The sequence below is a fragment of the Ostrinia furnacalis genome, unplaced genomic scaffold (genome assembly GCF_004193835.3).
Source record: "Ostrinia furnacalis isolate ACB-3 unplaced genomic scaffold, ASM419383v2 OfSCF0732, whole genome shotgun sequence".
NCBI classification, from domain to species: Eukaryota; Metazoa; Arthropoda; class Insecta; order Lepidoptera; family Crambidae; genus Ostrinia; species Ostrinia furnacalis.
Genome location: NW_021130971.1, coordinates 463,921 through 536,009, shown reverse-complemented (window position 1 = coordinate 536,009; position 72,089 = coordinate 463,921). Strand labels below are relative to the sequence as shown.

The following is a 72,089-nucleotide window of genomic DNA, read 5'->3' as shown; positions in this document are numbered from 1 at the left end:
TATTACCACAGAATAATAATAAGTACTACGTACAGAAGATTTACTTCGCGAAGGTATTTAAAAAAAATATGCTCAATATCATTAACAATATGGTGTAATTTAACCTGTCTCAAGAGTCAAGCACCATTTTGTTGACAAACGTCAGTGATCGGCACTGCGCCGAAGCTATAGGGCTGACTTCGGTAAAATGATGTGACGTGAGGTGCCAAATTGCGGAAAATGGCTGAGGAAATACATGATTTAGCATGAATTATCATGAATAATATTAACCACTTATTTACCTCTCAGTGACTTGAGGCAACTTAAAAAATTGCATTCTGTGTTTTTATTATTATTTAGGCAGTTAAATACTGCACAGTATTTAGTACACCATTTTTTTATTTTCTTCCATCATACACCAGAATACGCGTGCGTGAGTCAATGTTAGCTCGTATGTGAGGCCTTGTCGAATAGTATCCTGTAGGTGGCCCATCGTGCGTGTTTTGTTTTGGAAGTAAACTCGCGGAGATGAACAGGCCTGGTATTACCTACATAATTATAATTTAAACTGTTTCAACTTAACAAGAACACGATATACATATAACTATCTCAAGTATTTTATTTCCAAGTTTTTCTAGATGAGGCTCTGTGATTATTTTTTGATTGAGGCACGCTGCCTGCGGATGCGGGCAGCGCAGGACCGTGCATTGTGGAAAACCTTGGAGGAGGCCTTTGTCCAGCAGTGGACGTCATTTGGCTGAAACGGACGAACGAACGAGGCACGCTGAAAACAGCGTAAAAAACCTTGTTAGATATTTTTAGGGTATTAATCCGTAAGTCTGGTAGTTTCCATTTCAACACTCTACACAAATTTCTTGCTATAAATCTGTCTTACTTAACGTAACCACCCCTTTTCCAACAGCAGTTAAACATCGAAGCCGTACAACGGCGAGCAAGGCTGGGGAAACCCAATAGCTACTGACAGTCAAGTTTGCAAGGATGTATCGCTAACATAATTTTAATTAAATCGCAATTAGGTCAGACTATGCTTAATAATATCGTATATTATCACGGATTTTCGGCCTTATTGCAAATTAGCGATCGCGATGTTAACAATGAATGTTTAGCGGGTGAATTATTAGGTAATTTTGCTGTAAGTTGACGTACGTAAGGAAAATCAGTAACTAATTGATAATAGCGACTTATAAAGAATTTTGTCAATATTGCCAATAGTACTAAGATTGTCCCAAGCAACATCGACATTGAATTCTCTATTGTTCTAGTAATTTGGTTAAACCTAATTTTGAATGCAAATGTTACATACAAGAGATTATAGTGTCTGATTTTTCCATATCATATTTGAGTACTTTTTAAAGACAAGGCGTCATATTTGTAAGAATGTCTAAATAAAAAAGGTAAGGTATCAAGCAGCTTGTACGTTGTTGGCTTCGGTGATACGCCTAAGCAAACCTTTGACCATTGAATTGTGATTGTTAAATATCAACTAAATATCAGCTAGCTATCAGCTTAACGATAAATTATACTTCGTNCAGAATCGCTAAAATCAAGTGGCAGTGGGCGGGTCACATAGCTCGAAGAGCTGATGGCCGCTGGGGCAGGAAAGTTCTTGAGTGGCGACCACGAGCTGGAAGACGTAGCGTGGGCAGGCCTCCCACTAGGTGGACCGACGATCTGGTGAAGGTCGCGGGAAGTACCTGGATGCAAGCGGCGCAGGACCGGTCTTTGTGGAAATCCTTGGGGGAGGCCTTTGTCCAGCAGTGGACGTCTTTCGGCTGAAACGAACGAACGAACGATAGGCATATCATCAAGCATATCACTGTGACCTCTTGTATCGTTGTAATACAGGCTATTTTGCAACAAGAATGTATATTCTTATGTGCTGTCGACTACTTATGTTGATGATCCAAGTATGTAGCATTTTTTTTCAAGATGTGCTGACAACTCCCAGAACTTTTTCAAGTCGATTCAATAGAAGAATTTTCTCAGCACATGCTAAAATAAGCAAAGCAACTTACAGTAACGGAATACGTTTCCCAAGCATCCAACGCTAAACATTTACTCCAATATTGGGGATCGTATATCCCTGGCCCATTAGAACAAAGGGCCAACGAGCCTCGTCCATCATCAAGGGTTAAGGGCTCGAACTAGACGCAACTTCACTAATGAGTTGGGAACACAATACTGGCCATGTCCCGAATGTTCGCTAACTTCGCTCTGTGGACGACTGTAACGGCTAAATGCCGGCTCGATTTAACAGTTCTCGAGTTTGATTCCCATTCGGGTCGCTTTGGATTTAGTATTCTAAATTGGTTTAAGTCTAGGGTTACCTACTCTAGTATAGATTCAAAACTTAGATAGGTTAAATACTGCATTTGGACCGATTTCAGCTTTAGATCAGTTCTTGGCTGTAGATTTATAAATATTGGGTGTCACTTACTCGTACAGTCGTAAGAATGTGTATTGTGAAGCGCTCCAAACTAAAACCGTTGTTGAAGATTAATTCTAATTACATCAACTGTAAATCACTGGGCATTATATCAGAAAGTTTTAATTATAATTTACCAAATTTAAGCGTTTCGAATTTCAAGTGTTAATACTCGATATTTATTTAAATAAACTCTTTGTAAGCCGGCGCGGCCAAGCTTGAATCGCGCCTTTGAGACGTGCTGGCATTAAATTAAGAAAACCGTTAATTAGGTAGAAAAATTACGCTTTTAGTATTCATGAACTGCTCTTGCTTTTAACGAAACGTTTTACGCTAATTAATAAAAATGGCTCCCAAGGCGGCTAGCGGTGGGAGACAATTGATTTTCTATTATGTCGGTATACTTTAATTTTAAAAGTACATACTTAAGAGTAACTATATACCAGGGCGATCCCATACCACGCTTACATGGTAACGTATTCACAAACGATGCTTGCTTATGTGAAGCAGCAAATCGAACGAACGGCGTTTTTTTCGGCGAATTGAACTCTGTGATAGGTTCATGGGTGACCCTGTGCGTCCATGCGCACTGTGAGACCTCATGAGTATGTTTGTGAATACGGGCGTTATATTTCTCTCAGATTCTCTCAACTCTTCACAGAGAAAGCCTCAGACACACCTAGAGACCTGTCCTTAATGTGATTCTATATGCGAGACTCCTTTGAAGATTTGGCGAGTGACAGCAATAAGTACCTGTCACCTGTCAAAAGTGTACCCTCAGTATTACCTACATGTATAATTTCAACTGTTTCAACTTGACAAGAACACGATATTTATCTCAAGTATTTTATTTCCAAGTTTTTCTAGAAGAGGTTCTGTTATTATTGTTTTGTTTGAGGCACGCTGAAAACAACGTGAAAATCCTTATTAGATATTTTATTTAATAAAAGGCTTTTCATAATTTGAAAGGGTGTTAATCCTTAGTCTGACTCTGGTAGTTTCCATTTCAACACTCCACAAATTTCTTGCTATAAATCTGTGTTACTTAACGTAACCACCCCTTTTCCAACAGCAACTGAACATCGAAGCCGTACAACGGCGAGCAAGGCTGGGGAAACCCAATAGCTACAGTCAAGTTTGCAGGGATAATTTTAATTAAATCGCAATTAGGTCAGACTATGCTTAATAATATCGTATATTATCACGGATATTCGGCCTTATTGCAAATTAGCGATGTTAACAATGAACGTTTGGTGAATAATTAGGTAGCTAATTTTGCTGTAAGTTGACGTACGTAAGGAAAATCAGTAACTAATTGATAATAGCGACTTATAAGAATTTTGGCAATATTGCCAATAGTACTAAGATTGTCCCGAGCAACATTGACATTGAATTCTCTATTGTCCTAGTAATTTGGTTGAACCTAATTTTGAATGCAAATGTTACATACAAGAGATTATAGTGTCTGATATTTTCATATCATATTTGAGTACTTTTTAAAGACAAGACGTCATATTTGTAAAAATATCTAATTAAAAAAGGTAAGGTATCAAGCAGCTTATACGTTGTTGGCTTCGGTGTTACGCAAGCAAACCTTTGACCATTTAATTGTGATCGTTGAATATATTAGGTAGAGTATAAAATCTATCAGCTTGTCGATAAATTTAGTACAATTCCATTTAAATCCAGTCACTTGTCTGAAAACGAAGTATTTTTTGCATATAAGAACAAAATACGAAACGTTAATGGACATAACGAGCTCCATTGGCCTTTAAAGTTACTAACGCTGTTCGTAACGTTTCATTGCCGTTCGTATACGGGAATTAAAATGTAGTAAAACCTATTATTGTGTACATAAAGTCTAGAATGAGCTTTTTGTATGTTTCGAACGATAATGGCCGCAAGGTTTCATTTTGAAACAATTTGAGAGTGTAGACTCTTTAAATTGATTTAATTAATTACATTTTCATTTTATGAAACACTTAATTGATTTGATCAATATGTAGGTACAATCAAATTCACTAACACTTCTGCCTACCTATCGGGTTTATTTGGACCAAAAATGGATTAGTAAAAATATCATCACGTTAAATTGGCGCGAAAAATGACAGTTTGAGTCCACAGATTTTGGTACGCTCTGTGTTTTTCTTTTTCGGTATCATTTCCAGCCAGTCAGCACTGACCCCTAAATAGAGACGAAGAAAAGGTGATAGGTAGGTATCATCGATAAATATTGAGTTACTGGAACTGTGACTCTGTTAATTTAATTACCGGGACCATTCATACCTTTTATTAGTCTTACCTACGAGTTCAACAATTAGCTTTGTCGACAAAAACTCTGCGGAGTTAAGTAGGTATCATCTTGAGACGGAGAGGGCATTGTTGACCAGCGCCTTGGAAGTGCAGGTAACTTTAATACGAGTTCAGATTATCATCCATGCAGTTTTTCGCCCGTATTCACAAACGATTCTTGCTTAAGTGAAGCAGCAAATCGAACGCACAGCGTAGAATAGAGCTCTGTGATTGGTTCGTGTGCGTCCACGCGCACTGTCAGACCTCATAGTAATGTTTGTGAATACGGACGTTTGAGTCTTTTTTTAAAGACAAAAATGGTTTTATTTTTTCTTAAAAGACAAATGCAATCAAATAAATCGGCCAGAGCGTTTGGTCAGTACGAATGCGGTAATATGCTTTCGAAGATGAATCGCCTCTCTAATGTCAACTTTAATTATTCTGATAGAAAAATGGCAGAAATTTTCTTGACTTAACAATTCCTAAGTTCATTTAATTGCATCATAAACAATGTTGTCAATACCGGTTTGTAGAAAAGTTATCACTTTTTTAGTAAATTTTTATGAAGAATACACTTTCACTGTAATATAAATTGCTTGAAAAACGATGTAAATTAGTTATTGTTTTAATAAAATACTCGTATAAATAATAGTAGTTTGATTGAAAAATGTGTAAATAGAGACTTATTTATGAAATTTAAAACATACTCTCCTTTTAACCGACTTCAAGGAGGATGTTCTCATTTAAAACTTGATTCAAACTCAAACTAGACTCAGGTTTCTAATTTTTATGTGAGATTAAATTGAGTCTGTCAAATAAGAGAGCCATTTCAAAACACTGGCCACTATTAACTTTTGTTTTTATGTTCAATTGTATTCTTCCATTACCTACATTTAAAGACTATAGGCCCAATACAATGAACTGTTCCACCCGTTACATTGACAGGGGGGCGTCACCGTCAAAACCGGATCGCTGGTTCAGATTTTTACCATGGTGGATACCATANTTTTCATTATTTATGGAACTACACCATTGATTTCATAAAATATTACAACAAAATTCTCTAACTTCTACTTCTAAATTACCTATCGGGTTTATTTGGACCAAAAATGGATTCCTAAAAATATCATCAAGTAAAAATTGGCGCGAAAAATTACAGTTTGAGTCCACAGATTTCGGTATAGTTCCAAAATACTGAACTGTCCTATCCATGACATTGATAGTGGGGCGCCATCGTCAATACCGGATCACTGGTTCCGATTTTTGCCATGTTGGAAACCAATAGTTGAACGATGGTAGCGTCCCTGTCATTGAGTTTGGTGGGAAAATTTAGCGTGGGTCATCTATACGCTGTGTTTCTTTTTTTTTTCGGTATTATTTCCAGCCAGTCAGCACTAACCTTTAAATAGAGACGAAGAAAAGGTGATAGGTTGCTCAATAAATCTGGGGGCACGGCAGTGGCCCCACCAAGTCGAGCAAAAAAGCGGCACGGCCGTACCATCCTTTTCTCGAAGCAATTCAGGCCATTTTCGACAGCCTGTAACTTCGTTGTGGATAAAACTAGAAGGCTGAATTTTCATTAGCTATGCAGGCATTGTAAAGACACGGTATATTTAAAATTTCATTCAATTTAAACCAGTAGTTTAAGAATTATAACGGGTCAAAGTTACTTAATTTTGTCACTCACTGACTGACTCACAGTCAGTCAGTGAGTGACAAAATTAAGTAACTTTGACCCGTTATAATTCTTAAACTACTGGTTCAAATTGAATGAAATTTTAAATTATACCGTGTGTTTACAATGCCTGCATAGCTAATGAAAATTCAGCCTTCTAGTTTTATCCACAACGAAGTTACAGGCGGTCGAAAATGGCCTGAATTGCTTCGAGAAAAGGATGGTACGGCCGTGCCGCTTTTTTTCTCGACTTGGTGATTCTTCATACAGACAGATTCTTCATCGGACAGGGCCGAAGCCAGGGTGAAATATAAGATAGGACAGCGGTAATTACCGACCCGTAGAGCAATCAAAATAAAGAAAATTCGTCGTGCTAGGATAAGTTTTTTTCAGTCGTACCAAACTATTGATATTTTCCTAGTGTATTAAGATAACCGTTGGTAGATTTTTAGGTGGGGCACCCTAGCTACGACCCTCGGGCTAGGAACAGCGGCAAAAGCTCGTATTCAGCTATCCATCATCGGCATTGTCAATACGCTCGGTTCAATTCTGTGAGTGCTGACGGTGTCATCGGAGTATGAAGCACGTGGGCATTACTTATCAGCGATCGAGAGCCAACGACAGACGAGAGAACCTCGCTTTGATTAAACCCTTTGCCAATCAGAGCAGTCAGATCCATTCGGCTTGATATGGCGATCATAGGCTTCGAAAAGCTATTGTTTACCTTTAATATGTAGGAATAACATAAGTTTACTATTTGAACTTGACACGGACGGAAACAATGTGAACAGAGGTGGAAATTTCGGAATAGTCCAAAATTTCATTTTTCTGAACCATTTAACTACTATCATTCAAACAATACATGGTCAAAACGTTGACTCAATTTGACTCCATTGAATTAAGTAGGTAGGGTAAACCAGAGAGTGATTGCCCACCGGTAGTGATTGCCCACTTTAAGAATGATATTGTCAGGTGCTGACTTTGAATCACTCTAGTTAGATTTGAATTTACTAAGTAGATGGCTCCGAGATCAATGTACAGTAGATTTAAAATTTACAATAGGAAACACTAAAAAAAAAACAGTTATGGCGGATTTTGTCAAGACGGGTGAAAATGTTACTCAAACAGGTAAAGACTTTAACAATTTTACTAAGGAATTACTTGCTTAGAGGTTAAATTTTTTTTGCAAGTTATTTAATATTCAACTAATGGTGTATAGTCATGATGAAATTATAAGTGTTTTCTCCATTATCAATGAAAATAACTGATAAAATTTGATTTCTAACGGTCATTTTAACGGTGGGTAATCACTGCACGTAAATCTGTATATTTTTAGTTATTGCCCACCATCATTTCAGTTATTGCCATATGTTAATGTATAGTTATTGCCCAGGGCAATTATTATTAGAGTGTTGCCACCATGCAGTAGCACTGTTTAAGTTGCTCATTGCTAGACTTGTTTTGCAATTTACAGGCATAAATATTAAAATGGCTTTTAATGTTTCATTTTCAGTATGCCAAAGACTCCAAAAGTTCAATATAGCATAGAAAATTTGCAAAAAGCGATCGAAGCTGTACTTGTCAAAAAAACCAAGTCTCGCAACTCAGTTGTTCTACGGTAAAAAGTAGTGAGATCCATGTAATACCAAGTCCAAGCCAGGAAATCTTTAACGTTTTACATAAATATATTGACTTGGTCATCGCATGAAAACACGTGTAAATTAAATTATTTAGTGCGATGGCCAAGTCAATAATTTATGTAAAACGTTAAAGATTTCCTGGCCTGGACTTGGTATTACATGGATCTCACAACTTTTTACCGTAGAACAACTGAGTTGCGAGACTTGGTTTTTTTGACAAGTATTGTTTTTGATGGGATATATTTTAGTTACTGGAACTGTGACTTTGCTAATTTAATTACCGGGACCTTTCATACCTTTTATTAGTCTTACGAGTTCAACAATTAGCTTTGTCGACAAAAACTCTGTGGAGTTAAGAATGCCATTTTGAGAAGGCATTGTTGACCAGCGCTTTGAAAGCGCAGGAAACTTTAATACGAGTTCAGATCATAATTATCAGAGCATATCATCCATGCAGTTTTTCGCCCGTAGTCACCAACGATGCTTGCTTAAGTGAAGCAGCAAATCGAACGCACAGCTTTGAATAGAGCTTTGTGATTGGTTCGTGTGTCACACCCTGTGCGTCCACGCGCACTGTCAGACCTCATAGTTTGTGAATTGGTTTTATTTTTTCTTAAAAGATAAATGCAATCAAATAAATCGGCCAGAGCGTTTGGTCAGTACGAATGCGGTAATATGCTTTCGAATAGATGAATCGCTTCTCTAAAGTCAACTTTAACTATTCTGATAGAAAAATGGCCGACATTTTCTGGAGTTAATAATTCCTAAGTTAATTTAATTGCATCGTAAAAAATGTTGTCAATACCGGTTTGTAGAAAAGTTATCACTTTTTTAGTTAATTTTTATGAATAATACACTTTCACTGTAATATAAATTGCTTGAAAAACAATGTAAATTAGTTATTGTTTTAATAAATTACTCGTATGAATGATAGTAGTTTGATTGAAAAATGTGTAAATAGAGACTTATTTATGAAATTTAAAACATACTCTCCTTTTAACCGACTTCAAGGAGGATGTTCTCATTTAAAACTTGATTCAAACTCAAACTAGACTCAGGTTTCTAATTTTTATGTGAGATTAAATTGAGTCTGTCAAATAAGAGAGCCATTTCAAAATACTGGCCACTATTAACTTTTGTTTTTAAGTTCAATTGTATTCTTCCATTACCTACTTTTAAAGACTATAGGCCCAATACAATGAACTGTCCCACCCGTGACATTGACAGGGGGGCGTCACCGTCAATACCAGATCGCTGGTTCCTATTTTTGACATGGTGGATACCATATAGTTGAATGATGGTGGCGCCCCCTGTCAATGAGTTTAGTGGGACAGTTCAGTGTAGGTCATAGTACTAAGTTGTCAGCTCGGGGCACTCCTGTCAACATACAAAGCGTTGGATGTAGGTACAGCCGACAGCACATCAAGCTTAACACTGTAACATCTTATTAATTTGTGATAAGAGTAATTTTTCAACAAAGATGTATAGTCTGATGTGCCGTCGTCTGTATAAAGGTAGACACATTGCTACTCCTCACACGTCCGCCGTGCCGGGCCTTTGTCGCTCACCTTTATTGTTTTGGTGAGATCCTTCAGCGGGATTTCACTTGTGGAATGGAAACGTACATTATTTGATAGACTTTCTTGTTTGTTTATGGCAATAAATAAACCCAATGATCGTAATTATGTTATGTTATAGTTTTATTACGATTTTTGTGTGAAAATTAATGGAACAGAAATATGGGGTCATACGAAGGTAAATAGTATGCGCTATTTCCTGTAGTTTGAATTGTATTATTACTTCTAGAATTGAACCTTATAAGTGACACCGATTACTCATTTTTAACCCCTGATGAAAAAACGACAGGGTGTTATTGCTAAACCGATAGCTTCGATTCCTGGTTAATAAACTATTAATCCAATGATGCCGTTTACATTTGATCAAAATTAATTATTCTTTGATTAAATTATCTTTCTAACTCAACCACTTAGAAAAAAGTTACCCTGTGAACGGTTCTAGAATTAGCCTACGAGTATATCGCGACAAGATATTGCGCGCATAGCCGCGAGAAAAATCCTAGTTCGTAATAAGAAACTTAAACAAACATAACGTTACTACCCTACGACAAAAACCAAAACAGATACAGACCCAACACACAACATACCTCACTTTTATTACGTTGAGTTCCGGAATTTCCGCTTCCAGAACAAATAAGGCCGCAATATTACGGCTAAGATATTTTTTTCTTGAAATGGAAATGCTGAGGGCTAAAACTAAATAATAAATAAATAAATAATAAATAAATATCCTTGGACATTTTACACTGCGCCGCTAGCCCCAAACTAAGCAAAGCTTGTACTATGGGTACTAGACAACGGATATAAACATACTTAAATACTTTTTTTTTTTTGTAAATACATACTTATTATACATAGAAAACACCCAGTCCAATACAAACAAATATGTTCATGCAAACAAATGTTTGTACTGTGCGGGAATCGAACCCACAACCTCCGGAATAGTAGTCCGATTCGAACCACTACACCAAACGGCCGACAAAAACTAAAGGGTCGGAATGGACAGCTGAAAAGGACTGCACTGAAAGGGCGCTTCTAAAATAGTTTTATGCGGCGAGAAATTTTAATGCAGCTCAAAGGGATGTCAACCGTTAACGGGGCGGTTTTTAATAGTGTGTAGTCAGGTTTATGGAAGAAGCTACAAGACAAAAGATTTTCGTAGTAGAATCGTTTATTCTATCGAACAGGTTTTGGGCCTGTGATAATTAATTGTTATTTTGAAATTCCATCTCAAAGGGTTATACAGGTATTTATGTATATTATAGTTTATTCAAAAGAAGATATCACAATGTGTCACTGTTAAAGGTACATAAACTAGCTCAAGGTGTGTAAAGCCTAGAAAGGTACATAATAGAGAGAGTCTCACCAGTCTGACGAAGTAAATTCTTTAAAGTTAAAAATTCACTTATAATCTCAAAGTTCGTCCAAGTGGAGTTTTTTATCGGTAATTCGTGGTGATTATGTATGCCATCAACTGCATAAGCTACAAAAAGCTGAAATTTAAATTATAACTTACAGGAACCCATCATTAATGCATATTTATGAGAGGAAAAATCCCGACACACAGTCATTAGTGGGCCATCACTTTGGACGCAAGCCACAAGATACTGCTGTGAAGGATCCTTTTTATTTCTTCATTTTTCTTCTTCAAAAAAGGGGAAAGTAGAAAATGTTTCAACAAGCTATTCCTCAGAAGGTATTTTGTAAATGAAAATAACATAAAGTTGTAGTTTGGTTACCCAAAGAATGTCATCTTGTTTAATGTCACTTTATAATTTTAAATTCCGTCAGAATATAATATAACGTAGTTGCATTACAATATTTACAATCTAACCTAACCCACTGTTATTTTACAAAATCACTCGTTTATTTTATAAACTGACACAATTTTACGAATCAGTGTAAGGAATCAGCGCGATTAATCAAGGCGTGGTTAAAAGTGTAGCACTTTGTAACGTCCACGCGGAACTTCAACGCACCATAACTTCTTAATTACTTGTTTGATTGACAATTAAAAATATACGTGTCCAATATTTTTTCATAATAATTGAAACTAAGGACTAAAAGTTGTTTTTAGGTAAGTAACTAGAGCTTTTTTCTTCAATTCTTGAATATTCCTGCAACTTGCAGCACCAGAAGGAGAGTTATTGCTTGTGAAGTCATTTTTCTGCTACTCTATTAAAATAAACATTTAATCTCTCTATCTACTTTATAATACCGTTTATTTCTTTAGTTCTTTATTTTTCTTGCAACTTGCGCCAGTGCGTTACTTAGGGCGCAGTAATGGCGCGTGCGTCTGACGGCTCCCGAATGTATTGGATATTGTTCTTTCCCGCTATCAATGTTTTCCACCTAATTTCGGCTTTTGTGCTGCCCCATTGTGTAGGTGCGCTAATTATAGCCCAGGGATGCCCACAATAGATCATTGTTCTTGTAGGTTTAAAATTATAAAATCGTATCTGTTATTCGTGGAATATGACTGAAGCTAATTAGCGAAAAAGCAACGCATTATAATGGTTTTATATGAAAAAAAAATCTATATCTTTCTATCTATGCTCCTTCATCATCATCATCACCATTTCAGCCATAGGACGTCCACTGCTGAACATAGGCCTCCCCCAACGCTGCGCTTTCCGGTACGTGGCCTCCACTCCAGAACCTTGCTGCCCCATCGGCCGTCAGTTCTGCGTACTATGTGCCCTGCCCATTGCCACTTCAGCTTGCTAATCCGCAATCCTTAATTTATGCCTAATCTCCAGAGACCTTTTAAATAATTCTTACTTTTTTTTGTTTCAGGTAATTCAAAGCTGACCGATTCTAACGGTACATTTACTGGTAATTTGCAGTAAGGACGGCAATGAATATTTGTACTGCATGAATATTAATTACTTTACATTAAATTAAATTAACAAAAGTATAAATTCCGAACTGTAAATTCAGAATCAATTGACCTGTCACAAAGTATCCAAATATTGGACAACGAAAATTAAATATGTAGCACATAATTGAACAAGTTATATTCAGGATCATAGGTTTGTATGACGTAAACATTTGAAAATGTTTTTCAACTCTATTGAATTATATTAAAATGCTTTTAAATAAATCATCATCATCATCATCATCTCAGCCATAGGACTTCCACTGCTGAACATAGGCCTCCCCCAATGCTTTCCATGCTGCCCGGTTGGTAGCGGCCTGCGTTCAGCGCCTTCCTGCTACCTTTATGATGTCATCGGGCCTCCACTCCAGAACCTTGCTGCCCCATCGGCCGTCAGTTCTGCGTACTAATAATATAAATAAGTAAATTAAGCTCTATGCGGGTTGCAGACCAACAATGGAAAGCTGTGTCAGCTAAGTCAGTGCCTGAGGTATGCCAGCGGCACATGAGGGTTTTTTTTGTTACGTCAAATGTCAGCGAGACTTCAGATTTGAATGCTCTGTCACGTCATTAAGTCAATATCCGCTCCCATACCGCTCCCTATATCAGGCACTGACTAAGCACCAGACCTACAACTTAGCATAGTCTTGGAATTTAACGAACAAAACTAAGGTCAATAATCAATATGCATTCAAAGGTCTACGTTTGAATTGAATCAACACACACGTTGACGTCGGCCACATGATTGTCGCCACAAAATTAATTATCGCCACCGCATTACAGAGATTAATGGCGCTGCAGCGATCGCAGATTACGGGAATAAACGACACGTTTGTATCGGAAAAATAATTATTAGTTCAACTGTTGTCGGTGAGCCTAATCAGATTAATGGCTTGGGAAATTAGGTCGGTGTTGTGTGGGGGTAAAGCACACGTTAAATGTGAAAATATCAAAAGTTCCCGCCCTTAGCCTTTGAGCCGGCGGGGAGAGGATTTGAAGGTTGGTTAATAGTGGTCGTGTCTCTTGGTAGAACCTATAAAATATTCTTCAAAATATGTATTTATTTATCTATTTATTTGGATATCTTTTAACCATTAACATCTCGCACGTTAGTCAATTTTGAATGTACCGGGAGCGCGCGTCGTGTCGGCGAGGCGTTTTTATCACTGTCAGAGTGATTGTTAAGAGCGAGCGCTGAAGGGGTGAATGTTTGGTTCACTCCTTCAAAAACATGTCTGAAAACAAGTATTTATCTAATTATTTCGATCTCTTTCAACCATTAACATCTCGCACGTTAGTCAATTATGAATGTACCGGGAGCGCGTCGTGTCGTCGAGGCGTTATTAACACTGTCAGAGCGATTTTATGAGCGAGCGCTGAAGGGGTGGGTGAAACTGCTGTAAAAACTACAAAAAAAGTGTTTATTTGCGTATTTATCTAATTATTTCGTTCTCTTCCAACCATTATCATCTCGCGCGTTAGTCAATTATGAATGTACCGGGAGCGCGCGTCTTGTCGGCGAGGCGTTTTTATCGAACTTCCACTCTGCCGAGCGGGATAAGCGCCACGTACATTACAGGTGCCAGGGTTGTGACGTAAACAATAAACGTATTTATAAATAACTTCTTAGAACTACTGGGAAGTAGATTCCCCTGTAATATTATAATCGGTGAGATATTCCTACTTGGGCAGGAGAGGTTTTGTACTTATTAGGGAGTCGTTCCTCTAACCTCGTTTATAATGTACTAGCTTTCCGCCCGCGGCTTCGCCCGCGTGAAATTTTATCAATATTCAATCGGTTCAGTGTCTAGACGTGAATGCGATACAGACAGTTACTTTCGCATTTATAATATTAGTAGGGATGAAATATTTTTGATTGCAATTTGCAGTTTGGTTTTAAATAAATTTTAAGCAAGCAATGCCGGTTAGAAACATATAGCATGTGATCACACACTGCATCCCGAATTCCTGATAACTCAATACAATTAATGCTAACTTAACTAATAGCTATAAAACAAAAAGATCGAATAGTAAAAAAAATACACTTAGCTATATTAAATACTAATAATAAATTTATCGACATACAAAAATTACTAGGTACTAAATTATTAAACGAAAAAAAACATACACTCGAATTGAGAAACTTCTCCTTTTTTTAAATTGGTTAAAAATACTTTGTTACAGTTTCCTGCGAAGTGAGCGGTTTGTAACCGTATTTTTGTGAACTCTGACCTTACCGTTACCGTTTTTTTAGGATTTTTCGTTGCCCTCCAGCTCTGCAAATCTCCGTATTCAATTAATTAAGATGTTGATTAAGAACGACTTACAAACAGAATTATAAATGAATGAAGTGTTATCACGGCGTCTGACCGTCTGACCCCCTTATCTTCTGTCTGGAGCCGTAATAATAAGTCTGACTTTGATACACAGGAAATGACATACTTTTTGTTTTTAACCAGTTAATATTCTCAGAAAAACTATGATTATAATTATTTAAAGTAGATGAATCTGAATAGGATCTACTAAAGGTCTGCTAATAAAACTTTTAATAACCTCTCTGTTACATAGACTATTCAACATTCGGATTACCTACAAGTCATGGATAGAGATATCTTGCAGATAGTCACAGCAGGTAATTCGGAGTGTTTGACCTTAGTTAAAACACTGCTCCATAAATATTTTAATTTCATACCATTCCAGTATTCCATACCATCTTGGGATTACATCAATTCCTGTCTATTCTCTACCAATGTTTCACACACAAAAATGACAATAGCAAGTGTCAACCCTACTCAATTACGGTATATTTCACTTGAAATATAGCCCGCACAGGGCCGTATTTTAGGTAAATTCCACTATTAGTTACCAATTCAGCCTGTCATACGGAACCGAGTACGTACCTACCTGCCTTGCGTGAAATGGTGCAGGCGCGAGTTTATTTCACCGGCATTACAGGGTTTTACGGGCTGCCAAACACGAAATCATTACCACCCTGTTTCGTGAACGATAAGACACAAAGTCGAACGACAAGAACCAACACATTTCTTACGGATCGTATTCCCATAAGTTTGCTAGGATTTAAAGGCTTTATGGACTCAATTTTTCACGGGTTCTTTTGATATTATACTCTATATCTTACAGAAGATACACCATAAATAAAGTGTATCTAAACTGATTATTATGTCAAGATACATTAAATTTATCTGCCGTACTAGATACGTATTTATGTACGAAATTCATATTTTTGCAATATGTAGTAGAAAATACTATAAACGTTGCTATTTTAACCGTTAGATACGTCATCGTTTAGTATCAGTAACTACTTTTTTTACTTAACTTTACTAAACTGTGCAAAATGAACCAGTTGACTACGTCTGACATCTGAGATTTGAAGTTTGAACATTCACCAAAAACTGCAGCAATTGAATTCAAACCTTTTAATGTGGGTCTAAACTACAGAATTTATTGGATAAGCTTGTATTTTCGTAGGTGACCTTCTGACAACTGTTCATATATCACAGTCTGTGTTCATATATTCACAGTCTGTGTTCATATCTCACAAACCTTTCATCCTCGACCCTATCCCTCAAAGAATAACATGTCGCAGAGGGGTCGGTGCGTACATTTTATTCCCATGTCTCAGTTACCGCGCGTTGCAAATGAACCCAATTTACAACGTATCATGTACGCTCCCGACGAACTATTTATGCTACGCATCTGCAGTCAGGTCACGTTCTTGATCATAGGAGACCGATATTGCAGGGCAGGCTTCTGGAGCTCATAGAATAGTGCGCAGACGTGACAGTTAGGTAATTAAAGCTGAAAATACCTATAGGTTGAAATTGGTTTTGCATGTTAGAAATTTTGAGCAATTAGTTTTTATATTTGATGAATGTTAATTGCTTTAACAAGCTCCCAATCATGAATTATGGAAAATAATTGTATACGTACATTTGTGGGCGTTAACATTATTTGTATTAAGTTACTACTTAAATGTTAATATTTTTTTCCGCATGAAACTACAATATAATATTAAAAACTTGATTTATAAGATACGAGGGGCGGCTGAAAAGTTTTGAGCCTAAGTATCTTCAAGTGTTATTATTGACTCGCGCTAAATTTAATTAATTAGCTAATAACTTCCTTAGTATATGTACAACGTTTTCTTTCATTAGCGTCATCACGCTTTTAGTAATTAATTCGTAAACACCATCATATCTCAGTCATCCGCGCAATGTACGAAATTGAAGTACACAGTTGTCATAAAATTCCTCAAAAAGAGGAACAAAACGCTGACGGTAACATTTGAAGAGATGTCTACAGTTTATGGGGAGTCTTGGCCTTCATTTGCTATCATGAAAGATTGGATTCGATAGTTCAAGCATGGCAGGGAGTCGCTAAAAGATGACCTCAAGTCAGGGCGGCCAGATTTCGCCATTAATGAATAAAATAATGAAAATTTAAAGAATCTTGCTTTAGAGATCAGCGAATTAAGCTGTGACAGATAGCTGAAGTCATAGGCAGTAGCAAGGAATGTATCGGCGATATTTTTCATACTCATTTGCACATGAAAAAGGGGTGCACGCGATCTGTGCCAAAAATGCTCACGCCGCTCGACAACTAGTGTCGAGTCACAACTTCGCAGGAGTTTTAGGCCATCTTTGACCATAATCCTAACAATTTTTTTTCTCACATTGTTACTATTGATAAATAATAGATCCGGCAGTGCGATCTAGAGTCAAAATAAGAGTCAATGCAATGGATTCAAAAGGGAAAACGCCGCCGCGGAAATTCAAAGTGGAGCGATCGACACCCAAGCTCATAGCCGCTATTTTGGGGATTGTGGAGGAATTTTATTCATTGACTACCTACTTAAAAAAACTACAATAAACGGGGATTATTATGCTGTACTGTTGATAGGAGTGCGTCAAGTGGTTGTTGAAATATTAAGAGGCAAACTGGCGAAAGGAAATCGGTTACTGCAAGACAATTCACCCGCGTACCTCGCGCATGTTGCATGGCTTGCCCCGGGTAAAACTGGATTTCAAGAAATTAATCACCCACCACACAGTTTAGTCTGATTCCCTAGCTATTTTGTCTAATTCTCAAATTGGAAAAAAGACCTCCAGGAACGAAGATTTTTGAGTAACAAAGAAATGAAGGCGGCGTTAAAGGCTCATTTCGAAGGCAAAGATTGAGAATTTTTTTTCAGTGGGTTAAAAGCTCTTTTACACAAATGTAAGAAGTCCGTTGTAGTAGAGGGAGATTAAATAGAAAAATATATTTTTTACACTTTTCTATCGGCATTTTTAATACCCTAGGCTCAAAACTTTTCAGCCGCCCCTCGTACTTTGATTTGCAGAAATCAATTTACATTTTATTTCTTTCAAAGATTCGTTTCGATCGTTTCAAAAATACTCCTGTAAAAAACTGAATATCCTCCAATCACAACCTCGACACCTATTTCCCGTGCATGTTTTAATCGGACCGCTAAAGAGCTCTTGATCGTGCTGCAATTATTGCACAAATGAGATGTCGCCAAATGAATTGCAATCGAAATATTGGCGAGGGCGAGTGATGTTTACCGCGCAGTAATTTGCGAATCGAACGGCTTTAACGAATACGGCGGACGCTTAAATGGAACGGTCATGTATTAATTGAGTGTTGTGAAAAGGGGCATTTCGTTTGGCATTTATTTCTTTCTTTCCTCCAATTTAATTGGAGGATTTGACTCATCGTATAATAAGTTTTATACAGGATGTTAGGTAACATGTAAATGGTATGGTGAAGTCAGAAAATTAATAATGTCATCATTTTAATTTTATAAATTTTCATCCAAATCGGATTTTATAAATTTTATTTTCTATGCAATATAAAAAAAATGATGATAAAATATCAAATTTCTGACTTCACCATACCATTTATATGCAGATGTTAACATGGGCTAGTGTCGGCTTATAGACACATTTACATAACACCCTGTATAGTATAGAGGGAATGTGCCTAGGTTAAGTTTTTTATATTTTAGGATTGAGCAACGTACTCTGGTAATTTCCTTACTCACTTACGTCATAATAATATGATAACTCGTCCTTCTTTGGGTAACCAATTATAAGCCAGTCCATCAAGTAGATTGCTTGAGATACATGGACCTTGTGAATTCCTTTTGAATACTCAGACGTTATTTCCTTCTAAGCTTTCCTCAAACTTTGCCATTTTTCAAATGACGAACTCATAGAACTGATGGCCGTTGGGACCGAAAATTTCTCAAGTAGCAACCACGGATTGGAAATTCAAGTATATGGACACTTCCTACTCGGTGAATTGATGATCTGATGATGATGATGAACAGCGTGGGAAGCGCCTGGATATGGGTAGCCAAAAACTAGTCGTAGAGGACGCCATTTTCTCAGTGGACCTCTTTTGGTTGAAAGAAAAGACTTGTCAAAATATCGGTATTGCTATCTTTGATTTTCTTAAAGTATAGATCCTCATCGACAGTTCCTTTAGCCCCCCCCCCTTTCCTATTAGCGTCCTGAATTAACCGCCAATACGTACCCATCACGCGATCGGTTCCGGGTGAAATATTAGCGATCGGCAGTGCAGGGTTCGTTAGTGGGAGTAGGGCGACCAGCAATCAAGGTTTCTTGGGGACAAAGTATGAAACATGAAAGACTATACATAAAGATAAAGTGTGACATGATATGAAGTTAATATAAGTGCTATAATGCAGCAAAGTGAAGGTATGGTGTGCGAGAAAAAAAACGATATAGCGAAAATCATAAATGTTTCTATGCGTAGTGGAAATTCAGGACTATCATTTATTGCAACTACAGCCATTGATTAATTAAAGCAGGAAATAGAGCAGATTTTGTTCACATAATAAAATTATTTATTGAATTATCCACTCCCACGAGTTGGATACCTGGAACTGCTATTGTTATTGAAACTTATCCCAATATTTTCGAAACTGTGGCCACCTTACCCATGACCAAGTCAGGGTCCCGACGGAGTAGTTGCTGGGACTAAAAGGACAGGCCGAACACGTGATTGGAATTCGGATGTTGTTTTTGCTATTGGAAGAATTTGGGAGAATTCCACTTTGATCGATTCACTGTACCTATTGATGTTTTAGTTCAGTGTTACTTTGGGTCCAGTTGTTTTGGGTCGGCAGTCACTTCGAATGGTGTAACTTTCGTAATTTTAAGAACTACGTTTTTGTGAGTTCAGTCTCAATGGATCCTCTATAGTGTCAGTAACAATATCTGAATGGTTCTTCTATAGTGTGGGTTGTAGAACTTAGAACCTCAGGGAGTGAGGCTCACTCTTGTAACCTAAGCAGGTGTATGGCGAAGAGAGGTTTAAATCATTTCTGCTAGGATTCTGCTGCTAATAGGCTGATGTATGTTATATCTTAAAACAATCACCTAAGGTTAGATGACAAAATTTCAATTATTATGAAAAAAATTCAAAAACATAAGTATGTCCAAATCTTTTTTATTATCTGTCTGAAGAATTTCAATTTCATTATCCAGTCATCATCCCTATTAATATGTAATACATGAGTTACAACTTCTTTAATCATATGTACTTTTTTAAATTATTAATTTCTGTCTACAGACTCTTGGTCCGAAGATACTCTTGTTGGTTTATAAAAGTTTTATTATTCCTTTAATACCTATTTATTTGACCCATGATCAACTTTGTTCTCAGTACAGAGCAGAAATGGTTTATCAAAAATGCTACGAAATTCTTTCACACAAAACGATCAATCACAGTCATTGAGGAAAAAGACCCCAAAAACTTGGACTCTTGAAATACCAAAATGGAAAACACCACCAACTCACCACACTATTGTTCTAAAATTTCAATTTGGCCCTCAGACTTACATAATATTACCCATTATGTAAGTCTGAGGGCCAAATTACCCACAGTATTAGATAGCTCAAAATACCCTTTGACCAGTTAAAAGCGCTTTAAAACCTCCCATAATGAAATTCCAAGCACGGTCCGTCCTCACCGTGAAAAATTCTAAAGCGAATTCAGTCTAAAAGAAAATTAAAGTGGGAATAAATACCTAGTTTTCCACTACAAGGGGACGTGACAACTTCACTGAATTGATTTCGCTGTAGACGTCACCTTTGGAATAAAAGATCAGGGCAGTTCTTTTGTCAGAAGAAAGGATTTCGTAGAAGGTAGAGACGGTAGTCGTGTTTTTACAAAGGAACAAAAAGAGTAATGTCACAATGAGGATCGATAGTGAAAAGTGGTCTGTATTATGGATTCTTATTGTAAGAACCATTGAACTGATGGAGGGATTTCTTCTAAATAACGAAATAATATAACGATCTGTTGTGTTCATAATTAAATACTAATTTTTGTCTGCTGCTATTTAATAATGACCAAAAGTTATTCTATTTCTGGAGACAATGCTCAAGATTATACATTATTGTATTATCTTACTATTTATACGTTGACACAACGTGTGAAATTCGCGGAATGCGTCTAATAATACGAGCAACTAAATAGCTTTCTTGCTAATCAACACAAATATTAAAGTTCTATATATAACTTTGCCTGTACATTGAGATAATAGGCACAATCCAAAAACGTCTGATAGCTTTTTTTCAGTTTTTTTTTGTAACTGCTAACCAATCTCCAAAGCAACGTTACACGCCAAATTCCCGCCAACTAAGTTACATATTCGCGCTCACTCCCCGTATATTCTAAAGCAGTGGTTCCCAAACTTATTTAGTCTACTGTCCACTTTGAGAATAAATTTTTTTTAGCGCCCCTCATTTTTGTAGTCAAGAGTCGAGCTCAGTCGATGTCTAAGAGTCCTCCTAGTAGATGACGCCTCCCAAACCTCTACACAACGTCCCAATTTTTTTTCTGGGTCTCTTACCGCCCCCCTTTAAGCCTGCGCCCACAAGGGGGCGTTTTCGCCCACTTTGGGAAAGACTGTTCTAAAGTGTCTCATGATGCGAATTCCGGACAAATCTCCTTAGCTCCGCGGCACAATATAGGCGAAATCCGCTTGAAATTTAAACGCGCGAAGTTAACTCTTTCGGCGAACGCGCGGCGTAAGGCGTTGGTCACACATGCGGCAAATTAGCTCAAACTATGTTAAAATTAGATTAAGTACCTTAAAGTAACGCAATAGCTATTTATTTAATATCGTATATTTTTCTATTAATCCTTTTGAACGATTATAAAAATTGATAAGATGAAAATCAAATTGTAGAGAATTTATTTTACTATTTATATTTAAGTGTTATAAAGTTTTCTAGCCATCCGAAACTATAGCAACTGTCTACAGTATTTTTGCGCACGGGTTATGCTTAGCTTATTTTTATTGCTTTATAACCTAGAAACAAGAATAACAACAAACAATTGTTCAGAATTTGCTTTTATGTGTAAAAAATAGAAAAAATCATATCAATGAATGTATGAAACATGAACATAGAGATGATTTAATTTGTTGCCAAATANCGAAACTATAGTTCTTTCAAGATGACATCTTTAAATTTGTAGACAAAATACATTAGCAGAACGTGTTAGCTACACGATCTAAGATTACACTGGCTAGAGCAAAACAATTATCTAAATACTTGTACGTTGTAGCTGTCATAGCTTTGCTTAATATGGGCTGGTTTATAGCGTAAGTATATTAAAAGCGCAAGTTTCAAAAATGTTAAGGAATATCGTACAGTTAACAGTTTTGAATATGCGACAGGAAGGCCGTGTTCACACGACGCGTTCCAAATTAGCGCGCGGCTGTTACCGGCTTTATTAAATTTGAGCGCGGACGCGTTACAGCAACGCTTTTGTTTTTGAAGGCTCTTGTTTTTGCGGTGCGTGCAGGTTTTGAAGGTATCATTGTTGTGTGTTCATATTTTGAAGTTAAATCTTATAGGTACTTTTTGTATTCTAAAATACAGACTAGTATCTACCTAGAAAGATAAAATACCTTTGTTGATAAATGTGTGAATTGTGCGGGATTGAATCCGTTACCTCTGGACCAGTTGTCCGATACGTGAACTACTATGCCAGGTGCCTGTTTATTGGATATCTATTCTACTCTGCTCTTAATTTGTATGCAGATTTTTTTCACTGTACAGTAATGGGTGAACAAAAAAGTACCTACTAAAGCTTCTCTTGAATTGACACTAGTCAAAAGGTTCCTGCTGTAAATCCTATAAAAATGTGATACAATTTACTATTATTAAAGTACATAACACAATTCATAATTTTACCAGGCTTAAACAATCCATTAAAACGTTTTAAACATTTGAGCGCTCACGTTCAGAAATCAGGAAGGATGTGTTCACACGTGCGCTAGCTGCCGCATCCGCGCTCCGATTTTAATCTGTGCTGCACGAAATTAACAATAGTGTGCAACCGGGTTTACATAATTTACGGCGAGCGTGGCTCTATGGCACAGCATGGCGGCAAATGTGGATTCAAGTTAATTTTACTATGTTTTTTTGTATTCTGTACAGTTCTGTTGTAGTTGTAGGTACCTACTACCCACGGGTACTAAGTACCTAATCAAAATTTACATGATACCTACCGGTCAATCTTGTTTTGAAATCTTCGATTTTTAATTTTATTTATATCTTCATCATCATCATTTCAGCCATAGAACGTCCATTGCTGAACATAGGCCCCCCAATGGCCGGCTATTTTAATTTTATTTTATCGTAAATTAAATAAAGAAAGAGAAGTATAGCTAAAATCTAGATATCGCAACTAGCATTGAACTGATTTTCTTGTTGAACCCAAGACAATGGCGTAGTCTCTACTTATCAAGATCCTTTTGAAAGGGGACTCAAAGTAACTCATTTAATACCAAATAAATATTTTTCTTTCTTTTAAAGAGAAATTTCATTGAACCTAGTGTTTTATTGATAAAATTTGCGGCCGCCCTCGACTTCGTACGCGTAGATCCCGTTTTACCCCCTTAGGGGTGGAGTTTCGTAAAATCCTTTCTTAGCGGATGCCTACTCATAACAGCCCGATCCGTCCACTGGTTTGGGCTGTGTGTTGATAGATCACTATATAAGTCAGTCAGTCACCTTTGAGTTAATATACCTAATACCTATTTAGATTTACTTACATTACCTACTTTTCAATCAAGTAGATAACTTCAAAGTCATCCGGAGTAATTATTTGTTATTTTACTTAAGTTCATTGGCTCTTTACATAAGACTTTTTAACATCGTTGTCGAAATCATAGCTATTAAAACTCAAAGACTCTACAATAGAAACATTAACAACAATTAAAAGAAAACTTTCTTCAATTTAATTGCTCAATTACCGTCTCAAAGACAATTCAATTACTTCTAAAATCTGTTAACAAATCCTAAAGAACGAAACTTAATAAGGACTTGTACAAATATTGGCGAACAGCCGTTAGTTTATCCCTGGCGTTATTAAAGCTGGCTGAAAGTGTCAACAGCAGCCTTTAGCTGGCCACTTTAAGTTGGTCCTTTTGGAGCTTTCAAAACTTTTGATGGACGACCTTAAAGAAGCAAGATTTTTTCGTGCTTTACGTTTAAAAAATTGATTGTAGAAAACATTGTTTTCCAGGAACATGTTTTTAAAGATTGCCTAGATAATTGTTATACAGCATAAATATACCTACTTGTTCAAGATTTTATTGATGGGAATATCTCGTCATCATCATCACCAGGTAATTTAATCTCCACCGCTGTATTACAGTGTATCAAAGCAAATGAAAAGAATAAGAAAGATTTTGTGTCTTCACGTAACATTACAATAAAATTAAATAACATGAAGCAAGTAAGTTTCCACTGCCGTAGTATGCATCCATGTAGATTTTCGGTAGTTACTAAAATAATTGGAACAAAAAGATGGTCAAAGTAGGTAAACTAACTAAACCTTATCACTTCAGCAACTAAAATTAAATTTCATATAACCCTTTAATACAACCATTAAAATGCCTTCGACTGCCTGCGAGTCCTGGATATTTACCTGGGGTCAGGTAAAATGGCGCTAACACGCTGGCTATCGGAGCATTAACGGGATAAATAGCGACGGTTAATGTGCCGCTAGATAGAACAGCCAGCCCATGAAATTAGTTTCTAAGCTCACTCGGTAAATATTACTACGAGTCGTTATTAACATGAAAACGTATGCTTCAACCACACCAACGCGTGCAGATTGCCATCGCCGGCGCGATCATAGGCAAATGACAGGTCGCGCGACCCATGACAGTTGGCACGACCTGTCATTGGCCTATGATCGCGCCGGCGATGGCGATGTGCACTGATGTGCTTTATTAAAGCTGAGCACGCTCAATCTGTCTGTCTGTCACCACTGTAGAGTTAGATGACTGCCACTAGCGGCGAAGACAGAGGCATTAACTAGTGAGAGCTGAAGCCGTAGGAAGACTATTGAAAGAAATAATAAGAAAGAAAGAAAAATAGTTTATTTGGTTCAAACAAACGTTTAAAACAATTTAAATAACATACATAATTTATTGAACCAAAATGGCTCCTACTTAGCTTGTATCATGTTCAATTCAGAACATGAATGCTGGTATTCTGTAGGATTGTATTGCAATTGGTGACCAGAATGGCTCACCAGAACGGCGTCACTTTAGAGTAGGGTCGTGTCAATCGCCAGTGGTGCCAACTGTTAAGTATAAAAATGATAGCCTCATTGACGTGGCTGTTCTCTTTGCGTTACCTTTAGTATGTCCCAGCCTTAATGAAGGAAGCCGGAGTCATTCCCGTTAAGGTATCCGGCGATGGCCTTTGTTAGTTTAATGTTCGCCCGTTTTGAGGAATTATTAAATATGCGCCGTTTAACTCCGCAGTTTAAAGGCTTAATGTCTTTAGATGGCGGTAGGTGGCGCTAATGTCTCTTTCGTTGTCGCAAAAGGGATTTGTGTCGTGCTTTTTAAGTGTTTCTTAATAATTACGACGGGTGGCCGTTAAGTGCTAACCTGACCTAATAATGGTTGTTAAAATAACTTCCAAATTTTTAGATAATGCAGCATGCTAACGTAAGAGTGCTAGAACTAGGTTAAAACATCTGAAAAAATATATAAGCCCTATATTTACAAATCAATTAGTGAAACGTAGGTAAGATCTGTTTGTTGTATTTGAGATTTTATTTATTTATTTTTTGTTTCAGGTAAATATATTCAATGGACTTGTTCAAATATTACTGCGCTGATGAAAGTTTCGGTAAGAAAATTAGACTAATAATTTAGGCACAATCCCAAAAAGGATTGAAACGGTACTAACAACAATTTGAGGCAAGTACTACGAGTAGGTAAATATACAATACACATACTTTGATGCAACACACCATGTACTCGTAAGTAACACTAAAACACAAAATCGTAACTTCTATTAATCTGGATATTTTCCACAGATGTTCGATTATTTTGCTTAAAATATTTTTTTTTATTACAAGTAAATAAATGTTGATGGATACAATTTAATCCATTGAAAACAAAGATACGTAAACTAAAAGCTATCAACGGGTTCCATTGTTAGGGTGGAAAAAGACACGTTCCAACTTGAATTGCAGGCGGACGTGACTTCCCGGGGCTAACAGTTTGATTTTAGAGATAGCGCAGATAGGTCAGCCAGCTCATCCGAAGTTTAACTTTATTTGCTGGCAGGGAGAGCTCTAATTTGAAAGTTTTGATTTGGTCAATTTAGACGTGAAAGGTTTATGAAGTGGCTGAAAAATCAGGGTTAAGTATCTATTAATTAGTGATAGTAATAGACAAACATGATAAAATGACTGCATTTTCCTTATCATGATAAAACTCATAATTTGCGTGTCCGAATCTTAATTTTTACATTCACGTATCTTAACTTTCTACTGATCATTTTATTATTTAGTTATAACTTGACTGCAGAGTGATCTGTCTATTTTATTTGGGCTATGCTTTAAGTTTAGAGTAACAGGTTGCGGTACTTTTTACAACACTAGTAAACGAAAACACGAAATTCAATGACTACATAGTCCCCCTTTAAGAATGCACCTTCTAATTCATTGGATTATGGTACATTTTAACGCTTTCATGAGCTAAATTCAGCAAATTTTAGCTTAAGAATAAGAATTTTCACGGTGTTGTGATGAACACAATCTTTTGGTGTAAGTTAAAACTGAATTCGGTATAAAGGACAGTGCCAGTGGAAGTTGGAACCAGTGCTGCCCAGAATGAAACCAATTATGTAGTATGCCATATTTATCAAGAAGTATACGTATACCATAAATTTAATATTGACCTTATGAAATAATATAAAGTGCATTACAATATTGATAAATCAAATCTTTAACAAAGCAAGATTTATCGGTTTCAATATGTTTAAAGTGAAAAATCGTTCGTTTCTTATAGACTCGAAGAAGAGCGTTTTATTATTATTTCTTTCAAGTTTTCCGAACGAATGGATGGAGCTTTTCTTTGCGATAGTCACCTATTTTTTCTTTTGTCCCTCAAGATTATTAGAATAAGAAGTTCTAAAAACGACCTTGTGTCGTTGAATTTAAGGTATTTTGTCTGCAATATAACGAAGATTTCCATTTCAACAAGGCAGCTTTGGAGCGACGAAAAAGATATATGGGGTTGTAAAAGCGTGAATTGACACAATATAGTCCATTGGGATCGCGAGACTAAAATTTATTAAGTTCATTTATGAGTAAAATTCTAAAGAGTGTTACTGGATGACGAGAGAGACGAACGTTGATAATAAAATATGTAATGCCACATTCAAAATTCCTCGTGATATTTTGGGTTCCTTCACTTAGAAGAATTTTTTCGGATTTAAAGAAAGCTGGTCACTTTTTAAAGCAATTTTTTAGGGTCCATATTCTGTGCCATGACCTTTTTATTTTTTTTATCCACAACGAGGAAGCTCTTGAAAAAGCCTGTATCTCACCTGATGGTAAGTGATGATCAGGCCGATGGTGGAAGCGAGCTTCACCCGGAACCCTCAACCACGGAGGAACTGGCTATCTTACCTAAAACTGCCGGAATACAACAATGCTGTTAACATTGTTGTTATGGCGATGGAATTAGGTAAGATGGTGGTAGCTAGCCAGGCGGACTTAGAACAAGCCCTACCACCAACCAAACCGAACAGAAAAATGCCCCCACTGGAAATCGAACCCGGGACCTCTGCGTCTGAGGCAGGTGGCCTTACCACTAGACCACAGAGGCGGTTAGATACCTTAAATATTAAGGAAAAACCGAAAAATAAAGTTAATTGCAAGTCTCATCTTTTAGTTTTAAAGTCACACTAAATTAACTCAGTAATAATTTCATGGAATAAATGACAAACAAAGTCTTCAACAACACACTTAAAGCTAAATTAGGAGAAGCATTTTGTATAGGAGGCTCGATTGTTATGATTTCATCCACATTTTTTAGTACTTCTTCATCATTCATTGAACTGGCTGTATTACTGCGTCGTGTTTCTTTTACTTCGTTTTGAGCAGTGTTCCTGAAATTCAAAGGTTTTTTAATTTTAATACCATTGAATCATGCTAACCTTGAAATCATCACACGGGATGAGACAAGTATTATTTGAAGAATTTAAAAAGGTCTTTGTTTAAAGAAAAATATTGTATCAAACTTCTTACGTTTCTAGTTTAAGCATAGCTTCGATAATGTAATCTGTTACCAGTTCTTTACAGTCATCAGCCTGAGTAAAATCTCCATGCGAGAAAGTGTCTCGAGCCACTTTTCTCGCAATTGCATTTGGTATATCAGCAACCATCGCTAACACATCTCTCTCATCTAGTAAAGTATCAGCGATTGTGTAATGCATTGTGACACTAGTCGATATAAGTCCTAGGTCGTATTTGGGAGGCAACATATTTCCATAAACAGCTAAATTCTTGACAGGACCGTAATTCCATCTCCAGAAAGATTTGTCTCTTATATTTTGGCCAAAATGGGCTACTTGTTTTAAGGCAGCTCCAGCGACTTCCGCCTTTGAACTTGTATCATTGTTTTCCTGGAAAAGTTAATTTGCTCGTAATGTAATTTTTGTACCAAATAGCTGTGAATATAAAAATAGGAAACTTACCATGATTTCTGTCATCCCAAGCAATTCACATATTTGGGAGTATTTAGTATTCCCAGTACAGAAGTCTGGCTGTACTTCTTGTGCTCGCGTGACATTTGGAGGAAATAGTTCTACTACCCCAAGAGATAGGGACAGTTGCTGGAAATGTCGATACAAAATATTGTAATACAAGTATTTTTAATTGAATTTATTGGTATTTAAAATGTGTAACCAATGATGCTCAGAAAACACTTTAGAAAGACTTGTACATAACGGTAGGTAAATCATGATTCTAATTAAACTTACTACAAATCGCTGTTGACTTACATAAATGACATCAGTCAAGAGTGATAGCCGTGAAATGTTTTTATTAGGGAAATAGTCCTGATATCCCACACCAGCCAGGAGATGAGCTGACTTGAACTTCTCATTATATTCTGGCCTCATCGTAGTCAACACCATAAACACTGTCCCACCTTGAGAGTGGCCTATGTAATGCAGCTTTGACTGTCCTGTCACCTTCAAGGCATAGTCCACCATGGCTGCTACGTCAAACCTTCCGATCTCTTCGAAACTAAAGTTGAAGAATGGGAACTTTTCTTGAGGGTCATCTGGGTTTAATGTAGTGTGGTTTCGGGAGAGACGGTTCCCTCTGGCGTTGCCCATCCATACCTCGAAACCAGCATCGGCTAAGTTGTAAGCTGTGAAAAAAATTATATTACTCTTTAGCATGGACCTATAAAAAAAGGCGGACGGAACTCGCGGTACAACAAAACTGTGACGCAAAATTTTGGCGTTTGTCTATTGTGTGAGTGAATTTAGGGATGCCATGTTAGCTAAAACATTTTACCCATTTATTTTAAGAAAAACATAGATCGGCAGATGTTACTTGGGAATGTAGACAGAATTATTCCGTGCCATTTTAAAAGGATGAAAGGTGAATGCGTTGAGGTAGACGCGAAATTTTCAAAGTTCAAATTTTCTTACATTGTTTGCAAGTCAATGTGTAAGCNTGTTTGAAATCTTTAAGTGGGCAATAGCTATACGGTTTACCCTAGTTAGATGACAATATGGCAAAGTGATGTCATACCAATACATAGATAGGTGGTAATACCTAAATGTGACGTGTGTTCTTTCAATTCCAATATCAATCAATCCAATTGTAATAATTTTAGTGTCATAATCCGAGAGAGTTTTTTAGAATTTAATTATCAAGGTGGCCTGGTCACATATTTTTATTCGCGGTTGCGTGTTAAAACCCGCATGGGAGACTATGTAAGTGTGATTAGTAATACCTACGAGTATCTAGACTGATACACACACATGGACATTCACTTGCTACATATACATAGTTATGCTTTTCTATCCAGCCGCCATCGCCTTTATTTAAGTGCTAATTAAATTATAATACCTACTCAACTGAAGTTGTCTGTTATGGCTCTGAAAATAGAATAATCATTTATCTCAAGAACCGTCTCAGACAGAGCGCTGGAGGCGCTATTTTGAAAATATTTAATTAACCTGGAGTGTTCCTACACAGTCTACCTTGAAGAGAGACGGCAAACTTGCACCGGTGTTTAGACTAACTAAATTATTCAACCGCGACCAAGGCATTGTCATGAGCCGGTAGCTATTACTTTTCTAATTATGCTATTTGTTCTTATTACGGTTATTAGCGCATCTATTAATTCTTTGAAAAACATATTGCTAGGGAATTAAGGAAAAAATTGTGAAAACATGCTATTAGACGTATTGGGATCTATTTAATTTATTGCCAACTCTTTTTTAACTTATGGCGCAATTATTCGTACATACATTCAAACCGCTACCAACCGGGCAACATGGCAAGCATTGGGGGAAGCCTAGTTCGGCAGTGGACGTCCGATGATGATGATGATGACATTCAAAAACATTAACTATAAGAGATTAAGCTAACAACTTGGGAACACCCAACGAGTCTTGATCAAGTAAATTTTTGGACACATAATTTTTCCCTCAATTAGAATTTTTTCCATTGAACGCTACCTACTGTGCCATAGACTGCGGAGAGAAAATACTGTTAAAGTAGGTATAAAATTGTACAAAACAAAACGCCCACGGAATTTTGTATATTTTTCAGCGTTAAAATGACAAAAATATTTAATAATAATATCTATTTTAATACACCAAGAACTGATATTTTCCGCTCTCCCATGAAAATAGCCATCGTGCGACACAGGTGTGTATGTTATGGTACAGTAGCGTTCAATGGCAAAGATTAATTTATGTTATGCGTGCAACACAGCGCAGCGCCTTGGGACGCTTAGTGTGGGCAGGTGGAATGGATAGTAGACTGTTTCTGTTGCAAAATAGCACATTATTACAACTACATTACGATGAGAGTTTAGCTTGTTGTGCTACCGACTATTATTAACAGCCTACTTTTTATCTGACTGCATATTTATTGAATCGGGTGGGTAGTTTATTGCCGTAAACTATTTCTTTCAGTTAGGTAGAGTGGAGGTTGAAATAAGAAGGGTTGTAAGAAGTAATCTAGTGCAATTCTGTTCTGCGTTAACCACAGACAAAAGTTCTTTCACACAAATGATTGAAAAAGTAAGGTTTAATAACCTTTAACGGAAGTAACGGAGGAGAGTCGTTGTTCTTAGATTCCTCCGATTAAATACGTTGCGGGTAGACAATAAGCTGTCCCCTGGGACTACTGAACCTTCACTGATTCGATTTCACCCAGAGGCCAAACTGTAGATCCTGTCTATCTATCGGCAGACTCATGTTGGGGTCGATCGTGACAATCGAGAAAGGTCTTAAAATAATTGCAAAAAGGATAGTTTTCTTTCAATCACTTTCGTAACACATTTTAATAATTACGGTATATTACTTAACAAAGTGTTTTCACCATACATGACCTTTTGGTCAAAGCAATTAGTAGCTTTAATAGCAGCATAATACCCTTGATCGGTCCTAAATATTTTGATGATAAGAACATTTCTGCTTTCACATTTAATATGTATTTTATTATCGTAGGTGTTATCTTTGATTCTCAGTACAGTGTGACTAATTGAGTTTATCAATAAATGACGTAGAGCGCGCTCAACTTTATGCCTAGATATCACGGTGTACTTTAATAAGTTTAGTATCTGTTCTATTGTGCAAAAAATCAATGCTTAAGGTCAGCACTGTTACCGAAATATCGGAAAAGAGAAGAATAAATAATAAAAGTATCAAAGGATGACACCAATAAGCGATACGGCTTTATACTGTGAAATTATTCGATGGGACTGACATCCAAATCTCCCTTTGGAACATTATCACATATGAACAGAAACCAATACTGTCGTCCGACTGTAAGCTTAACATCTGGATTCTGGACATAAGAGTCTAACGTCGGGAGATTAAGTTGTACGTTTACCTATACCTTTGAGGGTAATTGGGGTTAGTAACGTTTATGTTCGCAATTTATACTGCAGGAAATGGGACTTTCTGGCTTATTCCACTAATCTCCGTTGACAATCCCCGTCAACAGGGATTAGTGAACTTTTTGTTCATTAACCCCCGTTAATGCTAATGGAGCTTATGAACGTTTTAGTTCATTAATACCCGTTATATCAGTATTTTTTTTAACGTAATGGGGATTAATGAACTAAAAAGTTCATTAATCCCCATTATAAGCTCCAATTGGCATTAACGGGGATTAGTGGCATATAGCCGACTTTCTCCTTACATTGCAAATGTGTAAACCCTTTTTTTTTTTTCGTCAGGAAATGCATGAAATTGCATACCCACTGGCCCGGGGGAACCAGTGGGTTATGTGAGGCTCTCCCTGCCAGATGGGCAGGGCCTACTCACTAAAACCTGACGGTGTCCTCCTGAAGTCTTTGGGACGGAGCTGCGAGTTATTGTCCGAGCTAGACGGCCTAGACATTCTTTCGCGGCTCCGCCCCAGACTGTGGCTCGCTCTGTTGGTCTGAAATGTGTAAACCCTTATAATAACCTAATTCATTTAAAGATATGAGTAATTTCTGTATTTAATGAGTAATTAAATCTCGTCAGCATCAACCATCAAGTAACATTAGGTCAAACGCAGACTCAAAGTTTTTAAATCAGCTTACTAAAAGCTTGTTATTATTGTTACTGTCGTAGTTACCAAAATGACCAGAAAAGAAAATAGTAGTCAGACGTGAAAGGTTTTCATTTGGAAGAGTACTTATTAAATAATCAAGTCAAATGCATTGTAAACCATATTTTAAGGGATGACACTGTTCAAAATTCTGCAACGCCGAGACATCAAAATGTCTTTTCAACTGTTTCCAACGTAAAACGAATGTGCGAACAGCCGTCCGCTGCCCATAAACGCAATAAATGAATATGAGCTTACCTCACAGACTGACGTCCAGCGCCGGAGGGTTATCTATGTTTACTTGTACACGTGAGGGCAGCTAGGGCTGGCAGCTTTTAACCAAAATACAGTGTGACGGTCAGCACAGTATCGTCAAATCGGAAATGGAGATATAATTAATTTATGCTAAAATTAAATTAACCCCATCCTAATCTATACTAATATTATAAAGCTGAAGAGTTTGTTTGTTTGTTTACTTGAACGTGCTAATCTCCGGAACTACTGGTGCGATTTGAAAAATTCTTTCAGTGTTAGATAGCCCATTTATCGAGGAAGGCTATAGGCTACAACATATAACAACATATACTCTGCTCCCACGATCAATAGGAGCAGAGCAACAATGAAAAATATTGCGAAAATGGGTTTTCACGCGTACGAAATCGCGGGCACAGCTTGTAATATTATAATGGGAAAGTTGCGATAGTAGTAGGATAGATGTTTCTGTATCATTCAAAAACTATTGTTAATTTAAGAGAATTAAATACATACTATCATTTATAGCGATACTTTAAATCCACGAATCTATATTTTGCATTACTCGACTCTATAATGTATATTATCTTTTTGGGGCTGATTTTTCAGATGTCTTTTATCTCAAGAATACAATTTCTATAAAGAAACTGACAAATAGTACAATTGTATTATTCAGTTAAAGGTTATACGACAATTATTGCAAAAATCAGCCCCTAAACGTTTAAAATTATCCCTATTATTCGTGTTTATATCAAGTACCTACTTATATTTATATTTTCTTTGATTGTATTCATTATGATTAATAGTCTCGCTGGCAACCCTACCTTCAGTATACCTGTGTAACTAGCTACGGATTGGTCCCCCAACGAAATATTCAGATGCGTGCACAAATCAATACTCATCCTACGCCATGGCTGCTTTGACTGCTTGTTTAAATATATGAACCTAGATTTTAACTAGTTTAATTATTTAAAACCTATATAAAAAACCTTGCGGTGAGCGATTTGTCGTTGTTTTTCGACTATGTAGTACTTGTGCTATGTTCATGAATAGAAATAGTCAATTGTTTTTTATTACACTTATCGATGATATGATCAATCAACGATAGTTATAGTCTTTTGTTGAAGTTATAAACAGCGTAAATCTAAGCAAAGGTGAACCGACGACTTCATAAAAGTAGCAGGAAGGTGCTGGATGGATGCCGCTGCCAACTGGGCAGTATTAGAAATCATTAGGGGAGGCCTATGTTCAGCAGTCGAGGTCATGTGGCTGAAACGATGATGATAATGAAACCGAACCAACTACACTGTATAACTAGTTAGTAGGTCAGGACACAGAACAAACGTCTTCAAGATACTGTTGCTGACAAATAAATTCAAAGTATAGGTAGAAATATGACTGCTGCAGTCACAATTGGCCCTGTGGCTAGCGGTTAAAATAATAATTTATAAGGTCAATTGCATTGAGCACGAATCAAACATCTGAAGAAACGCGATTGGCAACGATTTATCATTGATCATTTTATGACAAACAACCTCAAAAAAGAATAGGTAATTATTGTAACGAGAATTTATTGGAACTTATTAGAAACAACTTAGAATCGAAACATCTAGAATGAATCGTTTAACAAATACACTCTACACATTTAAAAAATACATATTGCAGCTTATCTTATTTAGAGAGATACGAGTAGGTTAGATATTTTCATTGCTACAAAATATTTAATTAATAAAAGTACAAAATTATATTTCTACATAATATGACGCTTAAATCGGCCATTAGTGATATTTAAAAAAGTTTTAAAGTACTTACTCGTGTATGATAGCTGATTGCGTTTCCAAACAAATCATGTAGGTAGGTATTTCTTTACCTTTTTTGTTACCTTTAACTATTTATTTATTTATTTATTTACACTTTTGCACATATAACTGTACAGTGGCGGACTTGAACTATGACTATGATTACGATTAGCTGTGGCCTTCCGTCGCCTTGCAAAATGTCTTCTTTGTTTTCCCAATCGCCTTTGATCGAATCGAAGCACAAAGAAAGTCATGTATCATGTACGAGATAATGACGAATTGGCTTCTCTATTATTGGCTATTCGGCGTTGACTGAGCTTGCTGTTAGACCACGGAAAAAAAATTCATTAGGCCGCGTGGTAGGCGCACTGCTCTGATGTAGATTAATGGCATGTAAATTTTATTACCAAGGCCACAGCGTTTTAATTCCTTTGGATCATGTAACTGCTGATGCCGTTGCGTAGATGCGGGTAATATCACGCGATCGGCATGAAAACTGCATCAAAATTTGAAAATCTCAAAACTAATATCAACAATTTTCTTCCGGTCCCTAAATCTTCTTTGTATTCTTGCTTTTTGAATGGATAAATGATTCGTAATCTTCTAAGAATTTTTTCCCTTCATGTTTTGTATAGGTATTATATTTTTCTAGATAGACATTCGGATAGGAATCTTTGACATTAAATATTCGTTGCTATTATTAGCGGCGGATAATTAAATCCAAGCTCATTTATAAATGCAAAAGCTACTCTGTCTACCTGTAGACTGTCAACTTGTCTGGCTTAAACTACTGAGCTGATTTAGACTAAATTCGGTAATAGAGATAGTCTGAGTCTCAGGGGAAGACATAAGATAGGTTTATCCCAGGTTTTCCGTGACAGTCTTTCCATGACAGACGGAAATTCACAAATTCACGCGGGCGAAGTGGCAAGTTAAAAAGTAAGTAAGGTTAAAGTCCTCTAAATGGTGTGCAGAGGTTGATTCCTACAATAAACAAGAATCCTACTCGTACGAGTACTTACTGTTCCTACTCGTGCTGCTCCTACTTCTATTTGGAGGATAAAAACAGCTTTTACAACTATCAAAGAATATCAAATCACCACCAATTACAAAATATTTATTTATTAGGACGAATTAATATTTATACCATGATTCATACTTCTGGAGTGGGTGCCAAGATTATGAAACGTGTGAAGTTTGCCTGCACCGATCTGGTGCAAACACTTGAATAACTTTAGAAACTATACTTATCTATAAAATTAAAAGAATTATCTTCCAACTCCTAAGCGTTAAGGAGTTACCCTCTATCATCAGCTCATCAATTTGAAATGATGATTTCCAGGAGCAAATACTTGAATAACTTCATAAAAACTATGAAAAACGATATACGTGCCTATATAATTTGAGGGTTGCCCTCGATTTCCCTAGGATCCCATCATCAGATCCTGACATGGTGACAATGGGACCACCTCAGAAGTGTACAATAAAAGAATTTTGAAAATCGGTCCACAATGGACGGAGAAATCGGTGAACATACATAGAAAAAAAAACACACAGCCGAACATAATAACCTCCTCCTTTTTTGAAGTCGGCTAAAAACAAAAATCCCAACAAGTATTAATTACGTATCACAAATAAAAGAATTAGTCATAAAAGCCTCCGACTGCATTTGTGAACACTAAGTTGTCTTGTATTTATAATTTTAGTTCATTTTTACGCTAATTGACTCAATATCGTTATAAATTATAGACTACATGTTTTAGATTAAATAAACAATAATACTGTAAGGTTGCATCAAAATACTATGAAAATACGTTCAGTATTTTCGTGAGAAAGAGTTAGCAAACGTCCATTTATCCTCACAACTTAACACTTTTATTTTTAGTCATTAAAATCGTTAACCTATCGGGATTATTATAATTTTGTTATTCATATTATTATACTACATCAGCAGCAACGACTACTCATCTGCAATCACATGTATACCCAACTGTTACTCAAAACGGATTAATTGTCAAACAAAATATTGATCACTGATTGCATAACAATGACTGCTTCTTCCTTCTTGATCGAGTATTGCATTTTAGATCTTATTGCTTTGATTTAAAACCTGTTATACACATCTCGTGTGAACGCTGCTATGTAAATATTTTCAGTTTCTAGACTTTATCCTCTTCACAAACAAGTCACCTACGCATGTTTGACGTACATTTAAACTAAATGGCTGATTTAATGCAAAACGTAGTAACAAAAAATTTATATTAAAAGATATTATTAAATTCCTTTGGTGATTTTTAAAACAGTAGCGCTTATTGCTATTTTTTGTCTATTCGCAATTTCAGCTAGAAAATCGATATTTTTCCAAATGACATTAAATATGACTTTGGTGAAATTGATAATGTTTATTTTAGTACACAAACCACTTTTTTAATAAAGAATTTTTTTTTTCAGATAAGCCTATTTCTTACACAACCTTGAAGTTGGAAATAACTTTCTTCATTTAAATTAGTAAGTCCGATTACCATTTTAATCGTAGTCCAATGTGGCACACCATAAATCAAGCTCTACTTTCTTCTCTCTCCGGGTGGTCTAGTTCTGGATCATCGCATTGCTTTGCCTGTGCCAGCTGTGTACCACTATACAACTAAAATAGCGCTGCGCATATCATATTAGTACATGCGCAAGCGGTTTTCTCTATTTTCTAGCGCCACAGCACACATGTTTACGTTTTTTTCTGTTATCACCACCAGAAACAACGACGAAACATTTTATGAGCTGTCAAAACGTAATTTCTGATTAGTATTATAGATAGAGTCCTCTGATGCCATATAAATTTGTGTCTACAAACCTACATATTATTGTGTAGGTATTTAGTTAAAATAATATCGGACCTACAGGGATATTATATTTTTTTATAAACCTCACAGCTTGCAGTTTTTTGGCAAGTCTATGCAGAACTATTTTTAAGAATAGATGAAACTTCAAAGATTTTAATCAAAAAAATATTCTATAACCGTACTATGTCAGTGATACGACAATTATCGTCTGCCGTATTGCCGCTAAACCAGTTTTTGTTGCTCATAGGTTTGATTTACAGGTTTAGTATTTAGTAAAAACCTGCGGTTCGTTAATAAGATTCGCTAATGTTTCTAGTATACTCATATACGGCTTCGCATTGTTGAGTTCGGCATACCACATAAGGTGGTTCAAGGTTTAATTTGTTTAGTCATTCTTTAAAATGTTGGTTGTATTCTAGTTGCGAATTATGGCGAGTTATAAAAGGAATATCTAGTTAAGAGCACGCTTACAGAATTAAAGTAGGTCCTTCGCGGAAGTTAAAAGCGATTTGCAAACGATATTTTACTTCTATTGTACCATGAAAACCTATTGTTGTTCGAAAATGAATATTCGTTATTATCTATTACTTTTTCTATGGTGTAACATTATTTACGATGGTTAGACGTGATCTCAATTAACTACTGACGTTAAAATTGACTCACTTGCATGTATAATAATATTAACAGCGATTATTTTTTGTTGCATAAATTTACACAATATGATGTAATTTTATTTAAGTTTTTAGTAGTTAGTTTACTTTCCTGCTGTTTATTATAAGTTCCTAGAATCTGAAAACGTTTTTATAACAGAAAACATGTTTTACGATTTTATACGAGTAAACTTATAAAAAGGAAAAGGAAATCTAAGGTTCTATAAGGAAAATTACAAGACAAATAATATTTCCATTAATATTCATGCACGCTAATCTATATAAAATGAATTATAAAGCGACTAAAAAATTATAACACAAAAAGGGCAATTTAATAACAATTTTAAAGTAAACAAAATCATAACGTTATGTTAAGATGTAAACATAAGATAATATGACATGCCGAAAATAAGATTCGCGCATACGAAACATCGATGCTTACCTTGTTTGCCGAAAATAATAATCTACTTCACATAGCTAGTACTATGCAGCCACTGGAACTGGTTTTAGTCTATTTCACACACGATTTTATTCACTTCTCATAGTGCAGTTAACATTGATAGAACGTTATAAACAAGAGGTTATTATAAGTATTTTGACAGTTCATTGGATGGGATCAAGCAAAGATACGCAAGTCGGCTTTGCGTTCTAAATTTACACTGTTTTACCGACCGGCTCACAGCATTAGTGTTGCCTGCTTATCTTCACATGTTTTTTTTTTTACATTAAGCCGCGATGCATTGTCAGAATGACTCAAGGTTAATACGAAAATATATTATTTTTGTCCCCTTCACACCATAGAGAATTAGATTCGTGTAAAGAAGCAAAGGAAGGTTAAATGGTTTGACTTATGCTGATAAACAGTTTAGGAAGCTGGCCAGAAGAATGGCCGCCTAAGTAAGAATTACATTTTTCTAGTTCCTTCTAATCATATGTTTAATTCTTGTAAACATTGCCACTAGACCTTCATAACTACAGTTCCGATATCAACTCTCTTAGTTACCATCAGCTGCTTAGTATATCCTCAGTTTCATAAAGTCCACTACGTACCAATAAGGTTAATCAAACCAATTTAGAGAATTCCAATTCCTACGTTACCAATATTGCATAAACCCATCATCATAAGGTAGAGTTTTTTTTTCTAAAATAACATTTAAGTGATTATACAACACCATGAACCCTTTATATTTTTTATCTTCTGATTGAAATCAATATCGTTTCGATGTGAATCCATCGAAATGATTTCGATGGAGATAAACAAAGAATTGTAGATGGTAAAGAGATAAAAAGAAATTTTACAAGTACATTTTATAAATTACTAGAACCTAATCGGAACTTATGCTACTACTAGCGGCCGCCCGCGACTTTGTACGCGTGGATCCCGTTTTACCCCCTTAGGGGTGGAGTTTCGTAAAATCCTTTCATAGCGGATGCCTACGTCATAACATCTAAGTACCTGCATGCCAAATTTCAGCTCGATCCGTCCAGTGGTTTGGGCTGTGCGTTGATAGATCACTATGTCAGTCAGTCACCTTTGAGTTATATTTATTTAGATAGTTACTGAAAGTAATATTCCTTTAAATTAATTTTCAGTGGCTACAATTTTTTTTTAATTTCACTAACCACATACACGTCAAGGCTACACACGATGTGATATTAGACCCACACTGGCAACATTACGAAAGACGTTACTTCACTTGTCAGAGGGGTCGCCCGGCATGCGGCGCGTATTGCCGCAGCGGCCTCGAGCTGCGCTGACGTTCGTAATAAAACCATTATAGCGCATTCTTACGATCTCTGTACGAAATAAAATTAAAATAACAAAAAAAAAACGATTTGGCACTCATAAATTGGTATTTTATTTCGAGAATGTAAGATCCAAAAATATAGAGTTGAAACGCTTACGAAAAGCCCAAAACATCTCTGAATTATTTAAAAGATTGACTGAGAGACTGTAAAAGCTGATTCGGAAGAAAACAGAGATGAAATTCCTCGATTTAAAAGTTTCAGTAAAGAAAGACCCATCAAAAACAATACTTGTCAAAAAAACCAAGTCTCGCAACTCAGTTGTTCTACGGTAAAAAGTTGTGAGATCCATGTAATACCAAGTCCAGGCCAGGAAATCTTTAACGTTTTACATAAATTATTGACTTGGCCATCGCACTAAATAATTTAATTTACACGTGTTTTCATGCGATGGCCAAGTCAATATATTTATGTAAAACGTTAAAGATTTCCTGGCCTGGACTTGGTATTACATGGATCTCACAACTTTTTACCGTAGAACAACTGAGTTGCGAGACTTGGTTTTTTTGACAAGTATTGTTTTTGATGGGATCTCATTTCTTTTTGTATTTTGTAGACAGCAGTTATGTATCTAGAAAACTGGACCGAAATTGAAAAATTTTACTCGACTTGGCGGTTGCACTACCGTGCCCCCAAATATTTTAGTTTTTCCTTGATTCATACACCAAACACTACTTATATTCCAAATTTGAAGCTTCTAGGTCTGCTAGAAGTGCCTTAGAGTTTTGATGATCGGTGAGTCAGTGAGTGAGTCAGTGAGTCAGTGAGTCAGTCAGTGAGTGACAAAATTAAGTAACTTTGACCCGTTATAATTCTTAAACTACTGGTTCAAATTGAATGAAATTTTAAATATACCGTGTCTTTACAATGCCTGCATAGCTAATGAAAATTCAGCCTTCTAGTTTTATCCACAACGAAGTTACAGGCGGTCGAAAATGGCCTGAATTGCTTCGAGAAAAGGATGGTACGGCCGTGCCGCTTTTTTGCTCGACTTGGTGGGGGCACTGCCGTGCCCCCAGATTAGAGGAATCTTGAGCAAAGCAACGAGAAAGTATAATAAGTTATCAATATTTGTTTGGGATAGCTCTAAATCAACAATTTACTAAGAGAAAAGCATTATAAAATGCAGCTAACGTAATGATGAGAAATAAATTAAAATATGCATCAGCAATAAAGCTTACAGCAGTAAGAATGCCTTTGTATCTACTCATTTCCTAAAGAATATCCCTATTCAGTCGAGTTTTATCTTTGTTATTCTACTGAGTGCACAAATAATGTCATTATAACAAACCCATTATACTCGTGTCTCGCCAACTAGTTTCACTAAAAGCGCCTTTGTTTCTTATAAACCCTCTTACCTTTCTTTATCTTCTTATAACGCTATTGTACGTGCACTAATGCATGAAGAATGTCTAGCTCAGATCATGGACATTAGGTCAACCCTTTTATTATGGCTAATAATTAACAATGGAAGCTTTTCCTGAGGTATCTACAGGGTTTATTCAGTAATAAACAATACATTGAGGACGCGGCGTCAGATCCGACACAAAGCAAGACGCCTTCCTTTTATGTTATCTTTTAACGCATCCAGGCCATGTTTCATGCTCAAGAACTAGGTAGGTACCTAATTAGCTAAAAGTCTGAATTATTTTACTCCAGAAGTTTTGTTACACCTGTTTCGTTTCTCTCTCCAGTCTCTCTCTCTCTCTCTATTCAAAATATACTCTAGACTATAGTCTAGAACTACCTAGAGTTCCATTAGCAAATTAATATTTTGTTAAGCAGATTGTCGATGAGGTTTTTTCCTCATTTATAAATAGACAGTTTATTTTAAGAACTGAATTGAAATTCTTAATTATAAACAAACCCTCTTGCCTACAAAATCGTTTTGCAAGCCACAGGAGAAAAGTGTTTGCCTTTAACCAACAGCGGAGTGACGTGGGCTGGTTGACGTAATTAATTTCTAAATGCACGTTCCTCCATTAGATTAACCATGAGTCACGTTTCCATGGAAACGCCATAATATTCAGCATTGTGTTACGGGTTATTAGCAGAAATTCAGGGTGCTTTAACCCACGGAAAAGCTCTTAAAAATCTTAAACTATCACTTCATCATCATCGTTGCTGCTAAATTACAGTTTTCAGTTGAACGTGAAGCCTTACTTCAAGGAATGTTTTTTTAATTCAGCTGTAATATTAGTTAATTCACAAATACCTAATTAGACTTATCTTGTTCATTTTGAGTAATAGTCTCTCTAGATAGTTGAAACCTGTTTTCAATTGACCTTTAGTATGGAAATGTCACTATTATACAGTGTTCAACTAGGGTGTTACTTTTTATAAGGGGGAATAACCTACTTAATATTATTTTGTGTTGGCCCCTTTATGTATGTTTCTTCTTTTATCAGTGGGCCGGATAAAAAAACTATTATGTAAAAGTAATGGATCGCCGATACTAAAGCATTATTTAATTATTTTGCAATCTAAAAGAAATTGATACTATTTTTCATCTTACACGAGCATTAGTCTTACCTAATTACCATTTTATACCCATAATATTTAATTGCTTCATACCGTAGCAATCAAACTAAACGAGATATTTTTAGAATGATTAACCTCTTACCTACGGGAGGCACCTATAGTTGCCAAGTCAAAAGTCACTTCTCAATACGGGTGGCATCTATTGTAATTTTGGCAAAGCCAGTACTAAATCACGGTTTACGAAAAAAAAGCAATAAAATTGAAAATTAAGTGTAAAATGCGTTTGTGATTATGAAACTACATTAGTTCCAGAATATAATATTCCAAATTTCAATACCGTAAGTCTCATAAATTTTAAAGTATCTTGATGTTAAGTGGAGCAAACAATTTTATAGGTTAAAATACCCCGTATTCAGAGGCGACTTTGGTTTCCAAGGGCCCGTAGGTAAAGGGTTAAGTACTTACTTGTAGTTTTACTCGTACTTTATTAAAAAATATGTTGCTATGACAATAATCACCAACTTAAACAATACCTACCGGCTTTGAAAGTGTTATTTTAGTTGTGTATTTTTATATTTATTATTTAAAATAAACAAATCAGTTACGATTCAAGATCCCTGAAAAGTAACCAATAGATGCTGAAATAAAAAATAGCGCTGTTCAAATTTTAGTACTTATCTCTGTAAAATCAATCTGACTGTACAAGGTTACGGCTATATTTCATTTGTACCTATTTACTTACGAGTCAAATACAATGCATTCGAGGATTGTGTGTATGCTTTTTGTTTGCTGTGATGTAAGTTAAAATTGAATTTCGAGTTGGGGATGCAATGAGGGCGTAACCTGCTGCTGTGCATTTAGCAGCCTGTCAAATTCAGAAAATATAATTAGCCAAATATATTAAAAAAAACTGGCCAATGTGCAAGTCGGACTCGCGCACGAAGGGTTCCGTACGACGCCGCAACGCTTTTGTTTCTTGTATGTAAACCGATAGCGCCGCACTGTCACTGAATTTCAAAATGCTCAAATTAAAAAAGTAACCTTAAATATTTACTTTAATATATTTATAGTATTTGCTACAGCAGCGGTACTGAAACACATCAATATAACACGGTTCGTCAATAACAATCAAGAGATACAAAACATTATACAATCAAGACATAGCCTCAAATTCAAATTCAAATTGTTTATTACATGAAACACGGTACATAGGATGGAACACAAAATTGATGATACAGTTCAACATGTCTCGCCAAATTATGGTGTGTAACCTGGTGATAGTCAGACGGCAAAGTCTTAGTTATTAGGGTTCTGTTTTTGCCCTTTGGGTACGGAACCCTAAAAAACGAATCTACACACGGATTCCAGTTAATTTAATTTCCAACACTACTACCTACAGTTGCATGTGCCATGGTCACGGAATATCTAAAGACTGTTGAGGCTATTGCATTGTTGTTGAAATCGGTAAATGGAAGGTATGTACTACTTAGTCTGCAGAGGGTTTAATAGTACATTGAATCGCCTCGTATCTATTCGTCGCCATGCTTTTCACCAGTGAGCCTACCAAATTTTCGATTGCATCTAGTTAATACTCGAAATCAACAGATGTACTCGTAAATCTTTACGAGTACACCCGTATTCACAACGATGCTTGCTTAAGTGAAGCAGCAAATCGAACGCACAGCGTTGAATAGAGCTCTGTGATTGGTTCGCGTGTGACCCGGTGCGTCCACGCGCACTGTGCGACCCTCAGATCACATTGTAATGTTTGTGAAGACGGGCGATTAACGACATTCGAGATCAAGACTAAAACACATTAAACTCGTATTCAATCAGCTCTAGATTCTGCAGTCAGTTTAGAATGTAATTTTCAATATTGCATTCGTCAGTGCACCCACATTAGGAAATCTTATCTTAACTTGGCAAAAATACACTAAGTATAGGTATCTCCTCATAAATATAATTAGGTAATAGCACTACAGATAAATAAGTTAGTAGGTAGGTAGGTACCTACTTTAGAAATTAATCATAACCCTGTTGCTTTTCTATTATCTACTGAAAATCCCATTCTTATCCGTTGGGTAAACGTCGTGATAGAAACGATTTTAGTACAAAATATGATAACTAAAACATCTTACTAACAGGGCTAGACTAGAGTGTTAGTCAAACGTCAACTTTGATTGGGCGCACTCGGGAGTCCAATTTATGCATTTAGGTGGCAAGTGAGTCTAATGCATTCATGTTCCCCACGTGACTACACACGTAGCATACTTAATCGGAAACACTCCACGCGTATCGTAATTTTACATGAATTAACTTTGCTTGGAAAATGTACAAACAGTCTATAACATCCGATAATGTTACCAAGTTTTTCACGATATTTTGATCATAATCATGATCATTCATTTAGTCCTCAACTGCAGCAGCACAATCATCTCCAATTTACCAAAAGCAAATTAAAGATTTTGAATTTTGGGCCCACAATGTTCTAATTTTAAGTACATAATGGATGCAATGTACCTAAAATGTTGAGTATTGAGTATATACTTCTCACACCTACCATGCAAACGGGTTGCTTGGACTTGTTAACTTGGACATGTTTCTGATTCCCAATGTTTATTTTTCTATGGATAGACTCAACTTGTAAATGGATATTAGAGGAAGAATTATGAATAAACCTACATTTATAATCTTTGTAAATGGATATTAATAATTCTATCCCTAACTTTAAAAATAAGTAGAGCCATCTGCTGAGACTTCCAATAAAATTTTAAAGCATGCTTTTAATCGCAGTCATTAGCATTAGCATTGTTTATAAAGCTAACATCGCGCGAGCTGTTTCTCAGGGTATGCGGTAGATGGCAGCATAAGTTACAAAAAGGTCTTATTAAATACAGTTTGTCNTCAAGTTTTTCTATATCTTGTATAGTTTTCGCGGCATCTGCTCTAGATGGTCTGTAATATTGGAAATTTTATTTTTGTCTTACATGTTCCCATCAGGAGAAAATCGACTTAATCAACATTGAGCAAACATTCTAGACATGCGGGAGCATGTCAAGCCTAGTTCCAGGGAGGGGACTGCACCGTGCGTATATTTAGACGAACCACTTGCAGCCACTTTTGACTCCTCATCACTCAAAAACTACTGTGCGTTAACACTTCAAATTTGGCTCATGTGTTGAGGCTTACGAGATAAACATCAACATAAAATTTCATAAATATACATCAAACGGTTCTTTAGGTATTGACGTCCAAAAATCTACATGTCTGACCTATAGACCAAATTCTAACCACTTCCAGATGACTTTGAAGGTTCAAATTTGGCATACAGATAGGTAGATGTGTAAATACAAAGGAAGAAACAAAAAACCAGTAAATTTTAACATTTCACAGGTAATAGATAGATTTTAGTGTTCTAAATGTCGATTTTTGAACGTCAATACCTAAATAACCGTTTGAGGTATATTTATGAAATTTTATGTTGATGTTTATCTCGTAAGCCTCAACACATGAGCCAAATTTGAAGTGTTAACGCACAGTAGTTTTTGAGTGATGAGGAGTCAAAAGTGGCTGCAAATGGCTCGTCTAATTATACGCACGGTGCAGTCCCCTCCCTGGAACTAGGCTTAACATGCTCCCGCATATCTAGAATGTTTGCTCAATGTTAATTAAGTCGATTTTCACCTGATGGAAACATGTAAGACAAAAATAAAATTTCTAATATTACAGACCTTCTAGAGCAGATGCCGCGAAAACTATACAAGATATAGAAAAACTTGACTATCTCACCTGTAGCAAATTGAATAAGCTTTTTTTGGTTCATAGTAGTCATGTCACTAGGACGCATAGTTTCCGAGGATTAGGCAAAAAACCGAAAAGTGGTACCTTTAAACCCCCCTCTTCCCGCCGGCTCAAGGGCTAAGGGCGGGGACTTTTGCTATGTTCACCTCCTAACTAGTCTTTATAAAGTCCCGAGGTCAGAAATTGTGTTCCACGGATTTCTCTCTACGCCGTCGTTAAGGCATTCATTGACTGGACTAAAGAGAGATTATTATGAACACAAATCGGTAGTAAGACAAAGAATAGGATTTAGAATTTTATGTGAGCCAATATAGAACCGTTATTATTACATACTTTGCTAACTTAGGCCATTTTTAATTCTAATAAGTGTTACATTATCGTACACACTATTTAAATAGTGCTAGCGACGCATGTGTCAATAAATTACCAATTTCAGGAGGATATTTTGAGTCACTTTATTTTACTCTTTTTTTTGCACAAATGGGATCAGTATCAATAACTCATTACCCAGAATTTNGTTTGATTTCAATTAATTTCAATATTTTAAGGTCGGGAAATAAGCGCTTGGATTATTATTTTGGCTGTGAAATGTGATTCCTTAATTTTTGTTTGTTCGAACAGAACGGTTTTTACACAATTTCATCACACAAGACATGTCGTATTCGTGTTGTTTTTTCGCTGCTTAAATGTGTCAACTGTGTGAAGTTTGCACTCGAAGTGGTGTATCAGGGTGTGAATGTGTGCGTGCCGGCCTATACGTACAGGCAAGCTGGTGTATCCTAATGTCACAGTATTTTGTTGATGAGAATCCGACCGACTTTTTTTATAGGTCCATGCTCTTTAGGTATTCGCTCGAATAGACTTTAATAGTAGGTCTTTTAGATGACATGAATTGACACTTGGGAAACACCGTTAATGGAACAAAAGAAGAATACAGACGCTCTTACGGGACTAATCCCACTACTTTTTCTCACCATTGCAACTCCTGTATAGTTTGGTCTCCAATAAAACCCAACCAGTGAAGGTTAAGTAGTCCCTGGGGATAGCTGTCTTGGAGCCCGAATGACGCTCTTCTATTCTGTTATCATCCTATCATTTCTACGAGATTTATCATATTTACGAGACAAAAGATTCTGGAAGCAATGTTCTGGAATGGAGGCCGCGTACCGGAAAACGCAGCGTGGGACGTCCACCTACAAGGTGGACCGACGACATCGTAAAGGTAGCAGGGTAGCGCTGGATGCAGGCCGCTACCAATCGATCAACGTGGAAAGCATTAGGGGAGGCCTATGTTCAGCAATGGACGACCTATGGCTGAAATGATGATGATGATGATGATGACGAGACAAAATAAATTATTTCTTACCTACGCCACTCTTTGGCCCAATAGCAATGAAAGCCTGCGAAGAGCTTAGCAGCCCATGCATTAAGAATACCACTGGTCTAGTAGATGTGCTTGAATCATCTTTCCCTTTGGGTATCCTATGCATTTCTAGAATATAACCATCTTCTGTAACCACGTGGTGTCGCTCTGCTGGATATCCATTAGCGATTATTTCTTCAGGCTGAAAATTAAGTTTATTTAAGTATGTACTAGCAGTAGTTTTGTGTCGTCAATTCATTATCTTCCTTTACTTATTTTTACTTTGTATAAGTTCGGTAGTTTTAGTTCATAAAAACTATCGAAATTGAAGTAGAGTTCTGCTTAAGTACTAGCTTTGCTGTGTTATTAGTATACTAGTGCACAATGGTTATAGGTAGCGTGATTCATTAAACAAGGATAATTTTCTATCTAATCTTGTTGTTTACAAATGATTTGGCAAATTGATATTTATCACTGTCAATTAAATGATAACTCATTTTTAATTGCATTATTTTACAGCCTGAATAAAATCATAACAAGCGGGTAGGTATCTGTACCTACCCGCTTCTATATTCTGATATACTCGTACATATGATTATAGGTAGGTATAGTAGTTTCTCAACGTCTAATGTACGTACCGTATATGTCAGATTTTTTAGTCTGAGCTGAATTTAAGAGTCATTAGTCTGAACAATATCACTAAAAACCAAGGATAGATGACTAGTATGAAGAAAGGGCAAACTTTGTCGCAAAAACAAAAAACCCTTTGGTAATCGGATATTTATGTCATTATTTTAATCATACGAACTAATATGGTTAATTATTACTTACAATTTCATAGATACTGTAATTAGTATCAGCTCCAACTGTCAAGACACTGGCAATAATCACACTCAACACTTTAACCGCCTCCATGTTCCGAGGAAATGTGCACTAACAGCTATCTTTAAACTATTTATAATTCCCTCCTTATCATAATCATCTATTGTGATGCATGTTTGAAGAGACATTTCATATTTCACTATCTAAGCACTTGCATTCAATATAAACACTTCAAACTGTTTACTAATTATATTAATTTTTTTGCTAATTTTCTTCAACAATTCAATAATGTATATTGTTGCCTATCTCAGTACCGTCTCTCTTGTGAGAGGAAAATATTTTGATCACAATAATGATAGAGTCGTTGCATAATACTTTAAAGTAAATTGATAAGATATGACGGTATGTTTAGTTTGTCGATTTTAAAACGTAGGTATGAGTGATGTGTGAAATCTTGTAAAATAATCTAAAAAGATTGGCAATTTATTTTTTCACTTCTCAATGTTACGGTTAGTTAATACCTTTTGCTTTGCAATACAAAAGTAACCAACATGTTTATTTTATTTGTAAATAAAAGTGAGAAATACAAAATGAGTGTGTATGTAGAAAATGCATTATTTCAAAGAAAGAAAGAAAGAAAGAATTTATTTCAGATGGATACCATTTGATTAAGAATAAAGTACTTATTCAATTCTTATTTAATTCCCTGCTGCGATTAAATTTTAGATTAAATAAGGAGTACATACTTGTAATCAACTTCCATACAGATGTAAAGGTTATTAAATTTACTAGTTGATCGCGACAAGCGCAGCATCTGGGGTCAGAAAAACTTTACCTCAGGCGAGGTTTCTCCTCATTCACTGGGCATCACTGAATGCCTTCACGCTCATTCACCAAAGCAGCCATGGCGTCTTATCAAAAGCGAATCGATGAGACGGCAAATTCCCCGTCTCATTTACATAACTCGGGAGCATATTTGCTTACTCTCTTATACAAGATTGCCTGCCGAAGTACAGGGTCGTAAAACGATTGGATCTGTCCATATTTTGCTGTTCCAGTCATAAACGGGTATTTATGGTGTAATAAGGGTTGATAACGATAAGCACTCCGGTGGAACTGCCTTCTTCGAGTATAGAGGACAACATAAACTTCCCGCTCGATATTGGTTTTGTAACAAATAATGATGAGGGGCTGAAAAAGGTGGCTTGAAATATTTCCTATCATACTAACTTGTCTAGCGTTCATAGGTATACCGATTGTATTCAAAGTCAATCAAATCTGAAACATTAAGGCTGAGTTGCACCACCCAACTTTATCCGTAACTATATTGATAATTAGTGTTTTTTGTATGGAGTTTGATAGATTTTTGACGTTTGTAACCTAAGCTGCTTTGTCCTTCAGTTTTCTATCGAATCTATGTATCTTAGATATCAAATTACTTACCAGAGCATTTAGCACGAAAAACTTTCGAGTTCGAATCGTTTGCGTATTCGACTCGCCATCAAGGATTTAGTACGAAAACTGCAACAGCGCCCTTGTGAACGTGTCGTAAAGTGAACTTAATATGAGAAATGGTTGCACGAAACTTATTTTGAGAATCAAAACTGTCACGTTATCGTTTAATTCGAAGATTGAGTATCGAATTTTGTCGAATACGCAAACGATTCGAAGACGAAAGTTGTTCATGCTAGAGGTACAGGTGAGATTGAAATCACACACCGGCTCAGTTCAGAAACAACATGGACGGTGTTCAAAAGCATCACTTTATTTGCTTGTCACGTCATGGTTAATCAACACAACAGCAACGATTTCGGGTTATATCTAGCTACACTGTCCTGCAAAGTGGATGCGCAAACCTACGCAGTGCACTAAAACGCATGACGTCACTTATCGTTAGAGGCATGGTATAATTAATGCAATATTCTGTCCGTCAATTTTGACTGCGTGACGCGAACGGGCATCATTTATATGCGTGCACACACAAAATGAGCAATGGAATGGTGCAGTGAGTAACAGGGAATGTCATACCCGTTAGCTGCATAGGGAATTGAATTAATTAACAATGATTTTTACCTTATCTAGTTAAAATCAGACCGACATTAGTGGTATTACCATACCAGCCACAATTATTTGCATTATTAGTCTGGACTGACTATTTTGGACACCTGATTAAAAAGGAGTAAACTATATAGGTAGGTACTCTTCTGTCTGAGACTCTTTGGGAATTTTGTACCGTTACAAAACTTCTGCGATGAAAAAATGACCTTAAACTCTAAAATTATGTATTTTGCAACACCATAGGCACTTTAAGTACCTAAGTGTTAATATGAGTCTAACCCAGCAAGCTTACCCATATCTGCGTCTGTTAATAAAGTGAATTATACCTATTAATATTATGACCTTTACATAAACGGCTAAATTTCCAGAAGCCTCATCACCTTATCTTAAGTACTTAGCCATTTAAAGTTTATATTCGTTTAGATGCTATCTCTCGGTGGAAATATTAAGTCTTTAAAGGGTTCTTTCAGTGTTTTAGAAATTGACTATCAATATCGTTAAACCATTTTGAAGGCAAATTGGTATATCATCATAATATTTAATTCCCTCTTCTCGTATCAACTAACTGATACATCTAATATAGAAGACAATTCTCTAAATATCATCTTAATCATAATCATTTCAGCCACGGGACGTCCGCTGCTGAACATAAGCCTCCCATTGAATTCCAAATTGGCCAGTTGAACTTATTAACTAGTAGCGAGCTCGTAAAAGTGCGCGTTTTTAATAGGTTTCCAAAAATTAACAATGTCACAACAACTCTCCTCTGTTACAACTCATCTCTGTCTCCCCTAACAGCTCTAAAAAGTTGTCTTCAATCCTAAGTAGCCCCTATATCAGCTTTTCACACAGTCTAGTCTATATCATAGACAGGCCTCAGAAACAGAGTATAATGTATGCACTGCCGGCTCTCACTAATGCATATTAGACGTGATGGATAGCCTGAAGCGAGATTCTCAAACTCTTACTCGCTCTTTTTGCTCACCCCTTTTGAGAGATATCGAACTCGAGCCGATGTCTCTCTGAAGGGATGCGCGAAGCCACAACAAGGGCTCTCGCGGAAGACCAGCTTCTGGACATGCCCTCACGAGCATGTCAGGATAAATGCTGAGCGGGAGCCTATTGACATAGTGGCCCACTATTTTTTATATATTCGTTTTGTGTTGTTATTGTTTATATTTGTGCTTACTGTGTTCAATAAATTCTATTTCTTTCTTTCTTTCTTTATTCTTTCTTTTATCTGGGAAATGTTTCAGAAAGAATTAGTGCCTTAGACTAAATATAAAAAACCCAGTTTCGTAGAAGGATCGTATGTAGTTTATTAAGTGACATATTTGTTTGCATTATGTTTAAGTACTTGGAGAAGGCTTTGTCCAGCAGTGGACGTCATTTTGTTGAAAATAACGAACTCGTCATCCCTAGCTGAGACGTGTCATCACGTGTCCATTATTATGAACCTATTAAATAAGCTAGGTCTGTCAGGTAAGCACGATGGGTCATTGCTTTTCCTTAGACTATTCGAGTTGTAACGCAAAGAAAGTTAAAAATATCTGAAACTTGAAAACCAGTGAGCGTCGCGTTTAGGAGGAAAAATGGCAGTGGTCTTCAGCTGCACTGAATAATATAATATTTCATACATTCTTGGAATCTTTTATATTTATGTAATGGTCATATCAGTAGATATCATTAAGACCTACCTTAGAGGTTTTGACTTCAAGAGGTTGGTAGATTGAAGATTATCATGTTATGTAATATCTGTACAATAAATTGCGGAAACCCCTTTGAAGTAGAAATATTACGTAGGTAACGTAACTGCCCAGGGACAACAGGAGAATTAGTAGAGCTACTTAAATAATGGACTTATGTACAATGCAATGATCGCGAAAGTTCTATTACAAATAAAACGTTATACTTAAACGAAGTCATACAGAAGAAGATACATAATATCGTCTACTAAGTTGTAAAGATGTCCTCACACCAAGGTAAACTGTGATATGGCACTTTATGACGTTGTAATAGATGCTATTTTGCACCAAAAACGTAGCCTTTGATGTACATAAAAATTAATGCACATTAATGGATCCAATAACCATTCATTAATCAACTTAATCTCATCCCGAAGCTGGCGCTGATCAAATTAAACTGCACAAATAAAGCATTTTCAATTATAATGCAATGTTTTCCGCGGATTATCGAGTAAGCCATATCATACAAATCGGTTTTCAGGATCGTAGGCTCGTCGCCTCGTACATAACTTTTCCATCGCGATGTAATTGGAAACCTTCATCACACACTGCAGTGCAATAATTATGGGCGAAATGAACCTCGCATTACGCTGCAGATAAAAATAGTTGATAACTGTAATCAAATATTCATTTTTAATTTTATTGGGTGCAGTGAAGTTCGTTCGGTCGTTCGTTTCAGCCAAATGACGTCTACTGCTGGACAAAGGCCCCCAAGGATTTACATCTATGCTGCCCGCATCCAGGTACTTCCCTCGAACAGTACAATGAAGTATGAAACCCGATTTTAAAACTGTTTCTGTTACAACGGTATCATCAACTAAAGCCCATTGTTGGGCGTAGGACTAAGGAGCATCAAAGAACACTTTTCCTTCTATTTTTTCACAAAGCCATTGCCAACTTTCTTCTTATGTTTTTACAATATTGTTTTACAGTATTATTATAATAATTGTTTCGTAAAATTAAGTCAATTACAGTTTCCATTTTCAGCAATTATGTCATGAACTAGTCTTTGCCAGCAGCTTTGCTAGCGTAAAATTTAGTTTTCACATTACAGCAGCGGTCTTTCCTGAAAATTGCTGACGATCTGGAGAATTTAGTCTAAGAAATACAAATTAAAATCTTCGGTCCACTTTATTTATAAGCAAACTTCATGATGCATTATCTCAGGTCCTTAAAACTCTTTACTTACAGTGTAAAGAAAAATACTCATCAAAATTATCTTGACATAATTGACGTAGATAACGTCATTTCACATCGTATTTAGGTGAAACATGCGGTGTACACCATGAATTAAATTGAAATCAATCAATAAACAAAATGAGCATACTAATAGAAGAATCAGAAGAAGTGTGTTCACACTGTATGCAGCTTCGGAAAACCTTCATACACATCGCATGTTCTGCTGTGCTACCGATCCTGGTCTTCGCGTCTATTCTAATTCTGGTATCTTCTGGAAGGTACGACGTGGAATTGGAGACTCCTACCACCTTGATCGCCGAATTCACATTTGGAATACTCTACCTCCAGCTGTTCGTTGCTACATCGGTTCTGATCGTCAGCTTCGTGAAACGAAAGCAGCCGATTTTGAAGTACCATGTGTGGTACTTGATATTTCATATCCTGATCGTTTTTCTGTTGTTGTGTGCCTGTGTAGCCCTTACCTTTGTGAATGAAGCGTATTTCCTAACTAGTTCAGTGGTGGCGGGCACTGTAGCGTATTACTCTTTTATATACCGATGCCTGAAAACTGATAAGTACCCATGGACTGCCTTGAGAAGAGCTTATTAAAGTGTTTGGTTAAATACTCTGTTTCATTCAATCTGATAGGTAACGAACCAATTTAAGTTTTTTTTATCAGAAATGTATTCTGATTAATGAAAGTCATTGAATTATCTTTTCAATCATCTTAATTGATTACTTACCTAATATGCATTTTATAAAATTATATCCATATTTATTCACACGTTCAGATAGGTCTGATGTTTATTTAAAACAAACAAAATTATTGCTCCAATGATTATATTTAATTGACAACATTAATTACTACAATATTAATTTTAATCAGATAAAATTCATAACACGATCTTTATTGTATAACATACCTATCTGATTTTATTATTTTAATTAATCGGCGGAAAATTATTAACTTATTGTACATATTTACAAATTGTATAGGTACCTACTTATTTATCTGCAAAATCCATTTTCTTTTTTCACAACAATCCTTCTTGCTTAGAAGATGCTTGTTTATGATTTAAGGNAATTCGGCGTCCAATACAAATACTTCTGGCTTCACCGCCGGCTAGGTCAGGTAGTAGCACCAGTAGAGATTGGCAATCGTGTGGACAAATGATCAACTTAATATTGACAAATCCGGAAACGTAGTATGGACAGGCCCCCCACTAGGTGGATCGACGATCTAATGAAAGTCGCGGGAAGTACCTGGATATGGGCAGCGCAGGACCGGTCGTTATGGAAATCCTTGGGGAGACCTTGGTCCAGCAGTGGATGTCATTTGACTGTAACGAACGAAAAGATTGGTCCAACAGTGGACGTCATTTTACTGAAACGAACGAAAAGATTGGTCCAGCAGTGGACGTCATTTTACTGAAACGAACGAAAAGATTGGTCCAGCAGTGGACGTCATTTGACTGAAACGAACGAAAAGATTGGTCCAGCAGTGGACGTCATTTGACTGAAACGAACGAAAAGATTGGTCCAGCAGTGGACGTCATTTGACTGAAACGAACGAAAAGATTGGTCCAGCAGTGGACGTCATTTGACTGAAACGAACGAAAAGATTGGTCCAGCAGTGGACGTCATTTGACTGAAACGAACGAAAAGATTGGTCCAGCAGTGGACGTCATTTGACTGAAACGAACGAAAAGATTGGTCCAGCAGTGGACGTCATTTGACTGAAACGAACGAAAAGATTGGTCCAGCAGTGGACGTCATTTGACTGAAACGAACGAAAAGATTGGTCCAGCAGTGGACGTCATTTGACTGAAACGAACGAAAAGATTGGTCCAGCAGTGGACGTCATTTGACTGAAACGAACGAAAAGATTGGTCCAGCAGTGGACGTCATTTGACTGAAACGAACGAAAAGATTGGTCCAGCAGTGGACGTCATTTGACTGAAACGAACGAAAAGATTGGTCCAGCAGTGGACGTCATTTGACTGAAACGAACGAAAAGATTGGTCCAGCAGTGGACGTCATTTGACTGACACGAACGAAAAGATTGGTCCAGCAGTGGACGTCATTTGACTGAAACGAACGAAAAGATTGGTCCAGCAGTGGACGTCATTTTACTGAAACGAACGAAAAGATTGACAAAGAAATGTGTATGTCCTTAGAGCTTATGCTTAGCTGACTCTATCGCTTGTTGCTAAATTGGGAAGACAGAAAATACAAGTAACAACGAAGGTACTAAACATTAAAATAAATCATCATCATCGTCATCATCAACAGCCCTTTACAGTCCACTGCTGGACCATGAGCCTCCTCCACTGTAGTGGAGAGTTTTGTCATAATCTCTACTCTTGGCAGGCGGGACTTGGAGATCGCAGTTTAAAAGATTGATGTTTTTCAGAGTGCCCGTTCTTTGTTTGATGTGTAGTCCCTAAGTCGCCTCTTACGGTATCGTATGTGTGGTTATAAAATGAGTCCAGTTACAACAGACTTGTTTTCTATTTTATTCACAAGATTTCCAAGGTCTATTGGCTGCACTGACTTCAGGTATTCGTACGTGGTTAGCAAAGATACGCAGTTATTATTTATGCGATCCAGTTTGTTAGCGATAAGAGTGCGGGCTTGGATATAACAATGGGTATATATCTTGGCCACATTTCCAAACATAAATATGTCCTGGGCATGATAGTAATTATTAATTTATGATCATACTAGCTGTGCCCGCGACTTCGTCCGCGTGAAGACCCGTTTTCGCAACATTTTTCATTTTTGCTCTGCACCTTATTATTGCACTACTACTCGTAGCGTCATGGTATATAACCTGTAGCCTTCCTCAGTAAATAGGCTATCTAACATTGAAAAATTTTTTCAAATCGGACCGGTAGTTCCTGAGATTAGCGCGTTCAAGTAAACAAACAAACAAACTCTTCAGCTTTATAATATTAGTATAGAGATGGATAAATAGAAGACACCATCTTACACCACAAAAGAAAAAAAAAGAAAGAGACACACAAAAACGTCAAGAAAAAGATTTTCGTAGAGTAAAAAGAAGTAGATCCCTACCTACAGTATAGGTCTACGTCCAGCAGCGCACTGACATTGAAAATGTACTTAAAGTACTCATTGGATTGTCAGGAATACGTGCTTCGTTTATATTTACTACATTAGAGGGGGACTGTACTCGTGTCTCATACGATCAAGCACTCCGCCTAACTGAATAAAACTTTACTTGAAACTTTTCGATCAGTACATACTAAACATAATAATTTTCTAAGAAATTTCTCAGAAAATTACCTAATCGACTGATAGCAATTTGAAATAAGTATATTTTCTAAGAATAATTTTATTTGTAATCAAGTTGTCTTTTATTTTACCTGAACATTGTGTGCCTCATTTATAACTATGTTTTCTATAACTAGGGGCATGTTCCCGCAGGTTACGTGGGACTAATTACCGGCGAACCCGACCCAAGACAGACAAAATACATCAGCCAGTTACATGGCTAAAATAACTTGACCTTTTCACATAGAAGAGTACTTACTCGTATGTATTAATTCAACAATACCTATGAGATTGTGTGCAAAATCTAAAATTTAAAACCTTTAAAAATTGAATACATAAAATTTACAGTTCAGTGTGTATGTACTGGTAATTTTAAAAGTACTTAAGATAGTTTTCAATAATAAATGTAGCATATTATTACAAATTGCCTGAATTTTCTTTTTGATGTGTTATAGCTAGAAATGCTGTTCTTAGCTGTTCATTTTATGATCATTGTTTATTTATTTAGGGATAGTTCACAGCACAATATCAGTTTAGGTTACAATATGTTTTAATAGATTTTGTAGGCCAATTATACATATAATTTGTAATGAACTCCCCAGATTCATCCCATTCGATGGTTATTGATTCATGGGTAAACCCATTTGGGCATTTGTCTTAAATCTTCGTTCTTGGCGTGAAAAAGAAAACAAAGGCTTCCCGTGGCAAGTTCTAGGTCATCGGAATTTAGGCGAAGGTTTTCCTAATCTTTCTTTGATAAACCATACTTTATGAGAGCTAAGCCGCGGTGACAGGCTAGCTACATAAATTTATTTCAGTCGAGATTACCAATTTCAGGCAAGACAGCTCTTTATTCCTAGATTTCTATAAAAATGAAAGTTGCTTGTGAAATGTGAGAAGGGGAAAGTGCCAATTGTCTGCTATATGCTCCATATTTTATGAAAAGAGCATGCGAAAGTAATAAATCATACGTATTACGAGGGCGGCACTGAAAATTTCGGGAATCAAGGAAGTGAAACAACATTACTATTTAAAAATGTATTTATTGCTTTTTAAAGTATTCTCCGCGAACTTTGACACATTTTTCCATACACGAAACCAATCATTGAAGCAACCATTGCATTCGGAAGTTTGGGTCTCCAAAATGGCCGTTTTGTAGGCTTCCACAGCTTCTTCAGGTGATGAAAATCTCTGACCACGCAATTTATTCTTAATTTTAGGGAAAGTATAGAAATCATTAGGGCTTAGGTCGGGGCTGTACGGCGGATGGACTAATAATTCTATGTTTTCTTGCTCTAAAAACTCTTTTGTTCAGTGCGCGGTGTGAGAACTCGCATTGTCGTGATGGAGGATGATGCGGCGGTTGCAGTTCTCTTTACGGAGTTCAGAAACGACCTGTGGCAAACAAATGCTAGCATACTAATCTGCATTAACCGTTCTTTGTCCCCCAAGAGGAATAGTCGCAACATGGCCGGTTTTGGAGACAAACGTGGCCACCATTTTTTTTGCAACACTCCGTGAACGAACAATTTTTGTTGGCTTTAATTCATTTTCGAACACCCAAACTCGTGACTGGTTTTTTGTTTCGGGTTCGTACGCGTATATCCATGATTCGTCACCTGATACGATGTTGTATACAGCATTTGAGGATCCTGCATGTAATCTCCCGAGAGTTCTGACGCACCAAGTAACGCGAGCTGAATTTTCTCGAGTCAATTCCATTTTCTCAACGACTAAACAAGTTTGACAAGACCTTGTGATACGACCGAGAATCTTTTTTTAAATAAATAAATGGTATACGATTTTTAAAACCCTGGAGTTTGCAATTAAATAGATTTTAATATGACTGGAACAGTGGAAATATTCCATTCCCGATACTTTTAGTGCAGCCCTCGTATTACTCAGTGGAGCTAGAAATAGAAGCTGATAAAGGCGCGGGATGCAGGCCGCTATCAACCGTGCGATGTGGATGTCATTGGGGGAGGCCTATGTTCAGCAGTGGACGTCCTGTGGTTGAAATGATGATGATGATGATGATGAAGCTAGAAATTGATTTATTGTGAAATTACTTTTCTAAACAAGGATGAATAGAAGTACATCAGGGGTGGCCAACATGATAAGACATAAGATGTACTGTTTACTAACGAAACCCTGGGCGATCTACCACTTACATACTTCTTGAAATCTTAAATGAAACAGCATAGTTTATAGTACACAATCATGCAGTATTTTTTGCCTTGCCAGGATCGACTGGACTAATAGTCGCGATCATTTTAATAGGTACTATGTTTCAACTGAAATGTTATACATTGACTGTAGGTACTTCATCGCCAGCATAGATTTCACATTCTCAATATTTTTTTTTACATTTTTAGCTGGAATTTAAGTTAAAGCAAATGGATCTTTAATGGTGAAAGTATTTAGTTACACTTTGGTGTTTTATGTAGTCGTATTTTACTTTTTTGCAACCAAAAAGAATGACTAAGTACGAAAAGAAATTAATTAAAATACACAGGTTGTAAGGGAAAGGCAAGGAAAAAATTAACACCAAACTGCAACCATTCATTACTTACTTTATTTCCTAAATGTTGTGAATGATTAATGCTTTTATTTACTTATTTATTTATCGCTGAAGCCGACATATTGTTTCCGCTTACTTACCGTCTACGTTTCTTAGTTACAATAATTTATCGTCCATTAATTGATAGTTCAATATTATTATGTATAGTTGCGACGACTATTTTAAGCAAAGTACAAAAAATGAAATGTGAAAAAATGAGAATTTTCCGAAAATAAATCGTCACTATTTTCCAACCAACGCAGCTTAGTACTCTGAATTAATTTAGTTACTCCACATCAAACAACTCTACAATCGCGGAAAATTCGCATCATAAAATGGAAGTCGTTTATTGCATGCCATTTTAAGTAATTACGTAAGATGTAAGCACAAGCAAGTCAAAAACAAATTGTTTTCTGCATATAACTAAACAAGCTGTCGCATGTAAATTGGTTCTTAACTTTGGTTTGCTAATTTAAAGTGCAAACCACTATCGTTTCAGCACTCTGAATATGCATGGGAGGTCCCAATATAAATTATAAATAGTACCTGCACATCACGACGTCCTTCGACTACGACGTTATTAGTTTAATTGTGCGGGAACTCGATAACATCATCAACAATATCTTTAACACTGCAGTACATTATGTACTGAATCAATAATTTATTCAGTACATAATGTACTGTAATTTTCTACGAGATTACATAGATAAATGTAATGTGTCTGTTTAATATATCAATTTAAGTACATAATGAGTTATTTATTTGCCTCGACCGTGCATCAAACAATATTTTTTATCCACAATGAGCAACTTCTTGGCCTGCATGCCTGCATCTCACCTGAAGGAAATTTTTCGATCAAATTTTGTTGCATATTAACTCTTATTAAAACTAAATAAGATGCCACAGTGAGTAGCTTGAAGTGCCACCCGTAATTAGTGTAATAACACTGGAGTAATTAATTCACTATTTCTTAACCTATATTTAAAACCCACCTCTTTATTCTCTATAAAAGCTTTTAAAACAACCCATTGGGTGATTGAAATCAAATATTTTGAAAGCCGGCGCGGTGTAAAGCACTCGATATATGCCACAAAAATGTTTTTTCTGCGTACTCACGTCGGATCGTCCGGGAGTAATCCATCACCATCGGTTCGTTTGCCTTCGGCCTGGAGCGAAAAATGACGAAATATTATTTACATCGGAAGTGCCAAACATGTGGATATGCCTTTTTATTTTCCCCGTTCGTAAGTCATGAATTTAAATCTTCCATTTTCAGTAAATGACCCTCGGTCTCCAGCGCCTTCATCCACACAAATGACGTTCTCAAATTCTAGTACTGCTGTATAAATTGATGTTATGAAATATCGTCACATATCGTTCGTTCGTTTCAGCCAAATGACTTCCACTGCTGGACAAAGGCCTTCCCATTCCCGATAGGATTTCCATAATGACCGGACCTGTGCTGCCCGCATCCAGGCTCTTCCCGTGACCTTCACCAGATCGTCGGTCCACCTAGTGGGCACAATTATTCAATGAATAATAATAGTGCTATTAACACAATTTATCACTTTCGGATACTCCATTCATAGAATATGGAGCTTAGCATCATTTCGTTATTTCCACTTGATTAGATTTCTAAGGACGCGAGTTCTCGTACTAAATACATTGAAGTAATATTACTACGTATAGAACAGACATCGCGAACAAAATATGTACAGTGCGGGGTGCGGGGCGGGAATTTGACGGACAGCTGTCAGTCAAATCCATGACTATCAAGTTTCATAATTTATGGCGATAAAATCTGCACCAGAAAATGTCGTACTTCATTGATAGGATTGCACGAATAGTGACGTTCCTGCGGTCGCCTCATCATAGACATTGTAAATCGATTTTGAAATTAAACAAATCGGTTAAATTGTGTTAAATTTTCATGGTGCTCAATAGCAAAAAGGTTCAGCTACTTACATTATTTTCTTTTATTATATTGTGCGTTACCTGTAATGTAATCTAAGCTCCCCTCCCTTAGACTAAAATTAGCCCTCCTAATCAGGCCGAAGGTGGAAGCGAGCTTCACCCGGAATCCTCAACCACGGAGGAACTGGCTATCTTACCTCTAACTGCCGGAACACAACAATGCTGTTCACTGTCAAGTAAAAGTTTTTTCAACCACGCCTTGATTTTGTTGGTCTGGATATGATTTATCGAGTAGGAAAGTTATTCTGTTAAACTTCATGCAGGTTTAACCGTATTGCGTTGTAAATGAGTTGTATAGTTGAGTTGAGATTGATTTATCATGAAGAAAAATTTAATCATTGCAAAAGGTATGCTTGGTTTTATAATTATATCTTTCGCGTTAAATGTGATTTACAAAATAAGCATTGAACTTATGTTTAATTTCTGAAGAAAACAAAATTAATTTACAATATCATGATAATGCTCCTTATAGAGCCAAATCCAAGCAGGACTGAAAAAAGGTGACTGACTGACTGACTGGCTGACATAGTGATCTATCAACGCACAGCACAAACCACTGGACGGATCGGGCTGAAATTTGGCATGCAAGTAGATGTTATGACGCAGGCATCCGCTAAGAACGGATTTTACGAAACTCCAATCCTAATAAGGCGGTAAAACGAGATCCACACGTACGAAGTCGCGTGTGCATGCTATTTAAATATCGCGTATCTTCACCTTAAAGGCCGGCAACGCACCTGTAACGCCCCTGGGTCTGCGGGTGTCTATGGGCGACGGTAATCACTTACCATCAGGTGATCCGTCTGCTCGTTTGCCTCCTGTCACATAAAAAAAAAGTTAACATTTAACAATAATAATCAAAATAACATCTTTTTTGTTGCAAGTAAAATATTTAGAAACAATCTTCACAAACCGATGAAAGTCGTATTGGGAGCGATAACACTTCCCTGTCAAGCGTTTTCCGAAGATCGAGAAAACGAGGGTGGAAATGAAAGCCCCATTGTGTATAGAAACAACCAAACCGAAGAACTTTGTATATTTATACGTAGCTTCGTTTTGACATTGGTGGAAAGCGTAAAGAATCTTCCAAATACTTCTTGTTATGATTGGTTCGACATTTTGAATTTTACATTTCACGATTGTGTAGGACTTTATTTATTAGACACTAGCTGACCCGGCGAACTTTGTTCCGCCTTAATGGCAATAAATAACGGGATAAAAAGTATCCTATGTCCTTCTCCTGGCTCTAAACTACCTCCCTGACAATTTTCAGCTAAATCAGTTCAGCCGTTCTTGAGTTATAAGTGGAGTAACTAACACGACTTTCTTTTATATAATAGATTATTAGTGTTACTACTTGGTACTTAATATTATTCTGTGGTGTTACCTACATATTTTAGTAGTGTTACAATTTAGACACCTGTCTTTTTGTTTCATAGAACTAGAGTGTCTGCAATATTAATAACATACGAGAGTTTTTGTTTTGAATTTTTGTTAATCCTATCAAATTATGTAGATTTCGTTGAGAATTTTTAGGAAGAAAAGTTTAATTTTTAGGTATCTCTATGTACAGTCGACTGAAAATAAGACTGTACATTTCTGTTCTCCTTCATAATATGTCTCAGTGTTTGCCTTAATGTCTCCCATACCATTTAGTACATCGCCTATACTATAACCTTTATTTTCTCCCCTGAGTACAGGCGCCCATTGTCTCTGTTGTTCTCAAGTTACAGGTCCGTAGCTTACAACACGTAACACAGCTCGCATAAAGCAGACAGTACAAATTAACCCAATTACTAATGTGAGTACAGTATTAAAGAATATAATTTTCATAGAACAGTCGTATTAGAATACATTTTTGATCATTGAAGTTGTAGGCTATTTTCTGTTTTTGCTAAATATTAGGCTATTTAAACAAACTTGTTAAATATCCATACCAAACGTACATAGTCGATCGAAGTACTCGTAAAAACTTCTTGCAAAAGAATTTTATTCGGGTACGCTGGTATACATATTGCTGTTTTTATTTTTTCTTTATTGGAATCTTGCTGTTGATTTATGTGTTTTTGTTAGGCTATGGCAAGGAGCACGATTCAACTAGCGGTAATAGACTCAATTAACTGCAGTCTTCGATACTTTCCTTTTTAACTTGCTTAACGAAGCAGGAAGTTAAGGAATGTGCGAAAGAATAGAGAATCATTTAACAGCTTTTATTTTATTAGTTTGTACACATTTTTACAGAGATATTATGCTTTTTTATGAGTTTTCTTGTTGCCGACTATAGAGAGAAGATACTTAGGTTACACAATCTAAGTTAAGATAATGTAGAGAGATAACTAAGTGAAGTACATAGAACCCTGTTGGATAATGGCAGAACTGCCTTCTTTTGATTGTTATAGGTATTTGTCACTTACCATGGTCTTTCGATACGTCATTCAGTTTCAGGAAGTGCGCTCTCCGTAACAAATATATTGTTTTAAACTTTCATGGTAACTAACATTAAAGTAATTATAAACGGGATTCATTCCAATGTCTAAGTAGCTCAGATGGAAGAGCAGTCGCCCGGCAGACCCGGCAAAAGAAAGGTCGTAGATTCAATTCCTGCCTTAGGCAGTTCGATTTTTTCAAGTTATTTATAATTTACTAGCGGCCGCCCGCGACTTCGTACGCGTGGATCCCGTTTTACCCCCTTTTCCCGAATTTTCTTTGCTATAAACCGCACGGAGCCCGAGACCTTTCCAACGAATGCAAAACCGTGGAAATCGGTTCGTGCGTTCTGGAGTTATAGCGTCAGGGAGGAAAACCCGACTTATTTTTATATAGTAGATTTTGAGAAGCGACTCTAATCGCTAAGAAATTGTAATAGAATAGAATAGAATACCTTTATTCAGCAACAGCAGTAGCATAAAATTCCACCTTGTATAATGGTATAATAACTATTGTAGAATGGTAGTATTAAACATAATTAAAGTTTTCATCAATACGTCTTACCCGCATATACACTTTTCACAAGAACTGTAACGTAAAGTTGAGACCAGCCCTCAGAGAAGTGAACGAAATGCCCTTTGATGTTTGTCGTTAAATATAAATAATATAATTTAATTATGATTATTGCTTGAAATGTACCCGTCTACTTGGAACGAAAGTTACAAAGTTAACATTTTCAGAAGGTTAATAATTCAGCTTTCACTTGCCCAAAATTCTCGAAGTTTCTGCAATGAAAGCCTTACTTTTATTTATGACGGTTAAATGTTTACAAAGAAAATTATTCTTGAAGTTTCTTTAAGTTATGGAGAGTAACTAAATTCCATACCATGAGTTCTTGAAACTTTTAAGCTCTATACCAACCTATTTAAATTCTTAGTGAAGTCTAACAGATGCAAAGAATATTTAACAATACAAATTGAAGAATGAAGTTTTCTTTGTTATTACAGTTTACAACTCTTTAAGTTTGCATAGAAGTTTAGTTTTCTTATTGAGGGACAGAAATAAAGTGTTATGAAGTCTAAAATTCAAAAACTGTATTATGTATTCGTAGGTTATTTCTGTATACAGAATCATGCTCTCTTGTCTATTTTATCATATCTTCAAAAATATTATATTGCCATTTAAGGCCGGGTTGCACCATTTTACTTTAACTTTGACGAACGTCAAAAATCTGTCAAACTCCATACAAAAAGCACCGGTTACTGTCATAGTTACGGTCAAAGTTAGGTGGTGCAATTTAGCCTAAATGTGAGAAGACTATGGTATACAGTTCAGCGTTTTGATTGTGTGTGAGTCTAACGTCAAGCTGTACTCGTAAGTAACTTCTTATAATGTACCTACTAAATAATTAATGAATAAAATCTAGTCTTGTTTACTTCTTCAACAAAAATAAATATATTATTAGAAAGCCAATGTCTTACACGGTCTCTATAGTGCCAATCTCAGTCCATTATATCGATCTCTATAACATTATCAGTGCACGTGCAACTTCTTACCACGAGAGCACTCAAGCTGTTGTTTTTCTCATCGCTTACCTACAATATTCTGAAATAGCACTACTTAACAGTCCTTTCTAGAAAACTAACCTTGGTAGGTAGGTAATTGTTGGAAATCTTTCTTATAATGTTATTCTTTTTTTGGTTTGTCGCTCTTTGGTTAGTTTCTGCAAAAACCTAAAGCGAGGTTTAGACTAGCAATAAAACTTGCAGAAGTTGACTTTCGTAAGCTTTATTACCATTGTAAGTAAATAGCTGTGACAAGCCAACTTCTGCAAGATTTACACAGTGGTGATAGCTTGCGGAAGTCATCTTCTGCATATAGCTAGTCTAAACCTCGCTTAAGATGCAAAGTAACGAACAAGTTCCACATTTGTACCGCTTTTCGGTTGTCAAACTTGACACACATATCTTTGTGTTCTAGTTTTCTTCTTCTTCTTATTCGTTTCGCTCTTGGCAGAGCAGTCGTGGTCACGTTGAGGCGTTGTTCACATCGGTTGTAGAGGCGGATACAACTCTCCGCACGATCTCCCGCCATCTCTCTCTGTTGGCAAACTGTTAAAGCTTTACACTGTAGCATATTAGGTCTATAATAGGTACTATTTAGCAGCAAATATGTAATCTAATATGCTGACGACTGTATATGAGGTTGGTAACCCAACTCGGGTTCTGATTGTAGTACGAGTATGCAATGTTTGTATTAAATCAAGTGCTTTATTATTTCACGAACAGATTCTGTGGTTAATTGGATCCGCGATATCTCTGAACGCCCGTGATTGATGTTTGCTTGAGATAATGCTAAGAAATCAGATATGCACGTTTGCGCAGTAACAGTCTAATTAATTAATAGTGGTTAGTTTTTACTCTGAAACGTTATTCACGTAATTCATAAAACTTGAAAGTACGCCTTCAGTAGGAAGGTACTACAAATTATATTGTATTTTAAATAAACATTGACGACATCACACACTTGGTTAAAAGTAGTTTCTTTGTCACGCACCTACACTATTTTATTCTTCGGTATTTCTTCTTCAAACAAAATATAATTGTTATTTTAATGAAACACACACAGACTTTAGTTAATTGCTAAAGTTATATCGTTTAAGTGTCACATGGACGTGAGTCCGTGACTGCGAACTCTTAGAGGAACTTAAAGGAACGATTGGGAAATGCCTTCATAGATTAAATCCAAATTCTTATTTGGGCCCTTTTCAGGGCACATAAACACGTCCCAAATATAACGTGCTCTATTACTAATTCGGGACAAATTATTGGCTGGTGCTGAAAAGAAGTGGCGGAAGAAACTTATGCTCGTTTTCACTAATAAATTTTTCAGTGACCCCTATGGCAACACATACCAGGAATTTTGTTTTCAAATGTGTCACTTAAAAATTAGGGATTGATGGTGAAAACGGGCATAGTTACCTTTTTCTCGGTCCCTAGTGGGAACAATTCGGAACGTCATGATTTAATGCAACGTAGTTCTTCCGCTCCTATGGCCTTGGGTACTAGCGGTACCCAAAACGAAATTTGTAGTCGATTGGCCTTGGGTACTAGCGGTACCCAAAAATAGTGTTTGAATATTAAGCTTTACGTCTACTAGATTACTGTTACAATCGATTGGCAAAAATTCAATTGGATTCTCTATGAAATACCGGTTTTTTTAAGGTACAACAACACTAGAAATCATTCCCAACACTTGGAAAAAAAAAATGTCAAAAATGACATTTCATTGTTTTGACGTGCCCGTCACTTAGTTTTTTCTTATTTTAATGGTTTATTTCTTTAAACACGAAGAATTGTTGTTGTGAGTGTTAGTTAGTTACTAAATATTAAATACAGAAAAGGATTTAAGTGTCGGTAAGTAACTTTGTCATATTTTCGTAATATACCCGCAAGATAAAAATTCCCAATTATCATATTTACAACATTTTTTATAATTTTAACAAATAATGAACGCTAATGAAATATGCACAGTTCGAAAGGTCTGTTATTCAGCATTGTAAAAAACAACAAGTATTAACTAACTTCTCAAACCGTGAGTCATATTTTGTATTTGTTTACGACGCGGCGTAATCCGCGGCGTAATCCGCGATGACGTAATCGCTGTGGCCACTCAACGCGATTACGTTTCGCGCGGCTGGCCAGAGGAGCGGCTAGTTCATCATCATCATCATCTCAGCCATAGACGTCCACTGCTGAACATAGGCCTCCCCCAATGCTATCCATGCTGCCCGGTTGGTAGCGGCCTGCGTCCAGCGCCTTCCTGCTACCTTTAATGATGTCGTCGGTCCACCTTGTGGGAGGACGTCCCACGCTGCTACTGCTGCACTTACTAGTTACCTAATATAATAGGCGGACGTTATAAATTAAACTTTGTGATTTCAATTACTTATTTGCCCCAATAGATAGAGCCACATTCGATGTGGCGTCTTAGGCCCGGTCTCCACCACAATGGAGAGGAGATTTAAAGAACCAATCATATTTCTTTATTTCCACAACACCTATTGTTTCAGCTTCGGTTCAGAATCAGAGGTGGAATTGTGTAAAGCAATCATTATCATTTCACAGTTCATAACGTACGATTATTCTGTCAAATGCTTTGTTTAACTGACTTTATCGTACGTTATGAACTGTCAAATTATTACGATTGCTTTACACAATTCCACCTCTGATTAGACATCACATACAACACATCTCTCAGCTTTAGTGGAACCAAACATCTTAGACGTTCATAAAAGCTGTTCAATTCCAATATTGTGTAAATTGCCCAAAGTCTATCATTTTAATTTGTTACATAGAAGGACACTAATCGTTAGTCGCCGAATAAGTATACAGAATGTGGACTTGTATTTGTATAGTTATGTATACTACTAAGCAATGTTCTTTGTATTTTCTTAATTAACGACGTAGCTCTGCCTCCCGTAAGTTTTACTTTGTTCTCGTGGATAATTATTGCGTCAGATGAGAAATTGCTCTTTGGGTTATTTGCGAAGCAGATTTGGATTGTCTATAGGAATATTGGTGCGAATTTAATTAAAAACCGTGAAGGTACAGACTTAGACGGCGTGAACGAGCGCTGATCGTTTGGGTGTGAGTAATTATTACATATTGATTGTTAAAGAATTTTCAAATGGAAAACGGATGGTCCGAAGAAAACCAGCATCGACTGGAGCTAAATGGGTATTAGTAGTTTATTATCCTACTGATGATGATGATCCATCCGACCGATTTCGGCCATGGCGACCATTCGACTCCTAGCTGTCTTGGCGGCGCTGGTGTGCCCGAAGATGGCTTACGTAGCCGGTACAATCCCTCTCGCATTGAGGGCATCTGAGCACGCCGCCAACATAGTTATAGTGAATGGCGGCAGATGGACGGGCCTTCAAGTCATCGCGCTTCGCGTCGAGTTCAGTCGTACGCTGCTCCTCGAACTCGTGGACTTGCCTCTTCACAATCTCCCGCCATTCTGGACGCTGTGTTGCCAAACCTTCCCACTGAGAGGGCTCAATTTTGCATCTTTTCATGTGCCGCTTCTGTACATCTTTGTACCTGAGGAGTTGACCGCCATGAATTGATGAAACTTTACAGTATTATATTGTTTATCCATCAGAATAATATAGGCTAATTTATAATGATCTATGACAAGCTTAAATTTCACGCGGGCCAAGCCGTGGGCAAAAGCTAGTAGTGTATAATCCTGTTAATATGTTAAAATATTCTAAAAACTGGTAAAAATCACAAGAAACACAACATTTTTCATACACACTGACAGGCTATACTTAACTCCTATGCCCCATTGATTTCGACATTGAGCTTTCGTTGGGATAAAATGTGCATTATAATGAAACTATTCATACCCATTTAGTTCCAATCGATTCTGTTTTTTTTCCATACATAATGGACCTTCTCCTTTTCCATTAAAAGCGATCTTTTTGCTAAATTAATTTGCAAACTTGATTACCTCCGAAGCCGACGTCGCGATGTCAATCCTATGTTTCGGGGCGTAATACAATAATCCCGTGATCCCTGTTACCATCCTCGGGATCGGATAAGACAGTTCCAAGGTCGGCCGATATTTTAATGTGCCGAATTTGCCGGTACCACGAATGAAAGCGACTGAAAGTTGCGACTGGTCGCTTGGTTTATTGGTACCTGGATACAGGATAACATATTTTACAATATCTTAGGTCTGGCAAAATTAGATAAAATTCATTTAATTATCTCGTTTTATGGTTTTTATAATCACTTCGTTTAGAATTTGCGGCCAAGCTAATGTTAAACGCAATTTACGCTAAACAAGTTGTTTTTTCGTAAATCAAAAATAATTAATACCTAATTACTTAGACACATTAGGTACTCGTACACACTTGTCTACAAAAATGTTGATACATTCATTTGATAGAAAACAATACATCTTGTAAAGTCGTTTGGAATGTTGGTATTGCTAAAATAAGCATCCACTATATGCGTACTTGCAACGATCCACTGTGAACCAAAAGGCCAATCTAGCTGGACAAAATTATTTAAGGCTTGGAATAGGTACTAAACGCCTTAAAAACTCTTACTTTGATATGATATGTTAAAAAAAATGAACAGAAAGCTTTTAATAATGATAAAACTAAAAACCAGCATAAGCTGACCCTCTCTATTTAACATTTTGTAGTTAAACTGGACTTGTTAGTTAAGGTAAATTATTGTTTTTTTATACTGGTGCTTGATATTTTAACATCTTTGCATTAGTTCTGTAAAAGTACTAAGGTATAATGCTAAACCTAAGCCTAAGTACTTTTAAAGATGGCTTTCTTTACTGAAAATTACAAAGCTGAAGACCTTGTTTGTTTGGTTAAACGCGCTAATTTCAGGAACTAAGCTACAGCCCGATTTGAAAAATTATTTTTGTATTGGATAGCCCATTTATCAAGAAAGGCATTAGTCTATATAACACCCTACAGCCAATAGGGGTGGAGCAGTAAAGAAAAATTTTGCAAAAACGGGAAGTATTAATCAAACTATTTTTACGCATACAAAGACGCAAGCACAGCTGGTTAAAAATAATGGAAATTAAATAAAACTATAACAGTACCTGGCCGGCCATTACCAAATCTTCAGTAGGTACTGCAGGAATTAAATAAATCGTCAACTCGTTACGTCTTCCTTTTGTTTTGAACGCGGCTTGGACGAAGTCAATCTTTGGGCGACCAGGACTTGAAGTACTAGATTGACTTTCTGAAGATGATGTAGATGGATACAAAATACGTGTATCAATTTGAAGTTTTCACCATTCAGCCATTCAACCAAAGTCTTGTCACAAAATCGTCCTGAATTTTACCAAATCTGACCCATTTTTCGCCTAATTTTGAGCTAATCTGACTAAATTCTTTATAATGTTTCTTAAACAACACTCCATAACCTCTTTTTAGTCTTATCTAGCTAAGAAATAATCGAATAGTCCTGAAATTGTATTGTTTTTGTGTGTTTTTACCATTCGTAATAAAATTCGCTTCGAGTCACCGCTACTACGTTTTCTGCAAAAATATCAAAGTTGTGCTTCAGTGTGCTGTCTACAACCTACCATTTTTTGAAGCTCATATATGTGGCTACTTCATATAAAAAATCCAGCCCGGGGACATGAGGGGACATGTAGTTCCTGGTCTCGCAAATACAGAAAAACGTGAAAAAATACGAATTTTCATTTTATTTCTACATGTATCTTAATTAATTAATAGGCTTTAGGAATATTTTTTTGGTTTAATATGTAATATGTACCTTCTACTTCACGATCCATAACAAAAATTTTCACAATTGTATTAGAATTAATCAGGAGACACTGATATATCAACCTCAAGAAAGTGAATAATTTGATCGTAAAATACTCACTTGTTCAAGTTCGTCTTAAAATTACTAAATTATCAGAGGATAGTTGCTAAAAATAATGACTGAATCATTACCTATGGTTATTAAGCTATCGTTTTTGCTAAATGAATGTAAGATATCCGATGACCCTTTTTGTCCAGCTAGATTGGGCTTTTGGTTCATAGTGCGATCTGGTAAAGGTCGCGGGAGGAGCCTGGATGCGGACAGCGCAGGACCTTGGGGGAGGCCTTTGTCCAGCATTGGACGTCATTTGGCTGAAACGAACGAAGGATATGCGTACTTAAGAAATTGTATTGCGTTGTGAAACACCCGTCAATATGGAAGAATGATCCTATAAACTACCCTACGTCTTTGTAGAGAGTTATGCTCGCCTTGTTACGTTGTAGAGACTTCTCGACTTGATTAGCCACTTGTGGAGCTCTACATATTAGGGTAAGACGCAGATTGTGGCAAAACAAGGACGCTTGTTGGATGAGATATGAATATGAGAATGTGTGTGCTTCAAGGTTTTTATGAACTGGATTTTATTCTTTATAGTCAGCTCCAATGGTTTAGATAGTTTTGTAAATATAATATGATAAATATTGCCTCAATCCGAGATTGAACTGTCTCGGTATGCTTAATATTGCGACACTTTGTACTCAAACATAGCTAGGTTTACACAAATCATTAGATTGACTCTTTTAGAAAAATGATCGGTACTACAGTAGGTATATTCAAATTTTCATTTGCACATTTTGTCATGACGTATTAATCGGAATAAAAGTTTGCTTAGTGCTTAATAAAATACATAACATTAACTATTTTTTCTTTTTATAACCCTAAGGACGGTATACGGACAAAACTAGATATTATTCAAATTCTTATTCAACGGTATATTCTAGTATTTACTCAAACCTCATTCGCGCAGACTTGTCTTCCGGTTTGCATTTTATATGTTCCCAGC

General features: G+C 36.5%; 1 protein-coding gene across 1 annotated transcript; it reads right to left on the bottom strand.

Moving 5' to 3' along the window:
• Window positions 1-27,657: 27,657 nt before the first annotated feature.
• Window positions 27,658-48,785, bottom strand: LOC114349919 (lipase 3-like). Its single transcript, XM_028300513.1, has 6 exons — window positions 48,483-48,785; window positions 47,655-47,853; window positions 28,873-29,246; window positions 28,567-28,704; window positions 28,118-28,494; window positions 27,658-27,978 (listed from the first exon to the last, which is right to left on the bottom strand). Exons 1-6 carry the CDS (start codon window positions 48,564-48,566, stop codon window positions 27,780-27,782), a joined length of 1,371 nt encoding a protein of 456 aa, XP_028156314.1. The 5' UTR covers window positions 48,567-48,785; the 3' UTR covers window positions 27,658-27,779.
• Window positions 48,786-72,089: the final 23,304 nt, after the last annotated feature.

Excerpts from the sequence above, each read along its gene's own strand:
- LOC114349919 (XM_028300513.1), bottom strand. The coding sequence starts at position 48,566 with ATGGAGGCGGTTAAAGTGTTGAGTGTGATTATTGCCAGTGTCTTGACA. Across the intron at positions 29,247-47,654 it reads TGGGCCAAAGAGTGGCGTAG|CTTACAACTTAGCCGATGCT; the intron begins GTAAGAAATAAT and ends TTTTTTTCACAG. Across the intron at positions 28,495-28,566 it reads TTGGGATGACAGAAATCATG|GAAAACAATGATACAAGTTC; the intron begins GTAAGTTTCCTA and ends TAACTTTTCCAG.